The 71262-nt window shown below is 43.3% G+C and overlaps 4 protein-coding genes and 1 pseudogene across 6 annotated transcripts; 2 read left to right on the forward strand and 3 right to left on the reverse strand.

Moving 5' to 3' along the window:
* Positions 1 to 20514: 20514 nt before the first annotated feature.
* Positions 20515 to 23172, reverse strand: LOC125533014 (DNA repair protein RAD51 homolog 3-like; annotated as a pseudogene).
* Positions 23173 to 23234: 62 nt separating this feature from the next.
* Positions 23235 to 27073, forward strand: LOC125523983 (NADH-ubiquinone oxidoreductase 24 kDa subunit). The gene is made up of 10 exons (XM_048689064.2): positions 23235 to 23447; positions 23543 to 23611; positions 23705 to 23770; positions 24180 to 24296; positions 25109 to 25186; positions 25266 to 25371; positions 25491 to 25537; positions 25702 to 25779; positions 26375 to 26440; positions 26550 to 27073. The coding sequence occupies exons 1-10, from the start codon at positions 23349 to 23351 to the stop codon at positions 26655 to 26657; spliced, it is 834 nt and encodes a 277-aa protein (XP_048545021.1). The 5' UTR covers positions 23235 to 23348; the 3' UTR covers positions 26658 to 27073.
* A 758-nt stretch (positions 27074 to 27831) lies between these two features.
* LOC125523977 (Pseudouridine synthase family protein) lies at positions 27832 to 33988 on the forward strand. 3 transcript variants are annotated; one of them, XM_048689053.2, is made up of 20 exons: positions 27835 to 28076; positions 28161 to 28361; positions 28446 to 28720; positions 28975 to 29047; positions 29139 to 29195; positions 29582 to 29661; positions 29745 to 29807; positions 30123 to 30210; positions 30301 to 30403; positions 30493 to 30596; positions 30702 to 30775; positions 31212 to 31276; positions 31440 to 31600; positions 31682 to 31749; positions 31851 to 31911; positions 32310 to 32347; positions 32571 to 32639; positions 32842 to 33166; positions 33574 to 33677; positions 33764 to 33988. In XM_048689053.2, exons 1-19 carry the CDS (start codon positions 27906 to 27908, stop codon positions 33601 to 33603), a joined length of 2106 nt encoding a protein of 701 aa, XP_048545010.2. In that variant the 5' UTR covers positions 27835 to 27905; the 3' UTR covers positions 33604 to 33677; positions 33764 to 33988. The 3 variants fall into 3 exon arrangements, with proteins under 3 accessions (XP_087383937.1, XP_087383940.1, XP_048545010.2); XM_087527811.1 differs by having other exon boundaries at positions 27832 to 28361; XM_087527814.1 differs by having other exon boundaries at positions 27832 to 28361; positions 33768 to 33988.
* A 690-nt stretch (positions 33989 to 34678) lies between these two features.
* Positions 34679 to 37501, reverse strand: LOC125542193 (uncharacterized). The gene is made up of 6 exons (XM_048705149.2): positions 37198 to 37501; positions 37016 to 37084; positions 35879 to 36056; positions 35689 to 35784; positions 35550 to 35613; positions 34679 to 35441 (listed from the first exon to the last, which is right to left on the reverse strand). Exons 1-6 carry the CDS (start codon positions 37395 to 37397, stop codon positions 34930 to 34932), a joined length of 1119 nt encoding a protein of 372 aa, XP_048561106.2. The 5' UTR covers positions 37398 to 37501; the 3' UTR covers positions 34679 to 34929.
* Positions 37502 to 40076: 2575 nt separating this feature from the next.
* LOC125524002 (signal recognition particle subunit SRP54 2) lies at positions 40077 to 43837 on the reverse strand. Its single transcript, XM_048689086.2, has 9 exons — positions 43448 to 43837; positions 43236 to 43335; positions 42351 to 42504; positions 42119 to 42269; positions 41888 to 42036; positions 41323 to 41423; positions 41090 to 41247; positions 40654 to 40768; positions 40077 to 40568 (listed from the first exon to the last, which is right to left on the reverse strand). The coding sequence occupies exons 1-9, from the start codon at positions 43676 to 43678 to the stop codon at positions 40234 to 40236; spliced, it is 1494 nt and encodes a 497-aa protein (XP_048545043.1). The 5' UTR covers positions 43679 to 43837; the 3' UTR covers positions 40077 to 40233.
* Between the last annotated feature and the right edge of the window lie 27425 nt (positions 43838 to 71262).

Raw genomic sequence — 71262 nt, forward strand, 5'->3', positions numbered from 1 at the left:
ATGTCAACTACATGATCATGCACAGTAGTATGACAATGATGAAGCATGTCATAACAGACGGAACGGTGAAAAGTTGCATGGCAATATATCTTGGAATGGCTATGGAAATGCCATAATAGGTAGGTATGGTGGCTGTTTTGAGGAAGGTATATGGTGGGTTTATGGTACCGGCGAAAGTTGCGCGGTACTAGAGAGGCTAGCAATTGTGGAAGGGTGAGGATGCGTGTAATCCATGGACTCAACATTAGTCATAAAGAACTCACATACTTATTGCAAAAATCTATTAGTTATCGAAACAAAGTACTACGCACATACTCCTATGGGGATAGATTGGTAGAAAAGGACCATCGCTCGTCCCCGACCGACACTCATGAGGAAGGCAATCAATAAATAAATCATGCTCCGACTTCATCACATAACGGTTCATCATACGTGCATGCTACGGGAATCACAAACTTCAACACAAGTATTTCTCAAATTCACAACTACTCAACTGGAATGACTCTAATATCACCATCTCCATATCTCAAAACAATCATCAAGTATCAAACTTCTCTTAGTATTCAATGCACTTATATGAAAGTTCTTATTATGCCTAAAAGCAAATTGCCACGTTGTTATAAAGGACTCTCAAAATAATATAAGTGAAGCATGAGAGATCAATTATTTCTATAAAATAGAACCACCGCCGTGCTCTAAAAGATATAAGTGAAGCACTAGAGCAAAAACTATATAGCTCAAAAGATATAAGTGAAGCACATAGAGTATTCTAATAAATTCTAATTCATGTGTGTCTCTCTCAAAAGGTGTGTACAACAAGGATGATTTTGGTAAACTAAAAATCAAATACTCAAATCATACAAGACGCTCCAAGCAAAACACATATCATGTGGCGAATAAAAATATAGTTCCAAGTAAAGTTACCGATGAACGAAGACAATAGAGGGGATGCCTTCCGGGGCATCCCCAAGCTTAGGATTTTTAGTGTACTTGTATTTTACCTTAGGGTGCCATGGGAATCCCCAAGCTTAGGCCCTTGCCACACCTTGTTCCATAATCCATCAAATCTTTACCCAAAACTTGAAAACTTCACAACACAAAACTTAACAAGAGAATCTCGTGAGCTCCGTTAGCGAAAGAAAACAAAGCACCACTTCAAGGTACTGTAACGAACTCATTATTTATTTATATTGGTGTTAAACCTACTGTATTCCAACTTATCTATGGTTTATAAACTCTTTTACTAGCCATAGATTCATTAAAATAAGCAAACAACACACGAAAAACAGAATCTGTCAAAAACAAAACAGTCTGTAGTAATATGTAACTAACGCAAACTTCTGGAACCCCAAAAATTCTAAAATAAATTTCTGGAAGTGAGTAATTTATATATTAATCATCTGCAAAAAGAATTAACTAAATACGACTCTCCAATAAAAAATGGCAGCAATTCTCGTGGGCGCTAAAGTTTCTGTTTTTTACAGCAAGATCAAAAGGACTTTCCCCAAGTCTTCCCAACGGTTCTACTTGGCACAAACACTAATTAAACATCAAAAACACAACCAAAACAGAGGCTAGATAAATTATTTATTACTAAACAGGAGCAAAAAGCAAGGAATAAAAATAAAATTGGGTTGCCTCCCAACAAGCGCTATCGTTTAACGCCCTTAGCTAGGCATAAAAGCAAGGATAGATCTAGGTATTGTCATCTTTGGTATTAGGAAAGAAAAGAGAAAATTTCTTTTCTATAGCATTTATCTTTCTATTTTGAGATAGCACGTGGCCATTGATAGTGGAAGAGAGATTAAGCACGTTACGGAAATTGGCATCTAAGCTAACCCTCATTTCTATGATAGTTTCATTTTGGTAAAAGCACAAAAGAGAGGTAGATTCAACCTTCTCACTCATGGGGTGCCCAAATATAGTTTTCATCCTTTCATAAGTATCAATGGGGTCCCCCTCAAGAAAACCTTCTTCAAAGATAGAATCTAGAACTTGCTTGAATGAAGAGGGTAAACCAATATAAAAGCTTTTCAGGTAAACCTCAATTTGGTATTGGAGCACATAGCTAGCTCGAATTCTTAATAGCCTATCCCAAGCGTCTTTCAAAGATTCATCAAGTAAACAACGAAAAATTCCGGGATCATATTCATCAAAATTATTCAAACTCTCATTGATTACCCCAGTAGGTCTCTCCATAGCATCATTATTTATGAGCTTAGAGAGGACAGAGGGACTATCCAAGGTAAAACCCGGGAGAGAACCCTTAGCCCTTTTTGAATCGGCCATGGTACAAGAAAACAAATGGGAAAGAGACGAATAAAATGGCAAGGGTGAAGTGGGGGAGAGGAAAACGAGAGGCAAATGGCAAATAATGTAATGCGAAGGATAAGAGTTGTGATGGGTACTTGGTATGTCTTGACTTGGCGTAGATCTCTCCAGCAACGGCGCCAAAAATCCTTCTTGCTACCTCTTGAGCACTGCGTTGGTTTTCCCTTGAAGAGGAAAGGGTGGTGCAGTAAAGCAGCTTAAGTATTTCCCTCAGTTTTTGAGAACCAAGGTATCAATCCAGTAGGAGACCACGCGCGAGTCACCTCGTACCTACACACACAAATAAGAACCTCGCAACCAACGTGACAAAGGGGTTGTCAATCCCTTCATGGTCACTTGCAAGAGTGAGATCTGATAGAGATGGTAATAATAAGATAAATATTTTTGGTATTTTTATGATATAGATTGAAAGTAAAATATAACAAAATAAAGTAGATTGGAAACTTGTATGATGGAGAATAGACCCGGTGGCCATAGGTTTCACTAGTGGCTTCTCTCAAGATAGCATAAGTATTACGGTGGGTGAACAAATTACTGTCGAGCAATTGATAGAAAAGCGAATAATTATGAGAATATCTAGGTATGATCATGTATATATGTATCACGTCCGAGACAAGTAGACCGAAATGATTCTGCATCTACTACTATTACTCCACACATCAACCGCTATCCAGCATGCATCTAGACTATTAAGTTCATAAGAACAGAGTAACACCTTAAGCAAGATGACATGATGTAGAGAGATAAACTCATGCAATATGATGTAAACCCCATCTTTTTATCCTCGATGGCAACAATACAATACGTGTCGTTTCCCTTTCTGTCACTGGGATCGACACTGGTAGAAAAAGGGCCTATAGTCCCGGTTCGTAAGGGCCTTTAGTCCCGGTTCGTAAGGGCCTTTAGTCCCGGTTCCTGAACCGGGACTAAAGTGTCGGTACTAATGCCCCGACCCTTTAGTCCCGGTTCAATCCAGAACCGGGACTGATGGGCCTCCACGTGGGCAGTGCGTAGAGCCCAGGCAGGAGACCCTTTGGTCCCGGTTGGTGGCACCAACCGGGACCAATAGGCATCCACGCGTCAGCATTTCTGTGCCTGGGGTTTTTGTTTTTTTTTGAAAGGGGGGGGGGGTTTGGGGGTTTTGGGGGGTTAATTTAGGTGTTTCATATATTGTGTTAGCTAGCTATAATTAATAGAGAGAATTGTCCTCTCTTACGTCCGTGCTTGGTCGACGCTACGTACTATACATACGTATAGAGAGGACTAGACACGCTAGTTAGCTAGTAAGCAAACGAAGGAAACAGAAGATCATCATGAACATATATGCATACAGAGAGAAGTGATATCGACCACCTCTCCTTCTCCGAGAGATTGGTCGAACAACAAGTTCTCGTATATCTATCCGACACTACCGACTACATATATACAATAATTATCTCTTACAAATATAATCATATGGACTCATGGTCCACATAGTATTCTCCGTCTTCAGCGATTACTTGGTCAAGAAAGAATGCCGCCAATTCCTCTTGAATTGCTCGCATGCGAGCTGGTGCTAGGAGTTCATCCCGCTTCCGAAACATCTAATTTGAAGAAGGGGGTCAATACATATATATATATGAATGAATGAAACTCAATACAAATCATGGTAATAAAATAAAATTGTGAATGTTGTTATTTACGTACTTCATATTGTTCGTCAGAGTACCCGCCCTGCTCACATGTCATGTGGCGGATGGACTCACAGACGTAGTATCCACAGAAATCATTCCCTTATTCCTGCCACAACCACTTTACAAGAAATAGAGGTCAATCAAACTGATAAGCAAGAATGCTAAATGGTATTGATGAAACTAGCGCTTGAATCACTAGGAGATGCGCGGAACATGCTACTATAGTACTTACTTTCGGGTGTCTAAATTCCAGCTCCTTCGGCAGTCCCGGAACTTTTCTGGTGAATTTTCTCCAAACCCTGCCGGACAAAGAAAACAATTATTTGATATCAGGAAATGAACAAAGTTGCTGATATGGTGGATAATGATCGATTTAACTTACTTCTTGAGGATTTCAGTCATGTCCGCATACTCCTGGGGATCTTTTCGTTTAGAGTCCAAAACGGTTACTACTCCCTGCTCAAGCCTAATCTCTAGGAGAATATAGTGAAAACTGCACACGCATGCATAACTCATCAATTACATTACTATAACCTGGACTAATATATAAGGGAAACCGAATATGCACAAGATAGTAACACTCACTTGAAGTTGTAAGGAAAGAGTATTATATCTTTGTTTTCATTTTTTTTGAATGATCGTAGCAAGTTGGCCTCGGTATCTCCGGGACGATGTTCAACCTCAGTTGCATCTATGAGATATGTGTTAACGAACCCAATATCACCGATTTGTCTTTTCTTCAATTCGGCGATCTTCATTCTGCATAATATAGTGAGGATAATTATAAATACATGCAATGAAAGAGATGAGCTATATAGAGAGACTTAATGACAGAAGTAGTAGTACTTACAGACAGTAGCAGGTGATCGTTGTTTTATCGAGGGCCAATTGATTGAAAAACTGATAGAACTCCTCAAATGGAATAGGCAACAGTTCAATTCCAACGAGGTCATGCTCCGGTTTAACTCTCGCATACAAAGTACTCCTCCCCCCAGACTCTCTGCAGATTTTCAAGTACCAATCATGTAATCTTCACATCATCGTTGTTAAAGATTTTTCATCTTTAACGAGAGGCTTCCCGTACTCGTATCTGTGTATCTGCACCTCCATGGGATCATAATGTACATCGTCGGGCAGGTAATCGTCAACATTGCCATAACCGGGCACCATCCTCGGATCGACGATGTCGCTAGGCACCTTGAGGGGGGGCACGATTGCTTCGCTTGTTCGCCGAGCTGGGCAATTTGTTTCCAAGCTGCTCGTCGTTCTTTCAGCCTTTGATCACTGACTGTACTTCCCGACCGCTCTGCTTCGGCCCATGTCTTTGCAATAATGCGCTCATAGTTGCCTTTCGGCGGAGACTTGGGTGGTTTTGCCAGGGCAGCCAGAGTGCGCTTCACTTTCACCGGATCTACCTTCTCCTCCGGAGGTGGATGTCTCTTTGCTTTCAACCCTTGAAACCAGTCATCCACTTCGGTTCGCGCGATCTTCGCGTTCTCCTCCGGGGTCCTCTCGTATGGTAACTTCTGTGGAGTCTTCAGAGAAGGACCGAATCTGTATGTCCTCCCGCCTCTGGTTGTACTGCTAGACGCTGACCGAGCAGACGGAGCGGTTGTCTTCTTTACTTGCTTACGAGGCGGAGGAGAAGGACTACGACGCGCCGGAGCAGCTGGAGCGGCGGCAGGTCTCTTCCGCCCTTGCTGACGAGGCGGAGAAGGAGGAGGCTGGCTGCTCGGGCGCGTCGGCGCAGGCGGAGAAGGAGGTGGAGTGCCGCCACGCGCCGGAGAAGGAGCCGGCCGAGGGCCCTGATCGTCACTCGCCGGAGGAGGAGGCGGTGGAGGAGGCGGAGTGCCCTGACTCGCCGGAGGAGGAGGAGGAGGAGGCAGAGGCGTCCAGTTCGGAAGGTTGATGAGCTCCTTCCGCCATAGGCATGGAGTCTTCAGAGTAGACCCCAGCCGAGTCTCCCCTTCACCGGTAGGGTGGTCAAGCTGGAGGTCCTCAAATCCCTCCGTTATTTCATCCACCATCACCCTAGCATATCCTTCTGGAATTGGCCGGCAGTGAAAAGTTGCGCCGGGTTCAGTAGGATAAACAGAGCCAACAGCCGCCTTGACCTTCAAATTCATCCATTGCGTCATAAGGTGGCAATTTTGAGACTCCGTGATAGCATCCACGGGATAGCTGGCAGGAGCCGTCAAGGCATGCTCCGGCTGAAACAGCTCGGTGGAAGCCACGCTGCTTCTGCGCTGAGATGGCGGGGTAGCTTCGGGGGAGGCTTCGGCAGTACGTTTGCTGCGATTTGCTTCTCGTTCCTCTATCGCGTCTACCCTTGCTTGCAGCGCCTGCATTTGGGTCTGCTGCACTTTTTTCCTCCTCTCATGGGATTTGTAACCGCCTGCGTCCGAAAACCCAACCTTCCACGGAATGGAGCCTGGCGTGCCTCGTGTCCGTCCAGGGTGCTCAGGATTCCCGAGGGCCATTGTGAGCTCGTCGTTCTCTCTGTCTGGAAAGAACGTCCCTTCCTGCGCTGCTTCGATATACTGCTTAAGCTTCCTGACTGGTATGTCCATTTCATCGTTCGTCCAAATGCACTTCCCTGTTACAGGGTCCAAGGTTCCGCCAGCCCCGAAGAACCAAGTTCGGCAACGGTCTGGCCAGTTAATTGTCTCTGGTTCGATACCTTTATCAACCAGATCATTCTCAGTCTTGGGCCACTTAGGCCGGGCTATGAGGTAGCCACCTGACCCCGTGCGATGGTGAAGCTTCTTCTTCGCAGCATTTTGCTTGTTTGTCGCCGACATCTTCTTACTCTTTTCCGATGTCTTGTGGGCCACAAATGCGGGCCAGTGGTCTCTGATCTTCTCATATCTGCCCTTGAATTCTGGTGTCTCATTATTTTCGATAAACTTATTCAGCTCTTTCTTCCACCTCCTGAATAGTTCTGCCATCCTCTTAAGAGCAAAAGACTTGATTAATTTCTCTTTAACTGGGTTCTCTGGATTATCCTCTGGCGGTAGGGTGAAATTTGACTTCAGCTCAGTCCAAAGATCATTTTTCTGCATATCATTGACATAAGACACCTCAGGGTCTTCCGTAGTCGGCTTAAACCATTGCTGGATGCTTATCGGGATCTTGTCCCTAACCAGAACCCCACACTGAGCAACAAATGCGTTCTTTGTTCGGATGGGTTCAATCGGTTGGCCGTCGGGCGTGATTACTATGATCTCAAACTTTTCATCCGAGCTCAACTTTTTCTTCGGGCCTCGTCTCTTTACCGAAGTTGTGCTCGATCTGGAGGGCTAGAAAAAAGAACAAAGACTTAATTAATATGTGTACATACCAAAACAATGAATGCATCAATCAGCTAGTCAGCACAGGCTTAACTAATATATATACCTGGCCGGACTCGGTTCGGTCACCGGAGCCGTCATCACGGTCTCCTTCTTGCACCGGCATTGGGTCACCGGAGCCGTCCTCGTGTTCTTCTTCTTGCACCGGCATTAGGTCACCGTAGCCAGCTTGTTCACCCTCTCCTTCCAGACCATCGGTTTCATTGAGAAACAACGAGACGGCATCACTTCCTTCTGCGATTATGTCCCTCAACAACGCTTCTTTTGCTTCGTCTAGGGCGGTGTCCATAGTTTCTACAAATATTTACAACATGGCAATTATTATTCAAACATGACAGATGGATATATTAGTGCCAAACGTAGAACTAGCTACCTAATCATAGTAAGCTATCGGGAGGGGGTATATATCGACAACGACGACACTACATCTATGTCCCTCGACGACCCTCGTTCCCGATAAAAAAAAGAGGAAGAAGAAGAAAAAAAAAGAGGAGAAGAAAGAATAGAGGAGAGAACTCCTCTATTCTTTCTTCTCCTCTTTTTTTTTCTTCTTCCTCTTCTTTTTTTATCCTCTTCTTCCTCTCATGTTCGAGAGGATCGCCGAGGGGTCGTGAGGTTGCCTAGTGTCAAATGATTCAACAAAACCATGTCTTCATCATTAGGCGAAAGTAACATGTGCATGATGGTACGAAGCTCTTCAAAGTTGTTCTGGAACGGAGTCCCGGATAGGATAATTCGCTTTTTGGTACAAAGTTCAGCAAGAGCCTTCCGAATATCGCTATTTGGAAGGCCTTTGCTGAATTCGTACCAAAAGGCGGATTATCCTATCCGGGACTCCATTCCAGAACAACTTTGCAGAACTTCGTACCAACATGCCCTGGTTACTTCCGGCTAATGATGAAGGCATGGATTTCTTCAATACTTTGACACTAGGAAACCTCTCTCGACCCCTCGGCGATCCTCGACCCCTCGAACCCTCGACGACCCTGGAACCCTCGGCGATCCTCTTCTTCCTCTCATGTTCGAGAGGATCGCCGAGGGGTCGGGAGGTTGCGTAGTGTCAAAGGATTCAACAAAACCATGTCTTCATCATTAGGAGAAAGTAACATGTGCATGATGGTACGAAGCTCTTCAAAGTTGTTCTGGAACGGAGTCCCAGATAGGATAATTCGCTTTTTGGTACAAAGTTCAGCAAGAGCCTTCCGAATATCACTATTTGGAAGGCCTTTGCTGAATTTGTACCAAAAGGCGGATTATCCTATCCGGGACTCCATTCCAGAACAACTTTGCAGAACTTCGTACCAACATGCCCTGGTTACTTCCGGCTAATGATGAAGGCATGGATTTCTTCAATACTTTGACACTAGGAAACCTCTCTCGACCCCTCGGCGATCCTCGACCCCTCGAACCCTCGACGACCCTGGAACCCTCGACCCCTAGACGACCCTGGAACCCTCGACCCTCGACCCTATAGAACCCTTGAACCCTCGACCCTGAAACCCTCGACCCTTGACCCCTTAACGACCCTCGACCCTCTACCCTAGTTCCCGACCCTCGACCCCTCGGCGATCCTCGACACCCTCGTTCCCGATAAAAATTAAGAAGAAGAAGAAGAAGAAGAAGAAGAAGAAGAAGAAAGAGGAGAAGAAGAAAGGAATAGCTAGAGGAGAAGATCGAAGAAAAAAAGAAGAAAAAAAAGAGGAGAAGAAGAAAGGAATAGTGGAGAAGAAGAGAAAATAGAATACCTTTCTTCTTCTCCTCTTCTTTTTCTTCTTTTTTCGTCTTCTTATTTATTTCTCCTCTTCTTCCTCTCCTCTTCTTCTTCTTATTTAGTTCTCTTGACCCCTCGTCCCTCTCTCATGTTGTCGGGGAGGGGGTATATCGACCTCCGCTCATGTTGAAATTATCGGGGAGGGGGTATATCGACCCCCACCCCCCTCATCATGCATATATAGCTACCACATACATATATACATTCAAAAAAATTACATATATGCAACAAAAACATTAATACACATATGAACAAAAAAATGCATATATGAACAAAAACATGCTGTGAACAAAAACATTAATGTAATAAATCTAATAAGAAATTAATCTAATAAAAACATGCTCTGAACTTACATATAGCCACATACATACAAATATACATTATATATATATATGAACAAAAAATTAATCTAATACAAAATCAAAACAGAGCCGGACCGGCGCGGCGGCTCACAGCGGGGGCGTCTGGCGATGGCGACGGCGGGGGAGGCAAGGGCGCCGGCGGGCGGGGGCGGGCCGCGGCAAGGGGCTAGGGCGCGGGGCAGGGGCCGGCGCGGCGACGACGTGGTCGACGGCAGGGGCGGCGCGACGACGGCATCGGAGGCAAGGGCGGCGCGGCGACGGCGTCGGAGGTAGGGGCGACAAGGCGACGGTGTCGGGGGCAGGGCGGCGCGGCGACAGCGTCGGAGGCAGGGGCGATGATGGCGACGGCGACGAGGAGCAGCGCTGGGGCGTCGGGCACGAACTGACGGTGAAGTTGTGAAATTTTCACAAGTCCAGCTTATATACCGACAGCATTGGTCCCGGTTCGTGGCACAAACCGGGACGAATGCCTCCCTTTAGTCTCGGTTGGTGCCACCAACCGGGACCAGAGGCCTCTTTTCAGCAGCCCAAAGGGCGGGAAGCGGCGGCCTTTGCTCCCGGTTGGTGGCACCAACAGGGACTAAAGGATGGCATTAGTCCCGGGTCGTAGCACCAACCGGGACTAATGCCCCCCTTTAGTCTCGGTTGGTGCCACCAACCGGGACCAAAGGCATGTGCTGCCCCGAACCCAAATATTTAGTCCCACCTCGCTAGTTGAGAGGGAGGCACACCTGTTTATAAGGTGCGGTGCGCCTTCCCTCTCGAGCTCCTCTCTAAAGCAGGCTTTTGGGCCTAACACTGCAATCTGTGCCTGTGGGCCTACTGGGCCTCCCGCGGGCCTGAATCCTGGCCCATGGTAGGATTTCTAGTCGTATTCAGGCCGTGGGGGCCCAGTAGGTGGCACTTTTTTTGTTTTTTTGTTTCTACTTAGAACTAAATACTTATAGTTTTGTAGTGTTTTCTTTTTTATTTTAGGTTACAAAAATTATAAACTTTCTGTTAGTGCCATTAGTTTTAAAATTTGAATAGTTTAAATTTGATTTTTTTTAAAATTTGTGTGAATCACTAGTTTATGAATAACTTTACTATAAAAATTGATTTTTGAGTCAATCTTTTTCCTGCTATTTAATATTACTATGTTTTATCATTATACTCAATTTGGTAATTTTAGTTAGTCATAACAAATATTATAGGGGTGAGCCCTATTTTTTCCAGTTTTTTTGTTTTGTTTTCTGCATTATTTATTTCCTTTTTTTTGCTTTATTTTTTAATTCTTTTTGCTTTTAGTTTTAGAAAAATTATAAACTTTCTGTTAGTGCCATTAGTTTTCAAATTTGAAAACACTTTTTTAGTTTTTTTGTTTTCTTTGTTGCTTTATTTATTTTATTTTGTTTCTACTTACAACAAAATACTTATTGTTGCTATTTTTATTTTTTTTCCAGTTTTTTTGTTTTGTTTTCTGTATTATTTATTTTCTTTTGTTTTTTGCTTTATTTTTTAATTCTTTTTGCTTTTTGGTTAGCAAAATTATAAACTTTCTGTTAGTGCCATTAGTTTTAGAAAAAATATAAACTTTCTGTTAGTGCCATTAGTTTTCAAATTTGAATAGTTTAAATTTGAACATAGATGCACCTATAAAGAAAATTCGACCTAAATTCATAGTTTTCAAATGAACTCTGAAAAAGTTGGCATAGCATACTCGTCTGTTACAAATTTGGCATGGTATCATCATAATAGTTGCGGGAGAAAGTCTTCACTTTTTCTTCGCTTGTGTCATTTGCTTATTGCACCGTAACCATGGATAATCTTCATTGTTTATCAGGATGCTTGGGTTAGCCTTGACATTGAAGGGAGGAATTTCATGAAACTTTTCATAATCTTCAGACATGTCTATCTTGCCGTCCACTCCCAGGATGTCCCTTTTTCCTGAAAGAACTATGTGGCGCTTTGGCTCATCGTATGATGTATTCGCTTCCTTATCTTTTCTTTTTCTCGGTTTGGTAGACATGTCCTTCACATAGATAACCTGTGCCACATCATTGGCTAGGACGAACGGTTCGTCAGTGTACCCAAGATTTTTCAGATCCACTGTTGTCATTCCGTACTGTGGGTCTACCTGTACCCCGCCGCCTAACAGATTGACCCATTTGCACTTAAACAAAGGGACCTTAAAATTAGGTCCGTAGTCAAGTTCCCATATGTTCACTATGTAACCATAATATGTATCCTTTCCGCTCTCGGTTACTGCATCAAAGCGGACACCGCTGTTTTGGTTGGTGCTCTTTTGATCTTGGGCGATCGTGTAAAATGTATTCCCATTTATCTCGTATCCTTTGTAAGTCAATACAGTCAAAGATGGTCCCCTGGACAACAAGTACAACTCATCACAAACAGTGTTGTCACCTCTGAGACGTGTTTCCAATCAACTGCTGAAAGTCCTGATGTGTTCACATGTAATCCAGTCGTCGCACTGCTCCGGGTGTTTGGTGCGCAGACTGTTCTTGTGTTCATCGACATACGGGGTCACCAAGGTAGAGTTCTGTAGAACTGTGTAGTGTGCTTGAGACCAAGAATATTCGTCCCTGCATATTATTGAGTCTCTTCCAAGAGTGCCTTTTCCAGTCAGTCTTCCCTCATACCGTGATTTAGGGAGACCTATCTTGTTAAGGCCAGGAATGAAGTCAACACAAAACCCGATAACATCCTCTGTTTGATGGCCCATGGAGATGCTTCCTTCTGGCCTAGCGCGATTACGGACATATTTCTTTAGGACTCCCATGAACCTCTCAAAGGGGAACATATTGTGTAGAAATACGGGCCCCAGGATGACAATCTCATCGACTAGATGAACTAGGACGTGCGTCATGATATTGAAGAAGGATGGTGGGAACACCAGCTCGAAACTGACAAGACATTGCGCCACATCACTCCTTAGCCTTGGTACGATTTCTGGATCGATCACCTTCTGAGAGATTGCATTGAGGAATGCACATAGCTTCACAATGGCTAATCGGACGTTTTCCGGTAGAAGCCCCCTCAATGCAACCGGAAGCAGTTGCGTCATAATCACATGGCAGTCATGAGACTTTAGGTTCTGAAACTTTTTCTCTGGCATATTTATTATTCCCTTTATATTCGACGAGAAGCCAGTCGTGACCTTCATACCGAGCAGGCATTCAAAGAAGATTTCTTTCTCTTCTTTCGTAAGAGCGTAGCTGGCAAGACCTTTATACTGCTTCGGAGGCATGCCGTCTTTTTCGTGCAAACGTTGCAGGTTCTCCCGTGCCTCACGTGTATCTTTTGTCTTCCCATACACGCCCAAGAAGCCTAGCAGGTTCACGCAAAGGTTCTTCGTCACGTGCATCACGTCGATTGAGGAGCGGACCTCTAGGTCTTTCCAGTAGGGTAGGTCCCAAAATATAGATTTCTTCTTCCACATGGGTGCGTGTCCCTCAACGTCATTCGGAATAGATAGTCCACCGGGACCCTTTCCAAAGATTACGTAGTGTAAATCATTGACCATAGCAAGCACGTGATCACCGGTGCGCATGGCGGGCTTCTTCCGGTGATCTGCCTCGCCTTTGAAATGCTTGCCTTTCTTTCGACATTGATGGTTGGTCGGAAGAAATCGACGATGGCCCAGGTACACATTCTTCCTGCATTTGTCCAGGTATATACTTTCAGTGTCATCTAAACAGTGCGTGCATGCGTGGTATCCTTTGTTTGTCTGTCTTGAAAGGTTACTGAGAGCGGGCCAATCGTTGATGGTCACGAACAGCAACGCCTTAAGGTTAAATTCCTCCTGTTTGTGCTCATCCCACGTACGTACACTGTTTCCATTCCAAAGCTGTAAAATTTCTTCAACTAATGGCCTTAGGTACACATCAATGTCGTTGCCGGGTTGCTTAGGGCCTTGGATGAGAACTGGCATCATAATGAACTTCCGCTTCATGCACATCCAAGGAGGAAGGTTATACATACATAGAGTCACGGGCCAGGTGCTGTGATTGCTGCTTTGCTCCCCGAAAGGATTAATGCCATCCGCGCTTAAAGCAAACCATACATTCCTTGGGTCCTTTGCAAACTCATCCCAGTACTTTCTCTCGATTTTTCTCCACCGCGACCCGTCAGCGGGTGCTCTCAACTTCCCATCTTTCTTTCGGTTCTCACTGTGCCATCACATCAACTTGGCATGCTCTTCGTTTTTGAATAGACGTTTCAACCGTGGTATTATAGGAGCATACCACATCACCTTCGCAGGAACCCTCTTCCTGGGGGGCTCGCCGTCGACATCACTAGGGTCATCTCGTCTGATCTTATACCGCAATGCACCGCATACCGGGCATGCGTTCAGATCCTTGTATGCACCGCGGTAGAGGATGCAATCATTAGGGCATGCATGTATCTTCTCCACCTCCAATCCTAGAGGGCATACGACCTTCTTTGTTGCGTATGTACTGTCGGGCAATTCGTTATCCTTTGGAAGCTTCTTCTTCAATATTTTCAGTAGCTTCTCAAATCCTTTGTCAGCCACAGCATTCTCTGCCTTCCACTGCAGCAATTCCAGTACGGTACCAAGCTTTGTGTTGCCATCTTCGCAATTGGGGTATAACCCTTTTTGTGATCCTCTAACATGCGATCGAACTTCAGCTTCTCCTTTTGACTAATGCATTGCGTCCTTGCATCAACAATGACCCGGCGGAGATCATCATCATCGGGCACATCGTCTGGTTCCTCTTGATCTTCAGCAGCTTCACCCGTGGCAGCATCATTGGGCACGTCGTCTGGTTCCTCTTGATCTTCACCAGCTCCCCCCGTTGCAGCATCACCGTATTCAGGGGGCACATAGTTGTCATTGTACTCTTTTTCTTCGCCGTCTTCCATCATAACCCCTATTTCTCTGTGCCTCGTCCAAACATTATAGTGTGGCATGAAACCCTTGTAAAGCAGGTGGGAGTGAAGGATTTTCCGGTTAGAGTAAGACCTTGTATTGCCACATTCAGTGCATGGACAACACATAAAACCATTCTGCTTGTTTGCCTCAGCCGCATCGAGAAACTCATGCATGCCCTTAATGTACTCGCGGGTGTGTCTGTCACCGTACATCCATTGCCGGTTCATCTGCGTGCATTATATATAATTAAGTGTCCAAATTAATAGAAGTTCATCATCACATTAAAACCAAAGTGCACACATAGTTCTCATCTAAAAACATATAGCTCTCCAGAGCATCTAATTAATTAAACCATACATTGAAACTATGTAAAACATTTCAATGCGAAAACAAATGCGATCATAATCGCAACCAAGGTAACAATTGATCCAACGGCATAATGATACCAAGCCTCGGTATGAATGGCATATTTTCTAATCTTTCTAATCTTCAAGCGCATTGCATCCATCTTGATCTTGTGATCATCGACGACATCCGCAACATGCAACTCCAATATCATCTTCTCCTCCTCAATTTTTTTTATTTTTTCCTTCAACAAATTGTTTTCTTCTTCAACTAAATTTAACCTCTCGACAATAGGGTCGGTTGGCATTTCCGATTCACATACATCCTAGATAAATAAAATCTATGTCACGTTGGTCGGCATAATTTTCATAAACAATAAATGAACCAATAGTTATAAAGATAATATACATACCACATCCGAATCATAGACAGGACGAGGGCTGACGGGGGCGGATACCAAAACCATCGCACTATATAAGATGCAATAATAAATGTAAGAAAATGATACAAGTATCTATCTAAACATACAAGTAAGAATATTTTTCCTTTCAGAAAGAAGATAAGAACAAGAGGCTCACCACGGTGGTGTCGGTGATGAGATCAGCGCGGGTGATCGACGGTGGTGAAGACGGGGACGGGGCGTGACGGACCGCTAAATCTAGACAAATCTCGAGGAAAATGGAGCTTGGAGGTCGAGCTTCAAGAGGAGAAAGCTTAAGTAGTGTGGCTCGGGCATTCTATCGAACACCTCATGTGCATAGGAGGTGAGCTAGAGCACCACAAAGCCCTCTCCCCCTCGGCCAGAAAAAATAGAGCACTGTGCTCTGCTCTTGCACGAGGGGGTATATATAGGCACCTCATTGGTCCCGGTTGGTGACATGAGCCGGGACTAAAGGGGAGCCTTTGGTCCCGGTTCAAGCCACGAACCGGGACCGATGGTGGTGGGGCAGGAGCGAGGCCCATTGGTCCCGGTTCATCCCACCAACTGGGACCAAAAGGTCCAGATGAACCGGGACCAATGGCCCACGTGGCCCGGCCGCCCCCCTGGGCTCACGAACCGGGACCAATGCCCACATTGGTCCCAGTTCTGGACTGAACCGGGACAAATGGGCTGACCCGGCCTGGACCAAAGCCCTGTTTTCTACTAGTGCGAGCACCGCAAGATTGAACCCAAAGCTAAGCACTTCTCCCATTGCAAGAAAGATCAATCTAGTAGGCCAAACCAAACTGATAATTCGAAGAGACTTACAAAGATAAACCAATCATACATAAAAGAATTCAGAGAAGATTCAAATATTGTTCATAGATAATCTGGATCATAAACCCACAATTCATCGGATCACGACAAACACACCGCAAAAGAAGATTACATCGAATAGATCTCCAAGAGAATCGAGGAGAACTTTGTATTGAGATCCAAAGAGAGAGAAGAAGCCATCTAGCTACTAGCTATGGACCAGAAGGTCTGAAATAAACTACTCACACATCATCGGAGGGGCCATGGAGTTGATGTAGAGGCCCTCCGTGATCAATGCCCCCTCCGGCGGAGCTCCAGAAAAGGCCCCAAGATGGGATCTCTTGGGTACAGAAGGTTGCGGCGGTGGAAATAGGGTTTCATGGTGCTCTTGGATGTTTGCCAGGTGTATGTATATATATAGGAGGAAGAAGTAGGTCGGTGGAGCAACGAGGGGCCCACGAGGGTGGAGGGAGCGCCCAGGGGGGTGGCGCGCCCCCCTGCCTCGTGGCCGCCTCGTTGATTGTTGACGTCCACTCCAAGTCCTCTGGATCACATTTGTTCCAAAAATCACGTTTCCGAAGATTTCATTCCGTTTGGACTCCGTTTGATATTCCTTTTCTACGAAACACTGAAATAGGCAAAAAAAACAGCAATTTGGGTTGGGCCTCCGGTTAATAGGTTAGTCCCAAAAATAATATAAAAGTGTAAAATAAATCCCATTAACATCCAAAACAGATAATATAATAGCATGGAACAATCAAAAATTATAGATACGTTGGAGACGTATCAAACACCTACAAAGCACTTCTAGTTTCATACTTGTTCTAGGTAAAGTGAACGTTAAGCGTGCGTAGAGTTGTATCGGTGGTCGATAGAACTTGAGGGAATATTTGTTCTACCTTTAGCTTCTCGTTGGGTTCGTCACTCTTATTTATCGAAGGAGGCTACAATTGATCCCCTATACTTGTGGGTTATCAAGACCTTTTTCTGGCGCCGTTGCCGGGGAGTTATAGTGTGAGGTGAATATTCTCGTGTGTGCTTCACTACTAGGGAAAACCCTAGCAGTAGCACAGGTATTTTGCCTATCAGTAGCGTGGGAGGACGCGCTACTGATAAGGCGCTACAACTATTCCTTAGTAGTAGCACATGCTACGTGCGCTGCTGCTAAGACATATAGCAGCAGCGTTTCTTCGCTCCAGCGCTACTGCTAATACAGCTAGTTGTAGCGTGTTTAATCTCCATCCCTACTAGTATTCTTTTTCTCATTTTTTAGTGTATTTATACGCCGTTATACAAATTTTGGTACAATACCAATTATGAGGTTGTTATATCAATATGTCCATAACAGTGTGTCAAATGAAGGTGGATTAGGTTTGAGTGGAGGAAACATGTGGTGCATGTCAAAAGTATACTACTAATCCAAACCTGGTCTAGTTTGGACTAGTAGTACTTTCAATGTGCACCACATGTTGCCTCCACTTAAATCTAATCCGCCAACACAAGCTATTTAATCATCATCATAGTCATTACCACCAACAGTAGCTATTTAATCATCATAGTCATAGTGTATCACACATCATCATCTTCAAACTCATTCTAGCTAGCTAATCACCATCAACACTAGCCGCGGTAGCTATCTAATCACCACCAACACTACCTAATAATAATCATCATAGTCATTACCACCAACACTAGCTATTTAATCATCAGAACTCATTTCTAGCTAGCTAATCACTCCTACTGCTCTCTCTCAGCTAAAATAACATAAAACATGTGTAGCACTCCTGCTTCATCAAGTTGGAGCATGCAGATGAACCTGTCTCCTAATCGTGGGCTGCGCTTCTGATTGCTGCCCCCTAGTACTTCTCTGTGATCGTTCACAATTTTGCTCCATTCTTTCACTATTAAGCATTCCTCGCTATTAGAAATCCTGAATGCACTAAAGTGCATTGTAGGAAATCTAGGCAGTAAGCTAACAATTCTCATGCGACCTTTAGTCTCGATCCAATGAGGCACAACATTCATCGGGAGTCCCTGTTGAAGAACATCGTATAGTAACATACTTAGCAATGAAGTTTAGCTTAAAAAATAATGTATGCAAAAGATGCACTGAGGACAAATAGTAAAAATCTTACCATCTTTCCTAAATAGATGTGACCGTAGTTCAGTACGAACACTATTGGTCGCACGTTTTGAGTACTAAGATTTTTAAGTCCAAAAAAATAATTTGTCTTGACAGTATGAAGATCCTCAAGCCATGAAACATAATGACTTATCTCCTCGCAGTTTAGTTCAGCCCCGGGACAGTAGTAGGTCCTGTCTACCAAGCGTTGGACAGGTTTGCTTGAACGGAAATAAGTTGTCAATAGAAATTAGTTGTCAAGTATTTTTGAATAAACAATATCGAAGACATAAATATGGTTGAGAAACTCACATAATGGTATAACTGGAGGCGTCTGCACATCGACCCAGATGTCGATATTACCTTCAATATCATCTTCCGGACGAATATCAAAGGTGATAACCATATTAGGCTCAAATGCATAAGTCTTGCATAGTGCTTGCCAAGTTTTGCATTCAAAATATGTGTAGGTGTCTGCGTTGTATAATTTTGCGTGGAAAGTATAACCATGCTCGGTCTTCAAGTAAACTCTCTTTACCTCCATAGTATTTTTATAGAACTGAAACCTATCATATCCAAGACAAAAACTCTTGCATGGCAGGGGATACGCTAGTAGAATAGTAAAAATTTAAATTATAAGTTGAAGCAAATGAAGCATATGTCATGCTTAATTACGAAAAAAGACTTGTCGTTGTGACTTACTGTATCCACTTCGAAGTTCTCGTCCAGCTTGATGCTGAAGCGCCTATCATCACCTAGAAAGATTCTGTCGTACAGGCCGTGCTCGTCTTCGTAGTATTCGCAAATACCGAAATCCATTTCGTCGTCTGACATTTCCTATGTTCATAGTTGAAACATTAATTGAAAATCGATCGAAGGCAACTACCAGGATACTCCCTGAGGAGCGAGCGCCGCTGGTGTTGTTGTTGAAACCGCCGCCGCTGCTGGGGTTGTCCCCTCCCCCACCAGAGCGAGCGCCATCGCCCTGAGGAGCGTCGCGTCCGCGCCCACCGCCACGTTGCCCTTGGAGGGCGGCCATGGGAGGCAGAGTTGACGGAGGATTGCCGAAGGTCGCCGCCATGGAGGAGGGTGAGGCGGGCATCAAAACTGAGCAGCTGGTTGTAGAGCTCCTAGACGGTGATGGGCTCCACCCTGGCGGCGAGCGCAGAGACCAGCGGGTTGTACTCCATGTCCAGGCCGGCGAGAATTTTGGAGACGATCTCCGGATCAGAGAGCGCCGCAGCAGTGCTTGCGACTTCATCGGTGAGGCTTTTGATCTTACCAAGGTAGTCAGCCATGGACATATTACCTTTCTTGAGGTTGGTGAGCTCGATGCGAGTGTTCATCGCTTGGGCTTGGCTCTGAGCAGCGAACATGGTGTGGATGGTGCGCCACACCTCGGCCGACGTCTGGAGCGTGGCGATCTGGGCAAGAATCTCACGGGAAAAGGAACCCATCAAGTATCCTTGAAGTTGTTGCTGCTGTGCATACCAGAGGGATCTCGCAAAGTTGACAACTTGTTCTTCTTTGCCGTCCTTGGTGATGGTGAGAGTGGGCGGCGGTGGCGGGCTCTTCTCGTCGAGGTGGTGCTCCATCTGTCCGCCGGTGGTCGTTACTCCTGGCGGGATCTAGACTGGCCCCACAAATCAATACTAGTCTTTTCTGCGCACTTTGTCCTCACTCGTGCGCACTCGGGAGCAACTTCCCGGTCGGTCACCCATCCTGAAACTACTCCAAGCTGAGCACGCTTAACTTTGGAGTTCTGTTTGAATGGGCTCCCGAAAAAGAAGAAATTCCTTATTGATATGAGTAGTCTATCATCCCTATTAAGCCAGGCTATCACATTGGCGTCATGGCAGCGGCGGTGGTGGACATGATCTCGGTCGCGGAGGTAGCTAGATGCAATCTCTTTCGATCTAATGAGGAAGAGGCTCTGTGTATCATGTAAAATGATATGGGAAGTGTAGAACCCTTTGTCTCGGGCCGCATGTATAGATTGGGCGAAAGCCTTGGCATACGAGTTACAGAGAAAGAGATCGAGAGATTGACCAGGAAGGTCGTTACAGAGAGATATGGGGAAAGGAGATAGAGATGATGTACAGAATTTAAACAAACTCCTAACCCTATACATCTCCTATACGTTTATTCTAACAGAATGAAGCAGGATATAATAATGTACTACAAACTGATCAGGTAAAGGAGGCAAGTAATGAGAAATAGATGTGTTGTTGCCAAAGCATGCAAGAAACACCAGGTCATACCGGGACAGCAGCAGAGTATCACCCCAAAATGTATGTGTTCCTTGTAAATGCTGACATTTATGTGCATAGAAAAAAATCCATTTACTCGTACTGTCTCAGTATAAGATAGATCTCAATTAATTAATAAGAACTGCTATATGGTTTTCTCAACTCAACTAGCACAATTTTTCATAGTTTCAAGTTATATGCCTTTGAAAGCTTCATCAACTTCAATGATAATCCACTGAGCATTCTAGTCCTCAGAGCCAGATCATCGAAATCTTATCGAAAGTGGAAAGTAACACTATCAATAATAACTATCCTCACCTGTAAAGCATAAAGAAAAATAATGGTTATTTGGTAACACTCAACCAATTTTGGTAGATCCTGCTAAGAACGGAAGGGTGGAAAACCATTTCTGTAAACATAGAACTGCCGGAAAACTCATCTTGAGGGAAAATAGAGGTGAGGGATAAAACATTGGACATAATTCAGATGATTAAACTTTAAGACTCAGTTGTTCAAGAATATTACATCTTTATGTTCTCCGAGGAATTTCTTCAGATAGTTCCTCACCACAATCTATTCAGTGTAGCTGCATCTATACCTCTATAAAAAGACTCAAAAGGACATATCCAAACCATCTCGACCGTCAAATCATGTTATCTAGCGGTTCAAATCGCTTCAATGTTGAGCATCAAACACGTTTAATGCTCTAATTACCCACCACTGCCATTGGTTATAAACACGTTTTGACTCAACGATATCTCATGAAATCTGACATGTAATTAACATCCTACCATTTCCCACGAAAAAGTAATTAATATCTTACCAAATACCAACATGCAACAGATATATCTTACCTAATATAACGTGCAACTAATATCCTACCTAATATAAACGTGCATTACATGTACATTATTACTAGTATTCAGAAGTAGTAGATGCCTGCTAGGAAAGGCTCAGGTTGCAGATTTTCTTGGCCAGATGAAGCCTTGTCATGGTGGCACGGAAAAATACTCCATTATGTCACTGATACACCCTTCAGCAGTTTGATAGACACGTTCAACCATGAAACTGCCCTCTGTGTCTGTTACAATGACAGTAAATATTGTTAACAGTTTCTCAACAGACACATGACACAATCACTCTCTGTCAAACAAGTATACCAATATAAAATGCTTTGTCGCCAAGGCCACCATAGCGCACGAGAATTTGGACGTTGATTGCTAGCTGAATCCTCCAAAAGTTGGCACTTAGCACGGTAATTTTCTTCTGAAATTGCAATGATTCGGTAGTAGGAGCAACATACCCCAGTTGAGTTTTACCCATTCCTGGAACACCACCTGAATAAATCTAGTAGCTGATTAGTCTAGTCACCACAGATACATCAATGGACATGGCATTTTACATAAATAACTCAACATAAAAGAATTGAAAGCCCTTACTCAACAGATTAGTCTAGTCACCACAGATACATCAATGGAGTATGAGATGTTGATGCACAAGTGAGAACAAGAGTAGAACAAAGACTCACTAACTTTACACGATTACTCAGAACAGTAGAATAATTTGACAACACTATTGCTAGAAGACAGGAGACCAAGAAACAAGATATAGAAACAGAGCTGAATGATAAACTGACTAAAAATTGCCCAGCCGATTATATGCTTATTAACCAAGAGTGCAATGCATTCCTAAAGCAAGAAAGGTGTTAACTATCTCAGTAACTTCCTTTCAATGAATCCCTCCACCAAGTATGTCGTTCAGGTCACCAGAGCCAGTAGTGATGTGTTTCCGTGATTGCTCTTCGGGCAACACGTCCCATGCCTTTTGGGCTGCTGTCACATACTAGTATTTGAGGCCTCTTTTGGTTCATATGATAGGATTATCGTAAGAATAGGAATCTTGTAGGAAATAAGATGACATGTATCTCAAATCCTATGAGTAGGAATAGGAAACAAGATGTCATTTGGTTGACACCAAAGGAATTTTTCCATTGAGTCTAGACTCATTTTTATTTTTCTATGAAATATGGAGGATAGGAACCAATCCTATATAAGAATAGGAATTCATTCCTATGAACCAAAGGGCTCTAAAGGAAAAAAAATCCTACAAGAATCCTATCCTCTAGAATTCCTATGAAATTCCTCCAAATCAAAGGAGGCCTGAGTGAGTGAGAAGCAGTGCTATTGCAATCCGTTATCATATCAAGGATATATAAAACATGAAGAGAATTAAGAGCAACAGGTACAACGGCTCGCAAAGCTATCGAATCACGTGACACGTTACCAGCAAGACGTATCGCAGTTCACACATGGGTAGAAAATAAATTCACATGTTGTTAGCCAGTTAAGACAGTTCAATTAGATGAACTATATTGGCCTCGGATAAATCCACAAGAACATTTAAATGACTAAGACTAGAACATGAATGCCAATTATATAAAATATCTCATTATCATAGCTTCACAATTACCTTACTCGATTCCCAAAGGGAAAATCAACCGGGCAAGCATAACAAAACAGGGCGAGCGGAATCATAACACGTTTTACAAGCAAAAAAATAGCCAAGAAACGGCATCTTACAAGGAGTGCGTTTCTCTGAGAACGCCGCTAGGCTCCTCCGCTCCCTTGAACATATTAGACTTGGGGCAGCGGGCAGATAAATCAAGAAAGAGAGGTCACCTTCGGCAGCGGCGACCTGGCCATCGCGTCCAGCCGGGGTTGAGGAAGGAGAAGCTGCGAGGCGGGGGAGGGGCCAGGTGCGGCGGCCTGCGCCGCGGCGCCTCCTCAACAGAAAGGGGCTGGCTGGTGGGTTCTATGGGCTAATAGGCCCAGCCCACTTAATTCCGTTCCTGTCCAATCGGAGCCCACTAAAGCAATGTCAGTGGGTGGGCTGGCTAGTCCCACTTTCACGTCGACGTGCCCTTGTTGTTGGCCGGTAAGGAGAGGTCGGTCTCTCACACACAAGCCAAGCGACCACCCGCCGATACCACCACCGCCGCTCCCTCGCTGGCCGCCATGCTGCCCCCGGCCGCCCGCCTCGCGGCCCGCCGCCTCCTCGGCCTCGCCTCCGCCTCCGCCTCACAGTCGGCCGCCCGACGCCTCTCCCCGTCTCCGGTTTGCGCGCCTCCTCCCCCTCCCCTCTCGAATCCATTCCCCTCCATTTCCCCCAAGCCGATCCCCTGATCCCGTTCGCCGAAATTTCCTTGCAGATCTCCTCCCCCGCGGCCGCGGCCGCCACGGGTTACTTCTCCCGGACCTTCTCTTCCGCGCTTAACTACGTGAGCGCTCTCGGATCCGCTTCTGCGGTTGTCTGATCTGTTTTGCCGCCGACGACGATTGAGCTAGATTTATATGTTGTGTTGTTTCTGTAGCACATCGATTCGCCGGACAACAACCCGAACATGCCGTGGGAGTTCACCAAGGCCAACATGGAGAAGGTACTGTTCTTCCCCCGGTCTGGGTCTGCGATGCGTGTGTAGCGGGGGACTGTTGGGGTCAATTGGCTGGATTTGAAATAACTGTGACATACCTTGTTAAATTGTGTGCTCAGATGTTCAGATATGGTTCTTAGGTTAATATTTGCACTGGTAATGCTGCATCCATTAGATAGATACTCTTGAATGATAGTCTCCAGTTTAACATCCTTTTTTTCGGCTAGTGCAACGGGGCAGTCTTGTTAATTTCGTTTATTCCTGAATGAACTATTGTAACAGCACTATGGGTCGTAATGTTCCATTTCTTACAGGAGAAATGGGCTTAGTGAATGCAGTTAATATGGCTCATCCGACTACTGACACGCTTCAAGTTTGTTATTACCTGGACTAATTTTCCGTTGTAATGTTGCAGGTTAACGAAATCCTATCTCATTACCCAAGCAACTACAAGCAATCTGGTATTATTCCAATGCTTGATCTTGCACAGCAGCAGCATGGTGGATGGGTCCCGGTTGCAGCAATGGACGCTGTAAGTTCAGATTCGCGCAAAATTGTGACCTTCCAACGTCAGCATGTTATGTTGTATTCCGTTTCCATATAAAGGGTGAAATTGTTATGAGTTAATGTACCTTCTTTAGTTAAAAACATGTGTCTTGTACTTGTAGAAACTATGCAAAACCTTACCCTTGTTTATCGTTGTATATGCTGTTCTTTTCTGCATACTCTTCTGTCCATACACTATGTCTGGAACACTAAATTATATTCTGTATAGGTGAACAGAAAGATATCATGTGTATATTGAGTAGTCGGTTTAGCTTATGACTTGCACAGGTTTGTTGGTCTTTAATTTTGACACCCTAGAATCAAGTTACATCTTGTAGAACAAAACATTTGGAAGTGGCAGTTACAACCATTGGGTAACTACAAATTTATCCTGGATTTGATAATCAAGAAAAATAGCTTTATTAGGAGACATGGGGTCCCTATTTTTAATTAAGAAAGAACATGTTTGTTTGTCGACATACTAGTTGAAACCTCTTATGATCATGTTTTTTTTTTCTTTTCTGATGAAGCTGATTTGATGGAAGTCTAATATATTCATCTGGCAGGTCATATTATTGATAGAGCATATTAACATATAATGCATTCAAAGCTGCAGCATATCCTTTCTCACCATGACCATTATGTTCACAATTTTGCTTCAAGTATCATAGTCTTTGTTACACACTGATCTAATATATTTTATGCTTTCTTAAAATTTCTGTTGTTTTCCCCCCTATCTTGGAAAAGTGAACACTTGACATTTTCAGCGTTCCTGACAATAATTTGTCTTCTTTTCAGATTGCTAAAATAGTTGGAGTTGCACCGATCAGGGTCTATGAAGTTGCAACATTTTACTCAATGTTCAATCGGACCAAGGTACCTTGATGCACGACTGCCTACTCTGTACTCATTACTACCATCTTTTTTTACCATGAAGTCGTTTCATGCTATGTAGGTGGGAAAATACCACCTTTTGGTGTGTGGAACTACACCTTGTATGATTCGTGGTTCGCGTGATATCGAAGATGCCCTGTTAAAACACCTTGGAGTTAAACGGAACGGTTTGTATATTGCGTAATTATTCTGATATCTGTAAAATTGTTACCACAAACTTTGTCCTCTGAGCAAGAGCTTCTTATTCTGTTTCTGTGATGTAATTAACATTTATTTTCATTTGCAGAGGTGACAAGCGATGGTTTATTTTCTGTTGGGGAAATGGAATGCATGGTAACACCGTGATCTTTAAATATTTGTTTTTACTTGAGTTTATACTTTCCAATATATAACTGTAGGAATGGTCTGTAGTATGTTTGTAACGAATAGTTTTAAATGTTTGGTTATGATATATCCTTAAAACCACTTTTATTCACCTTCTGCTCGTTTGTTCACAGGGTTGCTGTGTGAACGCTCCCATGATTGCTGTGGCTGACTATACCAAAGGTTCAGATGGTTACACATACAATTATTATGTAAGTTTATTTTGCTCTTGATAATCATACAATTCAACGTTTCACTATTCTGTTATCCTAAATTGTATCCTCTAGTACTTGCACTTGCTGGTATTAGTCAGTATCAATGACTTTATGCTGGCATAATGCGGGGTGAACTGTGCCAGAAACAGCATGACACATCTTATAGGACAATTGGTTCAACGTGATCACTGATCAGAAACAAAAATTGGGTAATGGAAGAACGTAATCACTGTATAGGAGTATATTGTTAGGAAAGGGGTGATGTGATTACAAGTGGTGCATGTTTGAACAGTAGTTTTACTTCTAAATTCATGTATATGCATAGATCAGAACTTGTCTACTCAATACACTCAACTTGTATGTCATTGCTTGTTGGCTCTGTACTGTACCTTCTTCTTTGGGGACATTAGAGAGGTAGAAAGTTGCCGTAGTTATCTTTTAAACTAAATTTCTGTTCAATAGAATTACTGCATCACTAGAGACGTAAAGTTGCTAGCCTACCAGGATGGTTTATTAAAACTCGCATGCCTTTTGCTAATGGAAGAGGCTTTGAAGTAACTTGAGCTTCTTTTTTTCTACTTGCCCTTCACAGGAAGACCTCACTCCCAAGCGAGTCGTTGAGCTTGTTGAAATGCTGAGAAGAGGGGAAACGCCCCCTGTAAGCTTTAGCCCAACTTAACAAGATTCTCTTACTATGTCTGGCCACATGTTTTATCTGGTCTAATTCCAATATACACCTGTTCTGACGATCTGATAAACATTTGCAGCGTGGCACCCAGAACCCAGAGCGGAAAAACTGTGGTCCTGCTGGAGGGATGACCACCTTGCTAGGCGAGCCAAAGCCTCCCCCATGCAGGGACCTAGATGCCTGCTAGGTTTGCTTTGAGTTGCAAGCACACAAATAAGTAGGCCCGGTTGCACTGTATGTTGCGGAAACCGCGAAAGCGATTTGATCTCCTGTTGTTCTCAAAGCTTTCTTGTGGCCAACAATGGACATGCGATTTGATTGATCTTGTTGTCGAAGCTTTCTTTTGTCTGACAATTGGATGCGTCTACCTGTCACACACCATCTCTTCTTTTTTCCTTATCATCAGCTAGACTGCCCACTGATAAAGATAGTGCTCTTCTGAAGCTGCAGCTTTGTATCCGGCATAAGAATCTGGGGCACTGGATCAATTGCTGTTATGCTACTCCTGCAGTGTTATATTCCTGTTGTTCATGCATTAATGTTTGAATGAACACGGACCTGGTACATTGCTGATTTTCGGGGAGAAACTTTTTGATATACTAATTTTCTTATTCTGTCATCGTATTACGTTTTCTCTTTGATATAAGAGTGTTATAAACATCGATTTATGTGGTGTGTACTGCACAATGCGCCCGGTGTCGCAAAGTCCCTGCTCTTTCCCATCTCTTCCCAGCACCTAGTGGACATTGTTTGACTGTTCTGACCTAACATTTTGCACCACTTCCTCTTTACAGCATGTAAGCATGCAGATTTAGAACCTTGAGGGTACCCTCCAACCCTCTTTTGTTCAACTAAATGAAATAAAATATTAGAATTCACTTCGTCTTTGAAACTTAGTTCATCTGATTGAACTAAGTAGGTACCCTGAAGGTTTCAAATTTGCATCCCCAACCGCGTCCTTGTGTGCTCGCAACAGGTGATGATCCTTATTAACACTTCGCCTCAGATGAGCCCTTGAGCCTTCTTCTGTTGAAAGTGCTTGTCGGACCTCTAACCGGGTTCCCATGATAGCATCAAATGATTAATGGACAAATAGTTACATTGAATGATGATCAGATTTCAATCCCTCAGAGCGATAAACCGCCATTTGTGGCCACCCAAAAAACTAAAAAAGGGACAATATTGTTTTGCATCTTCCCCGATGGTAATATCGACATCAACAGGGAGTTGGGGAGGAGAGTGGGGAAGGCAGTTTTGTTTGGTTGCCATTCAATTGATCTAGGCCATCCACGATGATCCAACGGCAGAGAAGGTCGCCAGTGGCCGATGCGGCCCCACCTATCAGAGGTACAGCCAGCGGCTTTCCCCCCGGCTAAACCCTCTCCGCCATTTCCCTCCCAAAACCCTAGCCCCCAAATCAGCCCACCCCGCTCCCATGGCGCGCTCGAGCTCCGTCACCGAGGCCGAGGTCGGCATCGCCTGCTTCACCTCCGCCCTCCCGGGCTTCCGCGGCGTCCTCAAGCACCGCTACTCCGACTTCATCGTCCACGAGGTCGCCCGCGACGGCTCCGTCGTCCGCCTCACCTCCCTCGATCTCCCCGACCAGGTAGGTACTCGCGCCCCCCCGCGACGTCTGCTCGGTGATTCCGCGCGCCCGGTCCCGGTTTCACCCACGGCTCGTGCATTGCAGTGCGTGGATGCCAAGGAGGAGGAGAAGGCGGCGCCGGCGGCCGACGCCGACCACTCCAAGGCTCTCGAGTCGTTCAGCGGGCTCTGCGGCGAGGCCGACTGCCACGCGCTGAGGGGGCTTCTGGAGAAGGTCGCGGCCGGCGGCGAGGGCGAATTCTTGCCGGTCATGCTCTCGCCCGATGCCGACAAGGCTCATCGATCGGTGGGTTTGGTTCGGCGGTGCTGCTTGTCTTGTGTGGCTGAATTTGGGGGAACTGTCTGATTTGGAGCGTTTATTTGCTTGCAGGAGGTGCACAACTTTTTCAAAAGAAACTTCAAGTTCTTGGTCACAGACACAGTGGAACACAGCGACGGGGTTCAGAAATACATCAGGGTACGCGTGGGGTCTGAAGCTGGAGGAGGGCGGGGCCGTGGCGGTGGAGGGAGGGGCGGTGGTGGGAGGGGTGGTGGTGGCAGAGGAAGGAAGAGGAAGAACATGAATGGTTCTGATTGGGGAGACGACAGGCCATTTGACAGTAGAGGGTCGTCTAGTTGGCCAGCTCATGCTGGGAAGTTCCTGAGGTGATGAAATTCTGTTTGAATTGATCATCTGTTGTCCTACCCAAATTGTTATTAGTGTTTGCGCTATAACACATTCATTCCTCGTGTTTGGCATAGTTGACAGGCTTGTTTGAATTTGGTAAGATGAGTAATGTAGCTATAACAACTCCTCTATATTTGTGTAGTAAGGAATATAAATGTAATGTTTGCGTCGTGTCTAGTTTTGCTGCTAACTAGTTCTGTAACTGGAGCTACCATCCTGTGACACTGATCAGGTTTCACCTTTGCAAAGAAAACAAGGACACCCAAGATGCATTGGGAGTAATAGGAAAAATGTTAGGACTCCAGGTACATCTTGGTTGCTATTTATCTCATTGATGGCATCATTCAGTAACCGTTCTTTGCCAACCGAGTAATGACTTGATTATGCTTTTTGCAGTCACGCTCATTTGGGTTTTCTGGAACAAAGGATAAACGTGCTGTTACGACGCAACAGGTGTTTATTATTCCTATGTAAACCATCTCTCTGAATTTAATTCATGTAATGATGGATTTGCGTTTTGGGATAAAATAGCTAAACTTTCATACATGGGTGTGGACGAAAAATACTTTAGGTGATTTTATCTATAGCTATAAGTGAACTGTATCTGTATGTGTAATTATGTATGCTATTATGGTGTTACAACCAGTTAATAATTTCGTGTAAAATTTAATATGCATTCGTTCTAGATTTTATTATTAGTATCATTGATCAAACTAGGTTATGTAGTTTGTTTCATGATTTTCTGGCTATTTGGTAGATTTGGTTATAATTTCTGTTTCATGGTTATGACCCTTTGCATGTAATTGCCTCGGCTACTGATCTAATTCTTTTCCTATTAGGTTACCGTTTTCAAGGTGCCAGCAAATAAAATCGCTGCACTTAATAAGCGACTATATGGCATCAAAGTTGGAAACTTCTGGTAGGTGATCAATTGATTTTTGTAGGATCACTGGAATATAGCTGTCCTAAGTGATACTTTAGCAACTAACGTATCCTCTCTAGTTATGTAAGGGAGGGACTTGGTCTTGGTCAACTCATGGGAAATCGGTTTACAATTACCCTGAGGTATCATATCTTCTCTTTTTTCCTTATAATTTAGTATATAGAAGCGCTCCTGCTCCAATGCTCTTCTGAAAGTGTAACACAAAATTTAGTGCTATTGTAGGCCTGATTTGATTTGCATCTACACAGTAGACAGTACACACTACCTCACCACTATCAGTTATTTTATAGTTTTGCCCTTTGTGGTGTAGTATTAGTATATTTTTTGAAAATAGTAGTATTAATATATTACTTAAGCCCACATGCATGGAACCTTGTATATTTTGCTTTAACAAACTGAGAAAATTGGGTAACTTATGTTTACCTGCATTTCTTTAGAGGTGTTGTTGCAGAATCGGAAGACATGATAAAGGCTGCTGTGGATGGCTTAGGAAAGAACGGATTTATCAACTACTATGGTTTGCAGGTACAGGCCTAGGAACTTCTGCGTGTGCTCCAGAATTTATTTTGCTGTTATTTGTGAACCTTATTGAGTTCATCTATTTTGTATGGTTAGCGCTTTGGAAGTGGTTCAGTACCAACCCACCGTATTGGAGCTGCTTTGCTTAGAGGAGAATGGAAAAATGCTGTAAACTTGGTTCTTGATCCAAGGGAAGGAGATATCCTCAAATTATTTTGTTTGTATCTAATTAGGATTTGCATGTTGTGCTGTGCCAACTTTTGTTCAACATAACTCGATACTCCGAACAGCGTGATGACATAAAGGAGGTGCGTGAACATTACAAGCAACATGGTGATATTGATATGGCTCTGAGGAACTTTCCTCGCCATCTTGTGGCTGAGAAGGCTATTGTAAGTGTAGTCCTTTATCATTTACATCAAAATATCCTTGTATTAGATGAATAAGTGCGCCTTTTGTGGAAATTAAACTAATATCCATCCATGCACTATTTTCAGCTTCAGTGTTTGAGGAAATGCCCTGAGAACTATCTACAAGCATTAAAGGGTATACCAAGACCGTTAAGAATGATGTATGCCATATATCTTTATCTTGTATGGATTGCTTTTTCTTGATATAACTAGTTACTTCAAATTAAACGACATTGGTGGTTTTCTTCTCCGAGAATATGATAATTGTAGAATGCAGAAAATTGTTTTATAGTAAGTATATACTCCCTCCGTCGCAAAATAAGTGACTCAACTTTGTACTAGTTTTAGTACTAAGTTGAGTCACGTATTTTGGGACGGAGGGAGTATATTTCTTTATAATCAGTCACTTTAGATGTAATCTGACATCAACAGTAGTACATCCACTTTACATGTTAGTCAACAGTATTGTGCTACTCTAGTTACATATCACTTGCTAAATCGAAATATTTCTGCTGTTCACTTTTCTGCGTTTTTTTGAATAATTCTACTTTGTTTCTGTCCTTTTACTTATTACTGATTACTGATTGGCTTCTGTAGGTATGTCCATTCTTACCAAAGTTACCTTTGGAATCATGCTGCCAGCATGAGAGTTGAAAAGTATGGTCAGTCTACTTCGTCCTTGTACAGTTACTCAGTTTCAATTGAATCATTGTACAATTTGATGTTTTGGGCTAACCGTTACTATTTCATGAGGTGTGTTATCCCGTGAGGTTTTTATGGTGGACTTCACGCTCCCTTTTTATATTCTAACTGGTGATTTGACAGGCATTTCACAGGTCGTAGAAGGTGATCTAATCTATACCAAAGAAAGCCATCCTGGAGAAGCAACTTCTGTGGGTACTTCAGAAGTTGATGGCCTTACAAATTCTTCTGAAATTGATATTTGTCCTGAAGCAATTCCAGAAGAAAATATCCAGTCTGTGAAGGTTTGCTACAAACCTACATGCTCATACACAGAAAATGTTCCTTCTCATATGCCTACTCCTGCACCTTTGTTTCTCTTGTAGCTAGTTGATTCTGAAGATTTATCGAAAGGGATCTACTCGTTTGAAGATGTCGTCCTTCCTTTGCCTGGGTAAATGACCAATTCCCTTATTCATATATTCATTTTGTTCCTGTCATGATTCCACTTGTCAAGAAAACAAATAGATTCAGCTTGTTATTGTTATTACACAGTTCACAAGCATTGTTCCCTGGGAATGAAGTTGCTGAGATTTACCACGAAATGGCTAAAAAGGTAAATACTACTCCCTCCGTCCAAAAATAAGTGTCTCAGCTTTGTAATAACTCTAGTACAAAGTTATACTAAAGTTGAGACACTTATTTTGGGACGGAAGGAGTATATTGCAGTGTGTATTTGGAGATTCTTGTTTGGTATGGTCAAAACTTGCGCACTGTTGAATTTCTGTTACAAGCATTCCCAGTTCCTATTTCATTGAATCAGATATTGCAATGCTGTGGCCTTTGGACTATGCTGACTAAAATGTGTTTGATTTATCCTTTTCCTTTGTGGATATTAGCTGTCATACTGTAATATCACTGGTTTTATTAGCAAATGTGTTATGAGTCACACAATTTCTTAGTGGCTTCTGCCATGACGAGAATCATAATGTTACTTTGGATTTCATGTCTCAGGATGGCATTAGCTTGACAGAGAATGCTCATGGTGTGAAGTAAGTTTCTTCATATTGCTCCCAGAATTCTTTCTAGCCTATGCATAGTCCTTGAATCAAGGGCAGCTGTAAATAGTGCAGCCTAATGCATTGAGCAATGACAATTTATTTTTTCTTCTGCGGTGTATTAATCATTTCATATACATTGCATCTACACATGCTTGTTTTACTGCTACATCATATCCTAATTTTTGCGCTGTATGATGCAAACACCATTTGTTAGGGAGTTCTCAATTACAAGCATGAAAGGAGGTTACCGTAGGGTGTTCCAGAAGCCTATTGATTTTGAGTGGTATGTGTATTTCCATCAATAGTTTACTGTGTTAATCCATCAAAGTCATTCTCTTAACTCTATCCATTGGGCTTGCTTGAAGTGTTAATCTGACCGCATGAGTTATTTTAGAGGAGTAACACTGCCGTGTATTAATTCTTATTCCTTTTTGTTGAATCTAGTATGACTGCACCATTTTGATAAAATGCTTTGATGACTGCAGGGAACTCATGACATACACGGATGACAGTGCATCTTTAGCAGAAACCGATTTGGATATTCTCTCCAAAAGCAAGCTTACAGAAGCAAAGGTAGCTAATGAGCCTGCTGCATCTAGTGAAAATTCCGCCTCCAATCCACCTGATTGCAAGATGGAAGAGCCATTGGAGACCTCCATGCCAACCAGTGAAACTAGCTTAGTAGAAAACAAGTCTATTGGCAGCTCAGATACATTGCCAAGCAAACTGGCCGTGAAATTAGCATTTACTTTACCTGCATCATCCTATGCTACAATGGCAATCAGGGAGTTGCTGAAGGATTCAACCTCGGTATGTTTATCCTCTGTCGATATATTATGCTTTTACGATTTGATTTTGAAGACTAGTGAGTCGACTGATGCCCATACTTATACAGTAAATTTTAGTTCATCAACTAAACTTGTGGTGCTTTCCACATGACCTGCTGTTGTTATAGTTGGGTTGAAGTTGTGTATAAGCATGGCTCTTGATGATTGCTGATAGATTCTTTGTTGTGTATAAGCATGGCTCTTGATGATTGCTGATAGATTCTTTGGTGTGTTTAGCCACTACGGTGTTTGGTTAATATAAAAATAAGGCATATACAACCGAGAAATTCATCAACTGAGAAACACTGCTGATAAAAGATTTCTATTTGTCGGTTATTTCTGGCACGACTTGTTACATTTGTTGCGTAACCTCCTTTGGGGTACCTGCAGGTTGCGTACCAGAAAACACTTGATTGCTAAGTTTCTCGCTGATGTCAGTTCTCAAGGGAAACTGATCTGTCATCTCACCAATTGAGGATGTGACATGGCTGAAGGTATGGTGCTTCGAAGACCCGATAACTCTGAATTAAATGGCACTGTTTATGGGCTCCTAATTCCTGCTTCTGTGTTTCTATTTTAGCTAGAGCTTCAGCTGGATCCATGAATCAGCAAACTGACCACGTGGCTGAGGCTCCCGCTTGGTGCATGCAAGCAATATGACCGTTCAAAACTATGTACTGAGCGCAAAATTTATGGTCCCTATTCTGTACTAGAATGCGCCGTGCCGCAATAAAGCTTGTATAACCCTATTATGACCTCTGTAATGAAATCGAGATATAAAATCGTGCTGTGTTGGTTACCTCGACGAGGCTGAGGTTTTGCTGGATGATTCGATGATTCCCCATCATTTTGTTTTGCATTTTAAGCTTCCTGCTTATCTCGGTTCTGTTTTTCGTTGTTTTATTTCGATTCTGCTGGACTTGGTCCGGCCACGGACGCCTGGACCTCTGAAACGTTCCATGGTCTGGTGTCGATAGGTGATCCACAGGAACTCCAGGCCCTGTTTGATTCACGAGGAAAGGACATTCCATGTACGCTTTCTGTATACAATTCTTATACTCCCTCTGATCCAAACTACTCCCTCTCTCATAATAAACGTTCTTATATTATGAGACGAAGGGAGTATGCTCTTATATTATTCTCATAATAAACATTCTTATATTATGAGACGGAAGGAGTATGCTCTTATATTATGAGACGGAGGGAGTAATTGACGCAGCAGCTTTGGTACAACTTTGTACTGTGTCAATTAATTTGGATTGAAGGGAGTACATTTGGATAGGAGCCAAGAACTCTTCTAGATTTTCATTTTGTCAATTAATTTGGATTGGAGGGAGTACATTCCAAGAACTCTCCTAGATTTTCATAGGACCCTGCCAGACCACGAGAATATTCCTAGCTCTGTTTGACGCATATATTCCATGTTTCGTACGGAGAACTTCAACTCTAGACAGCATTTCATCTCAGACACAACATCACATTAGCTAAATACAGGTGCATAATAACAAATCATCAATTATTGCAACATGTCACCAGGTACTCAGCCGCTAAGCTCTCTACAACGACAGGCGGTGCAGATCCGGGATACACATCTCAGTATACAGGAAAAACCCTAAACATCCTGCGAATTCCAATCGGCCAGCAGGGCATCCATCACCATCATCATCTATAAACGCAACATCCAATGCTCCCCCTCAAACCTCACCCGGAGGCCCCAACAACACTAGAGAAAAAAACACTGCTGCCCTAAGTCAGGTGCTGGATCTTGCGCTTGAGCCACAGGGCGCGGACGTCGAGCCCCAGGGAGACGAATATCTCCCGGTTGCCCGGCTGCAGGAACACGTCGGGGGCCACCGACTTCTCCACCTGCGACAGCTCCACCATGCCGTTCAGGATCTGGACGCACCGCGAGATGCTGTAGGCGTCCTCCTGGACCTGGTGCTTCGCCAGCTGCCACTCGTGGCTCGAGCTCTTGTGGTTCTCTCCCAAGTCGTCGACCGCCCGGTGGTCGTTGCCCTGCCTCTTCGAGGACTGCTGCCATGAGCGCGGCTGCCACTGCGACAGCACCTGCGGCAGCAGGTGCGTGTCTCTGCTCGAGGCCTTGCTGCGAGGCGGGGTGTGTTGGAAAGAGGACTCCTTTGAGATGGGCGATTGCAGGCGAGGCGAACGCTCCACGACAAAGTCGTGTTCGTCCTCGCTATGGTCCAGATCCGCACCGGTGTATATGAAACGCTTGCTTTCGTCCGCCATAAAACCTTCTGCAGTAGGAGAGACAGTCACTAGCCAGCAAACGATGATATTGCACAAGGGGATATTTACACAGGTTTCACTGAAGAACGAAATCATCACAAGCACTCCGTACTTACCATTTTTCCCATAAGGATTCTTGCAATCCTCGCATCGACAAAATAAGGAGCATCCAGTCCCATCCTGTTCACACGAATCAACTTGAGAATAAATTTGCACCCGAAAGATATAGTAAAGTGTTTGGAGCTAAGATGGAACCTGGTAGCAATCACAGTATTTCTTTAGGCAACTTGATTTCTTGCAATTGCAACCTCGCCTTGGTGGAGTTGAAGAAGAAGAATTGTGTGCATCTTCCTGCAGGTGACAAAGACATAGTATGGAAATTATTGTTATGAGCCAAAGGGAACTTAGAAAATGCAACATCGTCTAACTGAGTCAAGAAAACAACCATAGTTTCAGCATTAGCCTCCAGTCTTCTATTAATTTTCAGAGACATCCGTTTCTGACGTGAAAGTAGCACCTTGCGAGTGGTCTGAACTGTCTCTGCAAAATCAGACTTGTTGAAACATGGCACGCATCCACATTTTTCAGAACAATAACCTCCACCAGCAAAACATGGACAATACCTGCATACGCAGATAATCATGATTTATGTTAATAGTTCGTTACAAATCTTAGCTCATAAAAAAATATCGGCACATACATGTATAGATACGATTTCATTTAAACTAATCATTAAAGAAAAAATTAGACCAGCAGGGGGAGGAGCCCCTGTGGTTTTTTAATTAAGAAGGAATTTTGTGAGACACACGTCCAATACCGTGATATTAACCAGGATGGTTAAATGACGGCCACTGGGATCAAACCCGCGCCGGCGGGAATGCGCCACTGCACTCCCACCACTGGGGCTAGGAAACCATCCACATTTAAACTAATTATCATATACTGATAAACATTTTCACCAATATAATGTGTCCCAGTAGATGAGAAACGACTTGGGATTCTAAAACACTTCGATAGCAAAATCTGAGTCATTTTTTATCTACTGGAACACACTATAAGCTGCTTAGTCTGGCCACACAGATATAATCTGCTCCATGAGCTATGTTTCAAAGGAGGAATTGAGGTAACTTAGGAAGCGGAATCGCAGTATAATCAAATAGCGCACAAACGAATGCTAAAACAAGTGATGCACTCCCCATCATGAAAAACTAATTCTGAATTTGGGAACCTCTGCAGCAAGCACATATATCAGGAAAATAATTTCCTTAATTTCTCACTGCATACTACGAGAGGCAAGCTGCTACGAGTTCACTAGAGAACCCAGCATACCAAAGGGATTTTTGAAACTGAAGCAGATATGTGACCAGGATATCAAATTAGACAGGATGATTAAACCATCCCACCCTCGCGCAGATGCCCCTCTCTAGCACCTAAACGGAAGCAAATCTGAGCAGCGAAACCGCACGGCACCCAACATTTCAAAATTGGCCGTCCCTGTCTAGAAACCCGAAGCACCGGAGGCGAAACAGGGCACATCCTAGGGCCCGGCGGCGAAATCGGGAGGGACAGGGGGGCTGCTTACAGCTTCAGGCATCTGGACTTTTTGCAGGCGCAATGCTTGCACCCATCCGCGGCGTCCTCCAGCTTCTGCCTGCTCAAACAACAAACGTCCGCCTCAGTCAGATCAGCCGGCCGGATAACCCCCGGCGAGACGCCGGAACCGGGGAACGGAGACGCACGGGGCCGGGGCGGGGGGGACCTCACCTCTTGGGCGTGGTGGCGAGCGCGAGCTGGTTCATGCTGGTGGGATCCGGCAGCGCGTCGGGGCCCTCCGGGGCCGCCGCCACGGCCGGCGGCGGCGAGGGCGGGGGCTCCACGGCCGAGAGGGGCACCGCCGCCGTGAGGTGCGGGGGCGGGGGCGGGGGCGGCGAGGGGGGCTTGACGGAGATCGGGGTGGCCTCCATGGGCGGAGCACGGGGCGAACGAGGGCACACGCGGGGTCCGGCTGGGGGCAGGAGGGTGGCTCGGCTCTTTTGAGACTGTGGCGCGGGGCCCCCGCCTTGAAGAGCCAGGAGCCTCCCTGTCCCTGCGGGGTTTTTGTTTTGTGGTTTTTTTGGTGGTTTCTGGAAAAGGTTTTACGGTTTCGAACGAAATCCGGGGCAGTTTCGTTCGGACGCCTTTTTGATGGATGGATGGGTGGGGGTTGGTGGCCAGAGGAGATTTTTTTGGTTTGGGCAGGGTTTGAGATTTGGATCCGATGTGGTTTGTGGGTTTTAAATTTTTTTAATGGGTTTTTATTTACTAGAGGCTTTGTTTCAGTGCTGGATCAGAGGTCAGGTTTTTTTTTTAGTTTTTTGCGCTTTTAGAATAGTCTGCTTCCTATCAATCAAACTATTTTTTTAACAGTCTTGCTAAGTCTCAGTCGATGCTATACCCGTGAGATCTTACGTTGATTCATGCAAAAAATTCTTTTTAGTTTTTCTTTTTCTCTATTGCATGTTATGTCACTTGACTGAGACTTTGTTAAATCTCAGTCGACTGAGACCTAGTCATACCCTTTTTTTAAGGCTACTAGTCAAGTCTTAATAAAGTAGGCTTGTGACATAAATAAATTTTGTCGGGCTTTTAAAATAAACTGGTTAGAGGACGACTTACGTCAACTTATTTTAGAAGCCAACAGAAGAACTGGCCCAAGGAAAATGTTTGTAGTTTGACAAAACTACTCTAAACCTCGCCGTTGTCGTTTTGTTGTGACACACGCCCAATCAACTAGAATGCACCGAGTCCAATCTACTGTATCGTAGATATTGCCCAATGTAAATTCTGCTCGAGCGCGTGTTATTCTCTTATCCTTATGTACTCTGAAACACTTCGCTTTACTCCATGCCATTATGTATGTTAGATACAATTCTTCTTCCATTTCTTTCTTCCTATACAAGAAAAGCTCTTCTCCTCTCGTCGGCGCCGCCCCCACACCCGCCGGTCCGCCCCCATCTCTTTCCTCCTCTAGAGATAAAGAATGTTTCCCTAAAAAACAATATGGTGCCTTACTATTGTTTCTCCCCCAGCATGAAACGTCTCTTACAACGCACGCATGTAAAATCTAGGCCTAACAGTCCTGAGATGTTAGTTCATCTGTGCGCCCAACTTATCAATATAGTGCACTGACTCACACAGAACTTCATTCTCCTCTTTGCACTAATCGCCAAAAAGTAGGAACTTTCAATGTGAAACGCTCTAGCATTAAACGGCGCAACGATTGGATTTCAGACTTAAAATTTTAACTCTGGATTTCAGACTTCAAATTTGAGTTCAGACTTATTTTAGAGAGAAATATGTGGGTTTGTTAGTTAAATGAGAAGTGATTTATGGCACCGTGATGAATCTAGTCGTGTGTCATCGCTTTGTAAAATGGTTCGATAAACACAAATCAAGGCATGGTTTTCTATATAAACAAATAAATTCCCATTTAGCAAATGAACTATCCCCATCGAGCAAGATATTCTGATTTGACTAGACATGTTTGCAAAAAAAAAATGAATAGATTAAACATAGCAAGTCGTTTTCTATGGGAATGCTCACCAGCACACTTCATTGCAAATTTAACATAGTTACATCGTTCCACAAAAGAGGTGAAACGGAACTAGGAGGATCATCCTCCCAAAACAATTTTCGACTTAAAATCATATGAGTGTCTAGCTAGCTTGCGCGCCACCCTGTTGGCCTCCCTTGGACAGTAACGGATGCCACTGAACCAACCCTGGCAAATTTCATTAACTCCTTCGTTTTCTCAAAGTAGCAAATTTCATGAACTCCTTGATTTTCTCAAAGTAAAAGAGGCCGTCGGCAAATTTCACAAAAATAATCACAGATAACTAGTGACTAATTGTGAAATTGGTGTGCATCAGACAAGTGTCTCTTGAGTGGAGTTAAAAGGCATCGTGCAGTGTATGTGTATGTAGCTTTACGTTTTCTTTAGCGCAGTTAGTGTCATGTCGCGTGCTTTATTTTGCAGTAGTAGATGGTAAAGCATGGTGCCTTACTAAACATACTAGTACCAGAGATAAAGTCTATGTTTCCCTCAGAAAAAGTATGGTGCCTTGCTGCTGTCTTTATTACTAATTTCGCCCCCAGCATGAAACGTCTCTTACAACGCACGGCAATCCCAAAGTTGGCACTAATTAGGCAATCATGTGCTGTTAAATCTAGACCTAAAAGGTCTTGAAACATTAGTGCGTCGAAATTATCAGTACACTGACTCACATAACTTCATTCTCCGCTTTGCACTAATCGCCGAAAAGTACTCCCTCCGTTCCTAAATATTTGTCTTTCTAGAGATTTCAACAAGTGACTACATACGAAGCAAAATGAGTGAATCTACACTTAAAATAGGTTTACATACATCCGTATGTTGTAATTATTTGAAATCTCTAGAAAGACAAATGTTTAGAAACGGAGGGAGTAATACATTAAACAGTGAAACGCTTTAGACTTCAGACATCAAATTTTAACTCTGGGTTTCAGGCTCTCCAGATCCAGAAGACCGCATGATTCATAAAACAAGTATACCAAGCGAGGAACGCGACGACGCAACAAATTCACAGAAGCTACACTACCTGTAAATTTGATGACCTTACTAGATGTTAGTTCCAGAGAAATTTCAAATGATTTTTTCAAGAGTTGAGGACTATATTTGTCAGGATGGGAAATCTTTTGAGATATATATAAATATAGCAAACTCTGACAACGCAGCAAGCACACCACCTATGCCCAGAAGAAACTCTACCTACATTTGCCAGGCTAATCACCGCCCAGTCCCATGCCACCGAGCATTTTGCTCATGTCCTTGCCGCCCATCTGCTTCATCAGGGCCTGCAGGCCGCCCATGCCGCCCATCTGCTTCAGCACTTGCGGCGGGAGCGCCTTGGTCATCTGCTGGATGTTCAGGTTCTGGGACAGGTCGCTCATCTTTCCATTCTTCGGCATCTTTAGCCCCTTCATCTTGCTCCACATCTTGGCTAGCCGCTTGTACTCTTCCAGCATGTCCATCACGTCTCTGATTTGCCTGCCAGACCCCCGAGCGATCCGGATGATTCGCGACTCAGTCATCAGCTTTGGGTTTGTACTGTCGAGCTCTGAAAAGTAGATCAGGGTTGGGATAAGTTTCCGAACGTCGCTCTTGTGTTGTACAAAGGAAAGCCTTGATCTAATCTAGCTCACCTGCTGCTGTCATGGAATCCATAATCGTCATGTACCGCTTAATCTTCGCTTGGCCTTCTTTCTCATGTCCTTTTGGCATCAACTCTGAACTAAATCCAGGCAACATGGAGAAGACCTGCAAGATAAACAAGACGACGCAGGCTTAAAAAATGATATCAGAATTATAGTTGTGGGGTCTTGCTTGTCTTGTTGGATGACTTCGTGTGAAAATCAAATACTCAATATAATGTATCATACGAAGGTTAATCAGATGTTAACATGATAAATACTACTCCCTCCGTTCACTGTTATAACATGTCCTAACTTTTCTTCTGATTCGGATGTATATAGATGCATTTTAGTGTGTTTGTTCACTCATTTCAGTTCGTATGTAGTCCATAGTGAAATATCCAAAACATATTATATTTGTGAACAAAGGGAGTAAAAGATAGTTAACCTGGCCAATAGGACCCATTTTCAGAAGATTCTGGAATTGCTCATACAAAAGTCTGAGAGTGAAGGTTCCTTCAGCCAGCTTTGCCAGAAGCTCAGGCTGTTGATCAGCAGGCATAACATCCTGGATCTTGTCCATTAAGCCAGACAAGTCTCCCATACCTGACAAATACATCATTAGGTAAACTAGAAAGAAGAAACACCAAGCTACACACAATATTAAATGTAGTTGCTAACCTAGCAGACGGCTGACAAATGGTTTCACATCAAAAATCTCAAATTCATCAATGTGTTCTCCAGTTCCAATAAATATCACTGGACTTTTTGTAGCTGCAACCCTGGGGAAAAAAGAGGCAAGGATGTAAAAAAAAAGTTCCTCTGATTCTTCACCTGTTTACTCTAACAAACGGTATCCTCGCCTACTTGTAATAAACACAAGAAAAAAAGAAGCTAAAACAGGATTTGAGAATACAGCTGAGCAGATAAATAACAATCTTAACTGCTTCACAGATACACTAAACATATGTGCAACCATTCAGATTGAAGTGATCCTAAACCAAGTAGCATTTTCTTGTTGAACTAAAATAACATGGATGATATGTAACCTGGTAAAATGAAATTCAACTCTAGAAGGACATATTAACCAGAGGGGGAAAATCCCACAAGAAGAATTATAATGAAGAAATTTTACCAAAGAACAAACTAAGCTAACTTAGATTCTTTGTAAATAATATCGCTCATAAGCAACACGATACAGGAAATAGCACCAGGAAGAACAAGAAAAATAAAAAGTAATACTAACGCGCTAAGTGCACCGCCTCCTTTTGCATGACCATCCAATTTCGTTACGATGACAGCACCAACAGAAGCACTTTGTTTAAATGCTTGTGCCTGATCAAACGCAGCCTGACCAATACTGCCATCCATCACAAATATCACCAGGTCTGGTTTCTGCAATGAACCATGAAAAGGTGGGTGAAAATCTCGACATTACAGGAAAAATAAGGGTGCAAGACTATGACAGTGTAAATACCGTTGCTTCTGCAACTTGACGCATTTCTTCGAAGAGTGCAGCCTCTTGCTTATGGCGTCCACTTGTGTCAATAATGATGAGATCAGAATTTTCTTTCCTGAACCTTTCCAGACCCTCAACAGCAATTTTCACAGGATCTGACTCCATGTAGCTGCAAAGAAGGCAATTTTATTTAGTGCAAAATTTGGAGAGAAGCTTTTAACCCACAGGTAAATCTATCAATGTAGAGAACCTTCCGTAAAAAGGTATCTTTGCCTTGGTTGCATTCTGCTTCAACTGATCAAAAGCACCAGCTCGGAATGTATCGGCACAAACCAGAGACGGTTTAAATCCCTTGCGCTGATGATAATATGCGTATTTGGTACATGTGGTAGTTTTTCCAGAACCTACAGACGTATATAGTTATTCAGTGAACGTTACATCGCAACTATATAAAAGAGAAGGAAAACGATAATGAACACAGCACTGGATGTTTTGACTCTGTCAAAACTAGGACAGGAAAATGGAGATATCTCACAAGTACGAACAACTAGGAAAATGAAGCAGGAAATGGTGATGATTCTCAAGGCTTTAGATATAGCACCTACAGCTACCCCCTGAAATGCCTGGGTCATTATAAGTTATCCACAGAACAATTTATCTACCTTGCCATACTTCTCAAGACAGAATTGAGAAGACCATTGAGTATAATGCTGATTCCTATTCCTATAGTTGCTTGTCATCACAATTCACGAATGAAGCACATGGATAGAGCAAAAGATTACATCAACAAACTAAACAAGGTCTGCTTCTATTGGTGACAGGTAATTGATGACCCTAACCGCAATTCTCCTCCCAATAATGGCCTAAATTTACATCAATTTATTCAACAAGGTTTGGAGCTTTCGATTTTGCTCGCCTATCAAGATAACCAGGAAAAACATGAAACAAACAGTTCCTATGAGACCATCTCTGGTGGTTAAACAACGCACTCATTCTAGGTGGTCTAGTAATGCTACACGCAGACTGGTAGATATATACAGCTATAATAAGCAATCACATGTAGCGAGTGGAATTCAGGTAATAGGCGTAGAACAAAAAACAGAGCAGGTAAGCGAGGTTAGTCAGTGAGACTGACCCTGCAACCCGACGAACATGACGACGCTGGGCTTGCCCTTCTTGGGGGTGAAGGCCGGCTTCCCGGGATCGAGCATGTTGCAGAGCTCCGTGAAGACGGCCTGCAGCACGAAAAATGAAAAACAAGGGCATCAGCATCCTCCCGCCCAGTCCCCCCTGGATCGATCGAACTAGCGCAGGAAATGAATGGAGGGCCGGAGCGGGGGGCGGGACCTGCTGTATGATGCGTCGCTTGTTGGTGCCGGCGGCGAGGGTCTCGAGGTTGACGATCTTCCTGATGTTGGTCTGCATGTCGCGGACCATCTTGAACTGGACGTCGGACTGCAGCAGCGCGCGGGAGATCTCGTTGAGGCACTCCCCGAGCACCTTCTCGTCGATCACCGTGGCGTTGCTCATCTGCGCGAGCGCGCGGGAGATGCTCCCGCCCAGCTGCGCGAGCACCATCTTGGCTGGGCCCCCCGGGGGTCGGACCTCGTCGGCGGGGTGGGGTTCCGGCGGCGGTCAGGGGCGGCGCGCGGCGCGATCTGGAGGCTGGGGTGGGGAAGGGGACGGGAGAACGGAACCGGCCGGGGGAGATGGGGAAGATTTTGGTTGGGGGGTGGGGGATTGGGGAACGCGGCGTGGTGGGTCGGGTCGGTAGCGGCTCGGCTGGCTCGTGTGTCGTGTCGTGTCGTACGGGGGGAGAAGGTTCGTGTGGTGTGTGGCGTGTGAGTCGAGCCGACGAGCGTTTGCTCCGTGAAAGCTGAAAACTGACTCGTATTTCACGGATCTCATCGCAACGGCTTTCATCGCGATGATCATCGAGCATCCCTCTCAATTTCGATTGTATCAATCAAATTCAATTTTTTTTGCAGGTATCAGGCTTGGGTAGGGCCGGTCTTGGGGTTTTGGAGACGGCTGGCCTATGACTTGTATATCTCCTTTTGCAAGCAGCAGAGGGCCTTTCGTATCTTTTAAAATTCAGAATTAGTCATCTAGCCTTGTGGGTATACAAGTGGCCTCATCGGCTTCACCGATGAATCACTTGTTTGTTTGCAGATGACAGTCTGCTGTTCTTTAAAGCAACTAACGAGGGGGCGGAAGAGGGTTTCTCCTTCTGAAAACTTATGCTCATGCTTCTGGTCAAAGAATAAATAAGGAAAAATCTTCAATCTTCTTCAGCAAGAGGTGCTCTAAGGAGGTAAGAGGTGTGATCAAACATATTTTGAGTGTACCTAACGAGCAGCTGAATGAAAAATGTCTAGGGATGCCTTTGGGTGTGGGAATGTCAAGAAATGGAGCTTTTTAAATACCTTAAGGACAGGTTGTGGAATAAAATTCAGGGTTGGATGGAGAAACTTTTCTCTGCAACGGGCAAGGAAGTCTTGGTGAAATAAGTTGGTCAAGCTATCCCGGTTTATTCAATGTCATGTTTTAAATTACCAAGGGGCTTGTGCCAGCAATTAATTTCTATGGTGAAAGCCTTTTGGTGGGGTATCAAGCAAGGTCAGCGCAAGCCATATTGGCTGTCTTGGGATATCATGTGTATGCCTAAATATATGGGAGGCATTGGTTTTTTGAAATTTCTCGCCCTCTTAGCCAGGCAGGCTTGGATAATATTAGAGAATCTGGAATCATTGAGTGTAAGACCACTGAAAGTGGTATACTCCCCCAACACTGATTTTCTTACCGCTGAACTTGATACCACCCATCCTAGATTTGGCGATCGATTGTGCAGATCCGTGACACTTTGAGAACAGGCCTTAACAGATGCATTGGCACAGGTAACAATACTCATATATGGGATACGAATTGGATCCCTAGGCGAGAAAACACGAGGCCTATAGTTTCTCTAATTCCCAACCCATCGCAGCTGGTATCAGACTTGTTGGACCAAGGTAGTGCCAGATGGAATGCATAATTAGTTGCACACGTTTTCTTACCTTTTGATGCAGCTGCCATTCTTCAGATACATGTATGCACCAGGGTGATCAATGGTTTTTGGTCGTGGAATTTTGAGAAAAATGGCATCTTCTTTGTCTGTTCTGCTTATAAAATGATTGTGGACATTAAAAAGCGCCACGAAGATTGGTTAGAAGAGAGGGTGGGAGCCTCAAATAATTCTGAAAATGGGAAAGTATGGGTTACACTTTGGAAGGTTTCGGTGCCAGCAAAAATTAAGATGTTTCTTTGGAGACTGGCGAAAAATTCAATCCCAACCGAGGATGTCCGCAAGCATAGGAAAATGTCCCACCATGATGATTGTTTTGCTTGTGGAGCACAAGATTCTTGGCGGCATAGTCTTCCCGAGTGTATGATGGCTCGGTGTGTGTGGACTTTGGTAGATCACGATCTTCTGGAACATATGATTGCAACACAACAACCATCAGCGAAAACATCACTATTCTCTATGATGGAAGTGTTGCGTCACGAACAGTTGATCCGAATGTGTCTAATGCTATGGGCTATCTGGCATGCTCGCGGGAAACTTATACATGAGGTAATTAATCAAAGCCCATATGATACACTCTTTTGTCACAAGATTCATATCAGAGCTTGATCAGCTAGACACACTACTGGATCCACATGCAATATCAGCACCAGTACAAGCTCAGTCTAGGCGCTGGATTCCCCTGTGCTAGGCAATGTTAAAATAAATGCCCATGCAGGCGTCTTGGTGGATCATAATGTGGGCACTGCAGCTTCTATCTGCTGCGATACATATGGTTCATATCTGGGTTCTTCTGTTCTGGTCATACATGGACTCATCGACCCTCCTGGCATGTAGGGAAGCTATTTCCCTGGCACAAGACCTTGCGATGCAACACATTCAGGTGGCTTTCGACTGCAAGCAGATTGTCAATCACATTCATCAGCAAGCTGGAGGGAATTATGGTGGTATTATCAAAGAGCTTGTAGAGACTGCGAGTGTTTTTACCTATTGCAATTTAGTGTTTGAACCTCGAGCTTCAAATTTCAAAGCTCATAACATAGCTAGATATGGTGTTCTTCTTCCTCATGGAAGCACTACAAGAAAATTGAGATACTGTGATGAAAATCCTCGTGACAATGGTGGACAACGTCACACAAATACGTAATGCGTGATGTTTTCCTAGGTAGCATCACTGATTACTACAAATCGGTGACAATAGACGTCACTTAATCGCTTCGGCCCATGAGTGCACCTGGCTACCAATTTCTATGACAATTTGGTAATTTCGATGACGAACCTACTAGAGTCATCGAATATGAATGTGTGAGGATCATTTTTTTGGCATGTAACGTCTAGCAATGGGACCTACCATAGTGCTTGACGGGTTAACGAGCGGTATGACCCGCGTAATAGTGTTGACAGTAGGATCCATCATAGTTTTTTCACAGTCTACTTACCAATATAATCACGTTGTTCTATCTAATATAAACAGGTAATGGCCAGCGAAAAACTTATTTTGTTCCGTCTATCATAAATAGGTAGTGGTTGAGGGGGAAAAACCTGAATCCTGCGTTCATGAGCTCTTATTTCGTTCTATCAGAAAAAAATGGAAATATGAGTTGGCGGAAAAAAGTTTGGTACAGGGAGTTTGAACATAGGATCATTATGGTCTCAAATAACGGCGTTGAAAATAAGCTAGAGTTTAGATGCTACCGTAAATTATGCTAAAAATATATTTATTATGTTCTTCTTTTTACACATATTTATTATGTTCTTGGACGATATTCTTGTAGCATTTAGCAAGTTAGTTATTTTTTCGCCGGGGCGTGTGTGACTCGATCTGTAGGTTAGTTATTTCTTACCGAGCCGTATGTGATCGATCTGTTCGTTTATTCTATGTTCTAGATGGCGTCGCTCGGTTAGTAACTTCGTATGTTTTTGTTTTGAGGCAAAGTAACTTCGTATGTGACGGGTATACCACAACATGTGGCCTGGTTTTTCTTTTTCTTTTTGAGAATCAGCATGCACCCCTTTTTTTTAGAGTTTTCTACGTGGGCTAAAGCCCGCTCAACCCCGGCTATAAAGCAGCGAATTTTTTCCCCTCGGCCACCTCCTCCTTCCCAAGCGAAACCCTACCTATCCGATCTGGCTCTCTCTCGCTCATGTGGCGGCAGCGGTAGATCGGAGGCAACAAAGCGCGAGGACGACGGCAGGAGTAGCTGCTCTCCTCTCCCTCTCCCTCTCCCGTCGAGTTCCTTCAGGGCGTCCCGCTGCGGAAGTTGCTCGTTGCGTCAGGGCCATACATGGCGCACGGCGGCAGACCCTGCGTGCGCCACGGCCGGACTAGACTGATCGCGCGGCGGCGGCCCATCCAGTGTGCGTGTCATCCATTCCCAGTGTGATTGCTTGCATGCGTCTTCCGATCCCTATTGCAGGATTGAACCCTGTATCTCTGGTGCCTCGTCTATACACTTCTCAATTCCATTAGTGCAAGTGAGGGAGAGGAGGAGGCATTGTGATATGGGTATTTGGTTATGGCTTCCCGGAGTGAAACCCCCGGTTCGCCTACGATACCCGCACCAGCCCCTTATCAGTGGCTACCGCCGCAGGGTACGTTTAACTAATTACTCGGGCCGCTGTCGTCTGACCTTCCGCACTAGTGAGATACATCTTGTTGACCCTCTATTTTTCTTCTTCTTGGGTTTTGTCCATCAGGTTGACATGGAGCACAGGTCACAGGGGCACACCAAAGTTCCGGAGAAGACCATCAAGCTCGACCAGCAACCTGGGTTAACATGTGTACGACGCTCAACTCTCTGCTCTCAGTTTAGATGAACAGCTTACATGTGGGGATTGGTTCAGATATCTATTTTGTTCTGTTCCTCACTGTGAGTTCTTATTGATCAATTGTAAGATGCTTCTATATTACTCCCTCCGTCCCAAAATAAGTGACTCGACTTTGTACTAACTTTGTACTAAAGTTAGTACAAAGTCGAGTCATTTATTTTGAGACGGAGGGAGTAGTAAATCTATTAAAGTTAGCTGCAGCAAAATATTTTCATTATGTTGATTCTCCCCCAGTATTGCTATGTTAATTTGTAGTTCCGAGCTCGTGGCAACTTTTTTAAGGGAGTGTCAGTAGATTTGCAAGTGAATTAATGTTGTAGAACTGTAGTGGGAGTTTTATGAGCGATTCAACATGATTTTGGCAAATTACTAATGGAGAACTAATTCACTGGAGTCCTCTATGGCAATCAGAAGTGATACTGACAACATCTAAAGATGGTAATGCAGATTACTGTCCAAGCAAATTTGCCAAAATGAGCTCTTTTACCATAGCGTAATTGTAATTAATTTCTTTTCAGATGGAACTGTCTTGTTGATCACACTTCTAATCAGTGTGTGCCAAAGACAACAACTAAGTTTCTCAAAAGTTCTTCATTCTTTCTTCCCTGCTCTAGGCTGCTTGAAGGTTTCTTCCTTTCGAGGCTTTGTTGAATATTCTGTTTTTTCGCACCATTTTAATTTGTGAAGGAGTACCTACTACAAATGCTAATTTGCTCCTCTTGGGATTTCAAACTTTGGGTTGTGCTATCATTTATGTATGTCCTATTAATTCCAATACTTGTCTTACTTTGTGATGCATTCATACATGTTTATTCCAATCTAATATTTCAGATGACCTTTGTTGCTCACAACTACGACATGTTTAGTTCTGTTCATATCACTTATTAGAAAAGTACTAACATGTATTTTTTTGTTAAGATTCCAACCTAGAGCTCTAGTTATAACTTGCATATGTCCTCTGTTGCAATAGTAGATGGTTTTCTGTAACTCATTCAAACTAATATTTATGTATTTGTTTCTAATAGGCTGATTCGTAAGTCATGTTTCAAGAAGTTGATATGAACAAAGGAGGATCAGACCAACTCTATGTGCCTTCAAGAAGTCACGAGAAGTGGCATCCAACAAAGGTTCCAAGTTTTGATGAAGGTGGGAGAGTGTCACACCAAAAAAGTCTCTATTGATGACCTCCAAAATTAGAAAGGATGTTGTATCAGATGATTATGTACCTTGGGTTATTTTGGAATGGGCATGTAAGGGATGTGTAATATGCCCCCTGTTTAAGACTAGTTGGCTTCTAATGTGATGAGAAAATTGGTCAATGGAAAGATGGCCTTAAAACTACCACAAGCACACTATGCGTTTTGAATCAGACTAGACCAAAGCAATATTAGAGGAAGAACCTATAAAGAAAATAATTCTTAAAAGGCTAGCAAAAAATGGCAATTGCTTCACAAAAGCGTGGGCTGGATCTGGGTTGCAAATTGGCTATGGCCCACCAAAAATTAGAATCAAAAATAGGAAATGGGCTGAATTATTGGGCTTGGCCCATTTGGAAACCAAGTGTGCACTATACCACCAAAAATCTAGTGACGACATCTTCGTCACTGAAGGTCCCATATCCGGTGACGTTTTTTGCGCACCACGTCACTAGGAATAATCTGTGACGGGGATTCTGTGACGAAGCTGGTGACACATGAAAAATGTCACACATGAGTATTTTGTGACGTTTTTAGCTATTACGTGACATTCGTGAGCTTGTCACAGTAGGTCTGATCTCTTGTAGTGAAGGCATCTGTGGTTGGGACCGTTATGACCTAACAATTATTCATGTAAACATTGTTCTTGATCAATAAAGACTAGATATGTTGATTTTTCTATAACATACTATAAACAGAATTATACAATAGGAATTATGGACATTTTTTACATAATTTTTTTGGGACAATTGTGTGACGTGGTATATCGGTCCGCCTTCCAATTAATTGCTACCGATTAATACTCATGATAAATAACGATTTTCTCTCATGGTATATGTTGAGTACTTATGTATTGTACGTACTGCCTTGTAAGTAACGATTTGCTCTCGTGGTAAGGTAAAAAAACATCACTATGAGTAATGTGAGTGGATGGTTGCCAAAAAGTTCAAATTTCCGGCTACCAGCTTGGGTGCCTTTCATTTTTGAAATTTTGAAGATACTGCTCCATTCACACTCAAATCGTCTTTGATATTTGCTTTTGCGGCTTCGTCCTCATTTCCGGCCTCGTCCGCCATGTCTAGGAGCTTGAGAATCTTTTTGCCGTGGAACTGGGCGGGGGGATCCAGGACATTCTGTGACCTTGTGACACTCAATCAAGTGCATCACCCTCAGTTCATATTCCTGTGCGAAACGACACAAAAACAAAGAGAAGGTTAGACAAATGGAGACAAAACAAGTGCACTGATAACCCACAAGTATAGGGGATCGCAACAGTTTTTGAGGGTAGAGTATTCAACCCAAATTTACTGTTTCGACACAAGGAGAGCCAAAGAATATTCTCAAGTATTAATAGTTGAGTTTTCAATTCAACCACACCTGGAAGACTTAATATCTGCAACAAAGTATTTAGTAGCAAAGTAGTATGGAAGTAACGGTAACAGTGGCAAAGATAACAGTAGCAGTTTTATAGCAAGCATAACAGTGGCAACGGAAAGATAACTAAGCAAAGATCAATATGTGAAAAGCTCGTAGGCAATGGATCAGTGATGGATAATTATGTCGGATGCGATTCCTCGTGCAATAGTTATAACACAGGGTGACACAAAACTAGCTCCAGTTCATCAATGTAATGTAGACATGTATTCCGAATATAGTCATACGTGCTTATGGAAAAGAACTTGCATGGCATCTTTTGTCTTACCCTCCCGTGGCAGCGGGGTCCTATTGGAAACTAAGGGATATTAAGGCCTCCTTTTAATAGAGTACTAGACCAAAGCATTAACACTTAGTGAATACATGAACTCCTCAAACTACGGTCATCACCGGTAAGTATCCCGATTATTGTCACTTCGGGGTTAACGGATCATAACACATAATAGGTGACTATTGACTTGCAAAATAGGATCAAGAATTCACATATGTTCATGGAAAAATAATAGGTTCAGATATGAAATCATGGCACTCGGGCCCTAGTGACAAGCATTAAGCATAGCAAAGTCATAACAACATCAATCTCAGAACAAAATGGATACTAGGGATCAAACCCTAACAAAACTAACTCGATTACATGATAAATCTCATCCAACAGATCACCGTCCAGCAAGCCTACGATGGAATTACTCATGCACGGCGGTGAGCATCATGAAATTGGTGATGGAGGAAGATTGATGATGACGATGGCGACAGATTTCCCTCTCTGGAGCCCCGAACGGACTCTAGATCAGCCCTCCCGAGAGATATTAGGGCTTGGCGGCGGCTCTGTATCGTAAAACGCGATGAATCCTTCTCCCTGATTTTTTTTCTCCCCGAACGTGAATATACAGAGTTGGAGTTGAGGTCGGTGGAGCACCAGGGGGCCCACAAAGCAGGGGGCGCGCCCAGGGGGGTAGGCGCCCCCACCCTCGTGGACAGGGTGTGGGCCCCCTGGCTTTGATTCTTTCGCCAGTATTTTTTATATATTCCGAAAATATTCTCCATTGATTTTCAGGTCATTCCGAGAACTTTTATTTCTGCACAAAAATAACACCATGGCAATTCTGCTGAAAATAACGTCAGTCCGGGTTAGTTGCATTCAAATCATGCAAGTTAGAGTCCAAAACAAGGGCAAAAGTGTTTGGAAAAGTAGATATGATGGAGACGTATCAACTCCCCCAAGCTTAAATCTCTGCTTGTCCTCAAGCAATTCAGTTGATAAACTGAAAGTGATAAAGAAAAACTTTTACAAACTCTGTGTTACTCTTGTTTTTGTAAATATGTAAAGCCAGCATTCAAGTTTTCAGCAAAGATTATGAACTAACCATATTCACAATAACATTTAGGTCTCATGTTTACTCATATCATTGGCATAATCAACTAGCGACCAATAATAATAAATCTCGGATGAAAACACTTTCTCAAAACAATCATAATATGATATAACAAGATGGTATATCACTAGCCCTTTCTGAGACCGCAAAACATAAATGCAGAGCACCTTTGAAGATCAAGGACTGACTGGAAATTGTAATCCATAGTAAAAGAGATCCAGTCATACTCAATGTAAACTAATAGTAATGCATGCAAATGACAGCGGTGCTCTCCAACTGGTGCTTTTTAATAAGAGGATGATGACTCAACATAAAACTAAATAGATAGGCCCTTCGCAGAGGGAAGCAGGGATTTGTAGAGGTGCCAGAGCTCAATTTTGAAATAGAGATGAATAATATTTTGAGTGGTATACTTTCATTGTCAACATAACAACCGAGATATCTCGATATCTTCCATGCTACACACATTATAGGCGGTTCCCAAACAGAATGGTAAAGTTTATACTCCCCCTACCACCAACAAACATCAATCCATGGCTTGTCCGAAACAACGGGTGCCTCCAACTAACAACAATCCTGGGGGAGTTTTGTTTGCAATTATTTTGATTTGATTTGAGCATGGGACTGGGCATCCCGGTTACCAGCCATTTTCTCGTGTGTGAGGAGCGGAGTCCACTCCTCTTGAGAATAATCCGCCTAGCATGGAAGATATAGACAACCCTAGTTGATACATGAGCTATTCGAGCATACAAAACAGAATTACATTTGAAGGTTTAGAGTTTGGCACATACAAATTTACTTGGAACGGTAGGTAGATACCACATATAGGAAGGTATGGTGGACTCATATGGAATAACTCTGGGGTTTATGGAATTGGATGCACAAGCAGTATTCCTGCTTAGTACAAGTGAAGGCTAGAAAGAGACTGGAAAGCGACCAGCTAGAGAGCGACAACAGTCATGAACATGCATTAAAATTAATCAACACTGAATGCAAGTATGAGTAGGATATAATTCACCATGAACATAAATATCGTGGAGGCTATGTTGATTTTGTTTCAACTACATGCGTTAACAGGTGCCAAGTCAAGCCACTCGAATTGTTCAAAGGAGGATACCACCCTATCATACCACATCACTACCATTTTAATAGCATGTTGACACGCAAGGTAAACCATTATAAACTCCTAGCTACTTAAGCATGGCATGAGCAACTATAATCTCTAATTGTCATTGCAAACATGTTTCATTCATAATAGGCTGAATCAGGAACGATGAACTAATCATATTTACAAAAACAAGATAGGTCGAGTTCATACCAGCATTTCTCATCACAATCAGTTCATCATATATCGTCATAATTGCCTTTCACTCGCACGACCGAACGATGTGGATAATAATAATAGTGCACATGCATTGGACTAAGCTGGAATCTGCAAGCATTCAATAAACAGGAGAAGACAAGGCAATATGGGCTCTTTTGTCAGATCAACAATAATGCATATAAGAGCCACTTCGACAATTTAATCATGGTCTTCTCCTATCGACCCCAAAGAAAAGAAAAGAAATAAAACTACTTACACGGGAAAGCTCCCAACAAGCAAAAGAAGAACAGGAAATCTTTTTGGGTTTTCTTTTTAATTACTATTGCAAGCATGGAAATTAAAACTAGCTAAAAACTACAACTATTTTTTTGGTTTTTCTTAAGGTTTATCAAACACACAAGAAGAAAGTATAAAAAAGAAATAAACTAGCATGGATGATACAATGAAAAAGTATGAACACCGACATCTAGCAATGAGTGTGTGAACATGAATATAATGTCGGTGAGAGATACGTACTCTCCCAAGCTTAGGCTTTTGGCCTAAGTTGGTCTATGGCCATGGTTGGCCTGGCGGATATCCATAGTAATAGTTGGGGTCATACTGAGATGCAGCGGCTATCGCCTCCTGAGCTGCAGCGTGGCGACGAGCGGCCCCCGCCCTCCTCTCGTACTCATCTGCCTCCTCTCTGGTAATAACATATCTTCCTTTTGCCTGATAATCAAAGAAGGCAGGAGTAGGGAGAGTAATACGGACAACACAACATCTATCAAAGATTAAGCGATACTGGAGAGGTGATTCATTCCTCTCGACAAACTGGTAGTGAACCATAGCATTAAAGTCTAGGTAAACAGGAGGCAATTCAATATCATCATTACGTATGGTCACACCAAGAAAATCAGCTAAGCGGGTTGCATAAATTCCACCAAAGAAATCTCCATTAAATCTATTAAGATGCAACCTACGTGCAACAATGGCTCCCAAATTATAAGATTTATCTCCTAACATAGCACTCCTAAGAATACTAAGGTCAAGGACACACATGTGACATGCTTCATCTTTACCGTTAATATATCTACCTATGAAGAGAGCAAAATAATGTATAGCAGGAAAATGAATGCTCCCTATGGTAGCTTGTGTTATATCTCTAGATTCCCCCATAGTTTTGTGAGAGGTGCTTTGAGCAAGGAGATCGAAAATGACAGCAAAATGAGCTTGGACTCGGGTATGAATTGGATATTCGTGTTTGTGGGAGGAAGAAGAAGTGTGTGGGTGCAGGAATAAGTGGAGGAGGTCCACCGTGGGCCCACGAGGCAGGGGGCGCGCCCAGGGGGGTAGGTTGTAACGCCCCGGATACAACTTTCCACATTTGTACTCTGATTCTTGCCTTTTCCGGAGATGCGATATTTCTTTCGTGGTTGGATTTTGACTTTGTTTTGCTTTTTGTCCATGTCATGCATTTCATATCATGTCATCATGTGCATCGCATTTGCATACGTGTTCGTCTCATGCATTCGAGCATTTTCCCCGTTGTCCGTTTTGCGATCCGACACTCCTATGTCCTCCGGCGCCCACTTTTGCCTCTTTTCGTGTGCGGGTGTTAAACTTTCTCGGAATGGACCGAGATTTGCCAAGCGGCCTTGGTACACCACCGGTAGACCGCCTGTCAAGTTTCGTGCCATTTGGAGTTCGTTTGATACTCCAACGGTTAACCGGGGAACCGTAAAGGCCTCGTGTGTGTTGCAGCCCAACACCCCCTCCAAGTCAGCCCACAAACCCATCCAGACCCCCTCCATCCTCTCGGCCGTTCGATCACAATCGCGTGGCCGAAAACCGCACTTCATTTGGACTCTCCTAGTTCCCTCTACCTATATATATGTGTCTCCCTCCGAATTTCGCGGTGCAAACCCTAGATCTTCCTCCTCCGCGCGCCGGACATGTCCGCCGGCCACCTCACCCCGACCTATCATAGGCCGCCACGTCGCCCCGCCGCCGCTCTCCTCCAACCCGCCACCGCCACGTCATCGGCCACCTCCCTCTCTCTCCTCCGCGCCCACGCCGGCCCGCCGGGACCCGGATCTGGCCCTCCGGGCCCGATCCGCTTGACCCGCCCGAGCGCCTCCTACAGGTGCCCGCGCGCCACCCGTGGACTCCGCTCGCCGCCGCCAGGGGCTCTGCCCGCCACCACACCGCCCTGTGCCTTCGCCGGAGATCGGCGCCACCACGCCGCTCGCCTTCGTCGCCGTCGCCTGTCTCCGCCGGCGCGCGCCACTGCCCGCACGTCGCGGGCCCGCAACTCCATCTCCTTGTCGGTGAGCTCCTCCGTCCTCTCCGGCCACCCGAAGCTCCCTCCTCCGGCCTCCTCCATCAACTCCCGCCAGAACTCCGGTGAACCTTGAATCACGCGCGCCAGATCTGGATCCAGAAGGTTGACCTTGAAAATATCCTAAGTCCCTGTTTTCTAACATTCTGGAGCCCTATTCATCATGCCATAACTTCATCACCGTAGCTCTGTTTCATGCGCATGTCATATCAAATTGTTCATCTGGATGTGCTCTTCATTTTGTTTCATTGTGACATGCTTGTTTGAGTCCATCCTGATACCCAAATTGTTGATGCAAGAGTGCTATAAAATGTTAGTTCCTAATTCTTATCAGTTTATAAGCATTTGTCATTTTTGCCATGATTATTGTGTGCTGCATATGGTCATGAGCTCTACATGTGTTTTGGGCTATGTCATGCCATATTTACAGGGGTGTATGCCATGTATTTTTGTGATCAATGTGGTGAATAGCACAAGCATGCAAAGTAGCTCTCGTGATGTTGCTGATTTCAGGGACTTAGAATTTCACTAGTCATTTCCCTGCTGTTATTTTTATGCCATGTGTTCATGTTGCTATAGAGAGATCCATGCTTCTTTTGAGTATGTTCAGTAAGGATGATTTTGACATATGGTTATGCTCTATCCATCCATGTCCCTGTTTGCATTTATGGAGTACCCTAGCATGACTCAATCTTGCTCTACTTTTGCTATAAAATGTTCCTGACAGATTGTTTACGTGTTAATCAATTTTGCCAAGGTTGTTGTAGTTGATCCATGCATGCTAGGAGTTTGTTCTTGCTTTGCTTGGCTTCTTGATCATGTATTCTTTTTGGGAGTATGCTTAGCTTGTCATGGAATGCCTTGTGTTGAGTGAATCGAGCTCGCAAACATGCCTTCATAACTCTGTTTTTGCCATGTCCAGTTTTCTGCTAAGTCTGAATCTGTTAACATAACTTGCTATGTTTACATGGGTTCCATCATATCTTCTGATCCTTTTTGGCTTATGGTCAGTAAGGGACTTTTGTTATGTGCTTTGAGTAGATTCATGCCATGCCTTTTTTTGCCATGATATGTTCCTGTAGCATGTTGTTATCTTGCTCTAAACATTGCTTCCTGATGTTAATTCCTGGCATGTTAGTATTTTCACTAAGTCTGTGATGCTGATATCTTTTGCACTTTCGCCATGCTTGTTTGAACTTACTATTGTGTGATTTAGCCGTAGCTCAGTGTTCATCTTTTGTCAAGTGCTACGTCTTGAGCTTGCGTTGGTTTTCCCCGAAGAGGAAGGGATGATGCAGCAAAGTAGCGTAAGTATTTCCCTCAGTTTTTGAGAACCAAGGAATCAATCCAGTAGGAGGCCACGCTCAAGTCCCTCGTACCTGCACAAAACGATAGCTACTCGCAACCAACGCGATTAGGGGTTGTCAATACCTTCACGGTCACTTACGAGAGTGAGATTTGATAGATATAATATTTTTGGTATTTTTGGTATAAAGATGCAAAGTAAAAAGTAAAGGCAAAGTAAAAAGCAAAGCAAGATTAAAGTGATGGAGATTGATATGATGAGAATAGACCCGGGGGCCATAGGTTTCACTAGTGGCTTCTCTCAAGAGCATAAGTATTCTACGGTGGGTGAACAAATTACTGTTGAGCAATTGACATAATTGAGCATAGTTATGAGAATATCTAGGCATGATCATGTATATAGGCATCACGTCCGTGACAAGTAGACCGAAACGATTCTGCATCTACTACTATTACTCCACTCATCGACCGCTATCCAGCATGCATCTAGAGTATTAAGTTAAAAACAGAGTAACGCCTTAAGCAAGATGACATGATGTAGAGAGATAAATTCATGTAATATGAAATAAACCCCATCTTGTTATCCTCGATGTCAACGATACAATACGTGCCTTGCTGCCCCTTCTGTCACTGGGAAAGGACACCGCAAGATCGAACCCAAAGCTAAGCACTTCTCCCATGGCAAGAAATACCAATCTAGTTGGCCAAACAAAACGTATAATTCGAAGAGACTTGCAAAGATAACCAATCATACATAAAAGAATTCAAAGAAGATTCAAATATTATTCATAGATAGACTTGATCATAAACCCACAATTCATCGATCTCAACAAACACACCGCAAAAAGAAGATTACATCGAATAGATCTCCACAAGAGAGGGGGAGAACTTTGTATTGAGATCCAAAAAGAGAGAAGAAGCCATCTAGCTACTAACTATGGACCCGAAGGTCTGAGGTAAACTACTCACACTTCATCGGAGAGGCTATGATGATGTAGAAGCCCTCCGTGATGACGGCCCTCTCCGGCGGAGCTCCGGAACATGCCCCAAGATGGGATCTCGTGGATACAGAAAGTTGTGGCGGTGGAATTAGGTTTTTGGCTCCGTATCTGTTCGTTTGGGGGTACGTAGGTATATATAGGAGGAAGGAGTACATCGGTGGAGCACCGAGGGGCCCACGAGGTAGGGGGCGCGCCCTAGGGGGGGCGCGCCCCCCACCCTCGTGACAGCCTCTTTGACTCATTGGAGTAGGGTCCAAGTCTCCTGGATCACGTTCGGCGAGAAAATCACGTTCCCGAAGGTTTTATTCCATTTGGACTCCGTTTGATATTCTGTTTCTTCAAAACACTGAAATAGGCAAAAAACAGCAATTCTGGGCTGGGCCTCTGGTTAATAGGTTAGTCCCAAAAATAATACAAAAGTGGAAAATAAAGCCCAATATAGTCCAAAACAGTAGATAATATAGCATGGAGCAATCAAAAATTATATGTTCGTTGGAGACGTATCAGGCATCCCCAAGCTTAATTCTTGCTCGTCCTCAAGTAGGTAAATGATAAAAAGAGAATTTTTGATGCGGAGTGCTACTTGGCATAGTTTCAATGCAAATCTTCTTAATTGTGGTATGAATATTCAGATTAGGAAGATTGAAGACAAAAGTTCATATTGACATAAAGAATAATAATACTTCAAGCAAACCAACAAAGCAATTATGTTTTCTTAAAGTAACATGGCCAAAGAAAGTTCATCCCTACAAAATCATATAGTTTAGTCATGCTCCATTTTCGTCACACAAGAATGCTCTCATCATGCACAACCCCGATGACAAGCCAAGCAATTGTTTTGTACCTTAATAATTTTAAACTCATAAACTTTCACGCAATGCATGAGCGTGAGCCATGGATATAGCACTATGGGTGGAATAGAATATAATGGTGGGGGTTATGTGGAGAAGACAAAAAAGGGGAAAGTCTCACATCAACGAGGCTAATCAATGGGCTATGGAGATGCCCATCAATTGATGTTAATGCAAGGAGTAGGGATTGCCATGCAACGGATGCACTAGAGCTATAAATGTATGAAAGCTCAACAGAAGAAACTAAGTGGGTGTGCATCCAACTTGCTTGCTCACGAAGACCTAGGGCACTTGAGGAGGCCCATTGTTGGAATATACAAGCCAAGTTCTATAATGAAAATTCCCACTAGTATATGAAAGTGATAACTCAAGAGACTCTCTATATGAAGAACATGGTGCTACTTTGAAGCACAAGTGTGGAAAAAGGAATAGTAGCATTGCCCCTTTTTATTTATTTTCTTCTTTTTTTGGGCCTTTTTTTCTTTGGCCTTTTTTTGGGACAATGCTCTATTAAATGATGATGATCACACTTTTATTTATTTACAACTCAATGATTACAACTCGATTCTAAAACAAAGTATGACTCTATATGGATGCCTCCGGCGGTGTACCGGGATATGCAATGAATCAAGAGTGACAAGTATGAAAAAAAATTATGAACGGTGGCTTTGCCACAAATACTATGTCAACTACATGATCATGCTAAGCAATATGACAATGATGGATGTGTCATGATAAACTGGATGGTGGAAAGTTGCATGGCAATATATCTCGGAATGGCTATGGAAATGCCATAATAGGTAGGTATGGTGGCTGTTTTGAGGAAGATATAAGGAGGTTTATGTGTGAAAGAGCGTATCATATCACGGGGTTTGGATGCACCAGCGAAGTTTGCACCAACTCTCGATGTGAGAAAGGGCAATGCATGGTACCGTAGAGGCTAGCAATGATGGAAGGGTGAGAGTGCGTATAATCCACGGACTCAACATTAGTCATAAAGAACTCATATACTTATTGCAAAAATCTACAAGCCATCAAAAACCAAAGTATTACGCGCATGCTCCTAGGGGGATAGATTGGTAGGAAAAGACCATCGCTCGTCCCCGACCGCCACTCATAAGGAGGACAATCAAATAACACCTCATGTTTCAAATTTGTTGCATAACGTTTACCATACGTGCATGCTACGGGACTTGTAAACTTTAACTCAAGCACTTCTCAAATTCACAATTACTCTACTAGCATGACTTTGATATTATTGCCTCCATGTCTCAAAACAATTATCAAGCATCCAACTTTTCTTAGTATTCAACACACTGAATTTGTTGCTATTGCTTTCTTCATGACTTATACATGTTCCTATGACTATGAGATTATGCAACTCCCGTTTACCAGAGGAACACTTTGTGTGCCACCAAACGTCACAACGTAACTGGGTGATTATAAAGGTGCTCTACAGGTGTCTTCAAAGGTACTTGTTGGGTTGGTGTATTTCGAGATTAGGATTTGTCACTCCGATTGTCGGAGAGGTATCTCTGGGCCCTCTCGGTAATGCACATCACCTAAAGCCTTGCAAGCATTGCAACTAATGAGTTAGTTGCGAGATGATGTATTACGGAACGAGTAAATAGACTTGCCGGTAACGATATTGAACTAGGTATTGAGATACCGACGATCGAATCTCGGGCAAGTAACATACCGATGACAAAGGGAACAACGTATGTTGTTATGCGGTCTGACCGATAAAGATCTTCATAGAATATGTGGGAGCCAATATGAGCATCCAGGTTCCGCTATTGGTTATTGACCGGAGACGTGTCTCGGTCATGTCTACATTGTTCTCGAACCCGTAGGGTCCGCACGCTTAAGGTTTCGATGATAGTTATATTATGAGTTTATGAGTTTTGATGTACCGAAGGAGTTCGGAGTCCCGGATGAGATCGGGGACATGACGAGGAGTCTCGAAATGGTCAAGACGTAAAGATCGATATATTGGACGACTATATTCGGACATCGAAAAGGTTCCGAGTGATTCGGGTATTTTTCGGAGTACCGGAGAGTTACGGGAATACGTATTGGGCCTTATTGGGCCATACGGGAAAGAAGGAAAAGGGCCTCAAGGGTGGCCGCACCCCTCCCCTTGGTCTGGTCCGAATTGGACTAGGGAAGGGGGGTGCCCCCTTCCTTCCTTCTCCTTTTCCCTTCCCTTTCCTTCCCTCCTACTCCTACTACTTGGAAGGGCTCCTAGTTCTACTAGGAAAGGGGGAATCCTACTCCCGGTGGGAGTAGGACTCCCCTAGGGCGCGCCATAGAGAGGGCCGGCCCCTCCCCTCCTCCACTCCTTTATATACGTGGCCAGGGGGCACCTCATAGGCACAACAAGTTGATCTTCGTGATCGTTCTCTTAGCCGTGTGCGGTGCCCCCCTCCACCATAATCCTCGATAATATTGTAGCGGTGCTTAGGTGAAGCCCTACGACGGTAGAACATCAAGATCGTCACCACGCCGTCGTGCTGACGGAACTCTTCCCCGACATTCTGCTGGATCGAAGTTCGGGGATCGTCATCGAGATGAACGTGTGCTAGAACTCGGAGGTGCCGTAGTTTCGGTGCTTGATCGGTCGGGCCGTGAAGACGTACGACTACATCAACCGCGTTGTGCTAACGCTTCCGCTTTCGGTCTACGAGGGTACGTAGAAAACACTCTCCTCTCTTGTTGCTATGCATCACCATGATCTTGCGTGTGCGTAGGAATTTTTTTGAAATTACTACGTTCCCCAACAGTGGCATCCGAGCCTAGATTTTATGTGTTGATGTTATATGCACGAGTAGAACACAAGTGAGTTGTGGGCGATATAAGTCATACTGCTTACCAGCATGTCATACTTTGGTTCGGCGGTATTGTTGGATGAAGCAGCCCGGACCGACATTACGCGTACGCTTACGCAAGACTGGTTCTATCGACGTGCTTTGCACACAGGTGGCTGGCGGGTGTCAGTTTCTCCAACTTTAGTTGAACCGAGTGTGGCTACGCCCGGTCCTTGCGAAGGTTAAAACAACACAGACTTGAAAAACTATCATTGTGGTTTTGATTCGTAGGTAAGAACGGTTCTTGCTAAGCCCGTAGCAGCCACGTAAAACTTGCAACAACAAAGTAGAGGACGTCTAACTTGTTTTTGCAGGGCATGTTGTGATGTGATATGGTCAAGACGTGATGAGATATAAGTTGTTGTATAAGATGATCATGTTTTGTTGAAGTTATCGGCAACTGGCAGAAGCCTTATGGTTGTCTCTTTATTGCATAAGATGCAAGCGCCAAATAATTGCTTTACTTTATCGCTATGCGATAGCAATAGTTGCAAGAGCAATAGTTGGCGAGACGACCATGTGACGACACATTGATATAGATCAAGATGATGGAGATCATGGTGTCATGACGGTGACGATGGAAATCATGACGATGTTTTGGAGATGGAGATCAAAGGCACAAGGTGATGATGGCCATATCATGTCACATATTTTGATTGCATGTGATGTTTATCTTTTATGCATCTTATCTTGCTTTAATTGACGGTAGCATTATAAGATGATCTCTCACTAAATTTCAAGATAAAAGTGTTCTCCCTAAGTATGCACCGTTGCCAAAGTTCGTCGTGCCCAGACACCACGTGATGATCGGGTGTGATAAGCTCTACGTCCATCTACAACGGGTGCAAGCCAGTTTTGCACACGCAGAATACTCAGGTTAAACTTGACGAGCCTAGCATATGCAGATATGGCCTCAGAACACTGAGACCAAAAGGTCGAGCGTGAATCATATAGTAGATATGATCAACATAATGATGTTCACCATTGAAAGCTACTCCATTTCACGTGATGATCGGTTATGGTTTAGTTGATTTGGATCACGTGATCACTTAGATGATTAGAGGGATGTCTATCTAAGTGGGAGTTCTTAAGTAATATGATTAATTGAACTTTAATTTATCATGAACTTAGTCCTGGTAGTATTAGCTTATCTATGTTGTAGATCAATAGCTCGCGTTTAGCTCCCCTGTTTTATTTTTGATATGTTCCTAGAGAAAACTAAGTTGAAAGATGTTAGTCGCAATGATGCGGATTGGATCCATGATCTGAGGTTTATCCTCATTGCTGCACAGAAGAATTATGTCTTTGATGCACCGCTAGGTGACAAACCTATTGCAGGAGCAGATGCAGATGTTATGAACATTTGGCTAGCTCAATATGATGACTACTTGATAGTTTGGTGCACCATGCTTAAACGGCTTAGAATCGGGACTTCAAAGACGTTTTGAACGTCATGGACCATATGAGATATTCCAGGAGTTGAAGTTAATATTTCAAGCAAATACCCGAGTTGAGAGATATGAAGTCTCCAACAAGTTCTATAGCTAAAAGATGGAGGAGAATAGCTCAAGCAGTGAGCATGTGCTCAGATTGTCTGGGTACTACAATCGCTTGAATCAAGTGGGAGTTAATCTTCCAGATAAAATAGTGATTGACAGAATTCTCTACTCACCATCACCAAGTTAGTAGAACTTCATGATGAACTATAATATGCAAGGGATAACGAAAACGATTCCAAGCTCTTCGTGATGCTGAAATCAACGAAGGTAGAAATCAAGAAAAGTATCAAGTGTTGATGGTAAACAAAACCACTAGTTTCAAGTAAAGGGACAAAGGGAAGAAAGGGGAACTTCAAGAAGAATGGCAAGCAAGTTGTTGCTCAAGTGAAAAACCCAAGTCTGGACCTAAGCCTGAAACTGAGTGCTTCTACTGCAAAGGGACTGGTCACTGGAAGCGGAACTACCCCATGTAATTGGCGGATAAGAAGGATGGCAAAGTGAACATAGGTATATTTGATATACATGTTATTGATGTGTACTTTACTAGTGTTTATAGCAACCCTTCAGTATTTGATACTAGTTCAGTTGCTAAGAGTGGTAACTCGAAACGGGAGTTGCAGAATGAACAGAGACTAGTTAAGGGTGAAGTGACGATGTGTGTTGGAAGTGGTTCCAAGATTGATATGATCATCATCGCACACTCCCTATACTTTCGGGATTAGTGTTGAACCTAAATAAGTGTTATTTGGTGTTTGCATTGAGCATAAATGATGAGGTACGGACTAGCGAGATGCTAATTCGCGCGTGTAGATGGCCCAATCTTTCACGGCGATGCTTGATCAACAGTTCGTCCCCTTGTTCCTCCTCGCAACCTTCAAGATAATTTTCACATGTGTACGAAAATACACAAACGAAAATAATGACCTCTTCGGATCAGCACGTAGGCGTCGATGTGATGATCAACCCTCCGTCGCTAGTAAATTTTCACGATGGGAAAATCACAGATAATACACAAGATATGGCTGCCCGTAACTCGAACGTTTTTCTGTATATCTCATACTCGAAAATAAAACTCACAACTCATCTCCCCTGTTACAATGGCCGTGGCCCGTGATAAATAGCCATCTCCACGTGATTGCTCCACTAAAGGGAAAAAAGAATTAACACCTAAACAAGTCGTGCAAGACTTGGACTAGAATAAGAAACAAAAATCCTAACCAATCACAACCGCAACTACTATTTAAGAAACTTCCTAATATAATATTCTTGCTAATTAGCATGCATGTATTTATCTAGCACGTAACGTGCGTTCCTTATTCCATGGGATTGAAACGAACATGCCTTTATCCATTGAGGGGGAGTTCTGAACGTGGGGATGATCTTCTCTAGTTTCGGCTCCTGCCCTTGGTTTTCTTGTTCAAGGGTCAATCCATGCATGGGTCCACGACTTCTTCTTCTCTGTTCTTTGCATGATATATCAGAAACATCAAGGCTGCTCCACACTTTCCTCCGTTGCCATACATGCTGTATTTGCGACTTTTGTTTCGGTCGTTTGGTTGGAACAATATAGGTTGATCTTGAACTCGACACAATACTAATTCCGGAGCCACATAACAAATGCATTCGCCCATCAATGCCTCAATGTTTTTCAGTAGCATGCACCAAATTTGTTCGCACAAGTTCTGCTTTGCTTGTCATCTCTTTAGTTGGTTTGACTTGAGTGGTGATGACATTTGAAGATACACCGGGTATTACATTGGTCGTATCATCCTCCCTTCCTTGAAGCGAAACCGTCCTCGGTTTCAAGTCTATTTCAAGCTTGATTTTAGACTCGGGAAATTGGAACTCTGTTTTTATTGCACTTTCCGTCATTGGTTTCAGCACGTGTCGTCTTCCATCATGCATGAATGTATATGTATTAGATTTACCTGCATGCACAGCGTCATGGTCATACTGCCATGGTCTTCTCAACAAGAGCTGGCACGCATCCATTGGCACAACATCGCAGTCGACTTTGTCAATATATTCACCAATAGCAAATGTCACACGTACTTTATGTGTAATTTTTTATTTTCCAGAATTGTAAAGCCACTCAACATGGTGCGGTTTTGGGTGCCGCCACATGGACAAACCCAAAGCCTGCACGAGATCTTTACTTATGGCATTAGTAAAACTGCCACCATCAATTATCATCTTGCATGCACGATTCTTGATATTGCACTGTGTTTTAAAAACACTCCACCGCTGCCCCTTTGCACCACTATCATCTTGCACCTTCTCCACCAAAAGATTCAGCCCCTTCGTCGGTGCATCAACTTCTTCCTTTATATCTTCTTGCTCTTCTCTTCTTTTAAGCAAACGACTTTTCCAATCTGCAGTGTACAGATCCACTGGCATAGGAATAAATAAATCTGCTGGCCCTTCCATGATAGAGAGTAATTATTTTTCTTGAAATTCCGAATAGCGCCAACACATTTGCACCATGGATTGCCAAGTAGTAGATGGCACAACACCATGGACACAGGACAAACGTGAAAAAATTCCGCACAACAATATTTCCCCAGATCAAAAAATAGCAAAATCCGATGCGTAATTTTGATTTCACCTTTGAACCACTTCAGCGTGTACGGCCTTTCAAGAGGTGCCATCTTCAGCCCCAATTTTTTCACCACCTCCATGCTCACCATATTGACTGCGGTACTCTCATCGATCGTCAGATTGACACGTCGTTCGTTCACGACGCAACGAGTGTGAAAAAGAGTGACCTCGCCAATGCCTTCCTCCTCCATCAATACGTTCCTGCTCAACATGTTGATGCTTGACTCCGTAGATGATATTGCAAACTGAGTCGCCGTGACTAACCTTTGCTCTGATACCACTTGATGAGGCACGGACTAGCGAGATGCTAATTCGCGCATGTAGATGGCCCGATCTTTCACGGCGATGCTTGATCAACAGTTGTCCCCTTGTTCCTCCTCACAACCTTCAAGATAATTTTCACATGTGTACGAAAATACACAAACGAAAATAATGACCTCCTTAGATCAGCACGTAGGCGTCGATGTGATGATCAACCCTCCGTCGCTAGTAAATTTCCACGATGGGAAAATCACAGATAATACACAAGATATGGCCGCCCGTAACTCGAACGTTTTTCTGTATATCTCATACTCGAAAATAAAACTCACAACTCATCTCCCCTGTTACAATGGCCGTGGCCCGTGATAAATAGCCATCTCCACGTGACTGCTCCGCTAAAGGGAGAAAAAGAATTAGCACCTAAACAAGTCGTGCAAGACTTGGACTAGAATAAGAAACAAAAATCCTAACCAATCACAACCGTAACTACTATTTAAGAAACTTCCTAATATAATATTCTTGCTAATTAGCATGCATGTATTTATCTAGCACGTAACGTGCGTTCCTTATTCCATGGGATTGAAACGAACATGCCTTTATCCATTGAGGGTGAATTCTGAACGTGGGGATGATCTTCTCTAGTTTCGGCTCCTGCCCTTGGTTTTCTTGTTCAAGGGTCAATCCATGCATGGGTCCACGACTTCTTCTTCTCTGTTCTTTGCATGATATATCAGAAACATCAAGGCTGCTCCACACTTTCCTCCGTTGCCATACATGCTGTATTTGCGACTTTTGTTTCGGTCATTTGGCTGGAACAATATAGGTTGATCTTGAACTCGACACAATACTAATTCCGGGGCCACATAACAAACGCATTCGCCCATCAATGCCTCGATGTTTTTCAGTAGCATGCACCAAATTTGTTCGCACAAGTTCTGCTTTGCTTGTCATCTCTTTAGTTGGTTTGACTTGAGTGGTGACGACATTTGAAGATACACCGGGTATTACATTGGTCGTATCAATAAATATGATTGGATCATGTTTATTGCAATACGGTTATTCAGGTAAGTTAGAGAATAATTGTTGTTCTGTTTACATGAATAAAACCTTCTATGGTCATACACCCAATGAAAATGGTTTGTTGGATCTCGATCGTGGTGATACGCATATTCATAATATTGAAGCCAAAAGATGCAAAGTTAATAATGATAGTGCAACTTATTTGTGGCACTGCCGTTTATGTCATATTGGTGTAAAGCGCATGAAGAAAATCCATGCTGATGGGTTTTTGGAATCACTTGATTATGAATCAGTTGATGCTTGTGAACCATACCTCATGGGCAAGATGACTAATACTGATGTATGTGGTCCGATGAATATTGAGGCTCATGGCAGGTATCATTATTTTCTGATCTTCACAGATGATTTGAGCAGATATGAGTATATCTACTTGATGAAACACAAGTCTGAAATATTTGAAAAGTTCAAAGAATTTCAGAGTGAAGTGGAGAATCATCGTAACAAAAATAAAAGTTTCTACGATATGATTGCAGAAGTAAAATATTTGAGTTACGAGTTTGGCCTTCAGTTAAAACAATGTGAAATAGTTTCACTACTCATGCCACCTGGAACACCACAGTGTAATGGTGTGTCCGAATGTCATAACCGTACTTTATTAGACATGGTGCGATCTATGATGTCTCTTACCGATCTACCACTATCGTTTTGGGGTTATGCATTAGAGACAGCTGCATTCACGTTAAATAGGGCACCATCTAAATCCATTGAGACGACACCGTATGAACTATGGTTTGGCAAGAAACCTAAGCTGTCGTTTCTTAAAGTTTGAGGTTGCAATGCTTATGTGAAAAAGTTTCAACCTGATAAGCTCTAATCCAAATCGGAGAAGTGCGTCTTCATAGGATACCCAAAAGAAAATGTTGGGTACACCTTCTATCACAGATCCGAAGGCAATATATTCGTTGCTTTGAATGGATCCTTTCTAGAAAAGGAGTTTCTCTCGAAAGAAGTGAGTGGGAGGAAAGTAGAACTTGATGAGGTAACTGTACCTGCTCCCTTATTGGAAAGTAGTTCATCACAGAAATCTGTTCCTGTGACTACTACACCGATTAGTGAGGAAGCTAATGATGATGATCATGTAACTTTAGATCAAGTTACTACCGAACCTCGTAGGTAAACTAGAGTGAGATCCGCACCAGAGTGGTACGGTAATCCTGTTCTGGAGGTCATGTTACTTGACCATGACGAGCGTACGAACTATGAGGAAGCGATGATGAGCCCAGATTCCGCGAAATGGCTTGAGGCCATGAAATCTGAGATGAGATCCATGTATGAGAACAAAGTATGGACTTTGATTGACTTGCCCAATGATCGGTGAGCCATTGAGATTAAATGGATCTTCAAGAGGAAGACGGACGCTGATAGTAGTGTTACTATCTACAAAGCTAGAATTGTCGCAAAAAGGTTTTCGACAAGTTCAAGGTGTTGACTACGATGAGAGTTTCTCACTCGTATCTATGCTTAAGTCTGTCCGAATCATGTTAGCAATTGCCGCATTTTATGAAATCTGGCAAATGGATAAACAAAACTGCATTCCTTAATGGATTTATTAAAGAAGAGTTGTATATGATGCAACTAGAAGGTTTTGTCAATCCTAAAGGTACTGACAAAATATGCAAGCTCCAGCGATCCATCTATGGACTGGTGCAAGCATCTCGGAGTTGGAATATACGCTTTGATAAGTTGATCAAGCATATAGTTTTATACAGACTTGCGGTGAAGCCTGTATTTACAAGAAAGTGAGTGGGAGCACTACAACATTTCTGATAAGTATATGTGAAAGACATATTGTTGATCGGCGATAATGTAGAATGTTTTTGCAAAGCATACAGGAATATTTGAAAGGAGTTTTTCAAAGAAAGACCTCGGTGAAGCTGCTTACATATTGAGCATCAAGATCTATAGAGATAGATCAAGATGCTTGATAAGTTTTTTCAATGAGTACATACCTTGACAAGATTTTGAAGTAGTTCAAAATAGAACAGTCAAAGAAGAAGTTCTTGTCTGTGTTACAAGGTGTGAAGTTGAGTAAGACTCAAAACCCGACCACGGCAGAAGATAGAGAGAGAATGAAAGTCATTCCCTATGCCTCAGCCATAGGTTCTATAAACTATGCCATGCTGTGAACTAGACCTATTGTATACCCTGTCCTGAGTTTGGCAAAGGAGTACAATCGTGATCTAGGAGTAGATCACTGGACATTGGTCAAAATTATCCTTAGTGGAATAAGGATATGTTTCTCGATTATGGAAGTGACAAAAGGTTCGTCGTAAAGGGTTACGTCGATGCAAATTTTGACACTGATTCAGATGACTCTAAATCTCAATCTGGATACATATTGAAAGTGGGAGCAATTAGCTAGAGTAGCTCTGTGCAGAGCATTGTTGACATAGAAATTTGCAAAATACTTACGGATCTGAATGTGGCGGACCCGTTGACTAAAATTCTCTCACAAGCAAAAACATGATCACACCTCAGTACTCTTTGGGTGTTAATCACATAGCGATGTGAACTAGATTATTGACTCTAGTAAGCCCTTTGGGTGTTGGTCACATGTCGATGTGAACTATGGGTGTTAATCACATGGTGATGTAAACTATTGATGTTAAATCACATGGCAATGTGAACTAGATTATTGACTCTAGTTCAAGTGGGAGACTAAAGGAAATATTCCCTAGAGGCAATAATAAAGTTATTATATATTTCCTTATATCATGATAAATGTTTATTATTCATTCTAAAATTGTATTAACCGGAAACATAATACATGTGTGAATACATAGACAAACAGAGTGAAGGAAATATGCCCTAGAGGCAATAATAAAGTTATTATTTATTTCCATATTTCATGATAAATGTTTATTATTCATGCTAGAATTGTATTAACCGGAAACATAATACATGTGTGAATATATAGACAAACAGAGTGTCACTAGTATGCCTCTACTTGACTAGCTCGTTGATCAAAGATGGTTATGTTTCCTAACCATAGACATGCGTTGTCATTTTATTAACGGGATAACATCATTAGAGAATGATGTGATTGACATGACCCATTCCATTAGCTTAGCACCCGATCGTTTAGTATGTTGCTATTGCTTTCTTCATGACTTATACATGTTCCTATGACTATGAGATTATGCAACTCCCGTTTGCCGGAGTAACACTTTGTGTGCTACCAAACGTCACAACGTAACTGGGTGATTATAAAGGAGCTCTATAGGTGTCTCCAAAGGTACATGTTGGGTTGGCGTATTTCGAGATTAGGATTTGTCACTCTGATTGTCGGAGAGGTATCTCTGGGCCATCTCGGTAATGCACATCACATAAGCCTTGCAAGCATTGCAACTAATGAGTTAGTTGCGAGATGATGTATTACGAAACGAGTAAAGAGACTTGCCGGTAACGAGATTGAACTAGGTATTGAGATACCGACGATCGAATCTCGGGCAAGTAACATACCGATGACAAAGGGAACAACGTATGTTGTTATGCGATCTGACCGATAAAGATCTTCATAGAATATGTAGGAGCCAATATGAGCATCCAGGTTCCGCTATTGGTTATTGACCGGAGACATGTCTCGGTCATGTCTACATTGTTCTCGAACCCATAGGGTCCGCACACTTAACGTTACGATGACAGTTTAATTATGAGTTTATATATTTTGATGTACCGAAGTTCGTTCGGAGTCCCGGATGTGATCACGGACATGACGAGGAGTCTCGAAATGGTCGAGACATAAAGATTGATATATTGGAAGCCTATGTTTGGACATCGGAAGTGTTCCGAGTGAAAACGGCATTTTACCGGAGTACCGGGAGGTTACCGGAACCCCCCGGTAACCTAATGGGCCTTAATGGGCCTAGTGGAAGAAGAGAAGAGGAGGCCTAGGGGCTGCCGCGCGCCCCTCCCACCCAAGTCCGAATTGGACAAGGAGGGGGGCGGCGCCCCCCTTTCCTTTCTTCCCTCTCTTCCTTCTTCCCCAAGTCCTAATCCAACTAGGGAAAGGAAGGGGAGTCCTACTCCCGGTAGGAGTAGGACTCCTCCTGCGCGCCTCCTCCTAGGGCCGGCCGCACCCCCCTTGGCTCCTTTATATACGGGGGCAGGGGGCACCCCTAGACACACAAGTTGATCCTCGTGATCGTTTTCTTAGCCGT

Source organism: Triticum urartu, chromosome 1A, assembly GCF_056163025.1.
Source record: "Triticum urartu cultivar PI428250 chromosome 1A, HENAU_Tu73, whole genome shotgun sequence".
In the NCBI taxonomy this organism is placed as follows: domain Eukaryota; kingdom Viridiplantae; phylum Streptophyta; class Magnoliopsida; order Poales; family Poaceae; genus Triticum; species Triticum urartu.

Bases quoted from the DNA above. Each gene is read 5' to 3' on its own strand.
- LOC125523977 (XM_087527811.1), top strand. From the start codon at position 27,906: ATGGCGCGCTCGAGCTCCGTCACCGAGGCCGAGGTCGGCATCGCCTGC. The intron at 30,404-30,492 runs ATATCCTCAAAT...GATACTCCGAAC, and splicing joins TCTTGATCCAAGGGAAGGAG to AGCGTGATGACATAAAGGAG. The intron at 31,912-32,309 runs GTAAATACTACT...TTCATGTCTCAG, and splicing joins ACCACGAAATGGCTAAAAAG to GATGGCATTAGCTTGACAGA.
- LOC125523983 (XM_048689064.2), top strand. From the start codon at position 23,349: ATGCTGCCCCCGGCCGCCCGCCTCGCGGCCCGCCGCCTCCTCGGCCTC. The intron at 24,297-25,108 runs GTAAGTTCAGAT...TCTTCTTTTCAG, and splicing joins CGGTTGCAGCAATGGACGCT to ATTGCTAAAATAGTTGGAGT. The intron at 25,372-25,490 runs GTTTGTATATTG...TTTCATTTGCAG, and splicing joins CCTTGGAGTTAAACGGAACG to AGGTGACAAGCGATGGTTTA.
- LOC125542193 (XM_048705149.2), bottom strand. From the start codon at position 37,397: ATGGAGGCCACCCCGATCTCCGTCAAGCCCCCCTCGCCGCCCCCGCCC. The intron at 37,085-37,197 runs GTGAGGTCCCCC...TTGTTTGAGCAG, and splicing joins CTCGCCACCACGCCCAAGAG to GCAGAAGCTGGAGGACGCCG. The intron at 35,614-35,688 runs GTTCCATCTTAG...TCGTGTGAACAG, and splicing joins AATACTGTGATTGCTACCAG to GATGGGACTGGATGCTCCTT.
- LOC125524002 (XM_048689086.2), bottom strand. From the start codon at position 43,678: ATGGTGCTCGCGCAGCTGGGCGGGAGCATCTCCCGCGCGCTCGCGCAG. The intron at 41,424-41,887 runs GTTAGTATTACT...TTTTTTCCCCAG, and splicing joins GGAGGCGGTGCACTTAGCGC to GGTTGCAGCTACAAAAAGTC. The intron at 40,769-41,089 runs GTTAACTATCTT...TTTATCTTGCAG, and splicing joins AAATGGGTCCTATTGGCCAG to GTCTTCTCCATGTTGCCTGG.